This window comes from Asparagus officinalis, chromosome 6 (genome assembly GCF_001876935.1).
Source record: "Asparagus officinalis chromosome 6, Aspof.V1, whole genome shotgun sequence".
Classification (NCBI taxonomy): domain Eukaryota; kingdom Viridiplantae; phylum Streptophyta; class Magnoliopsida; order Asparagales; family Asparagaceae; genus Asparagus; species Asparagus officinalis.
The window spans coordinates 68,088,562-68,160,650 of record NC_033799.1 but is presented as its reverse complement, the minus strand read 5'-3'; the positions used below and the strand labels follow the sequence as shown (position 1 = coordinate 68,160,650).

General features: G+C 36.5%; 1 long non-coding RNA gene across 2 annotated transcripts; it reads right to left on the bottom strand.

Moving 5' to 3' along the window:
- On the bottom strand, positions 17,073-39,897 carry LOC109845126. Of its 2 annotated transcripts, XR_002248229.1 has the most exons (4): positions 39,594-39,897; positions 26,237-26,310; positions 21,429-21,505; positions 17,073-17,949 (listed from the first exon to the last, which is right to left on the bottom strand). It is a non-coding gene; the product is annotated as an uncharacterized LOC109845126 (long non-coding RNA). The 2 variants fall into 2 exon arrangements; XR_002248228.1 differs by lacking the exon at positions 21,429-21,505 and having other exon boundaries at positions 39,594-39,893.

Here is a 72,089-nt window from a genome sequence, read left to right as displayed (position 1 = left end):
ATCACAGTTAGTTTTAGAGTTGTAGTTTCAGCATTATTAGGATCATCCTGTATCGAGTCGTGAAGCTAGGATAGATTTTCCTAGGATTCATGTATAGAGTCTGCTATGAATTCCTAGATGGAGCGAGGACGTTTGTAAAACCCCAAAAATTTATGTTAATATAATTAATATGGGATTAATTATGATTTATGGATATTTATTTTGATAAATACAGTTAAATGGTATGTGGGTAGTATACCATGTGTTTTGAGTATAAACAAGTTCATTCGTGAGAAAGAAAAGAGTCAAAACATGCACAATGACCAAATATGTGTAACTGAAAAATTCCAGTCCGGTCGACCGTCACGGTCGACCGCAGTCCGGTCGACTTCCACGATCGACCGCGAAACCTGTAGAAGTCAAATTCTTGTTTTGAGTTGGTTTTAGTTTTCTAAAGTCCATATTCATTTTCCCTGGTTTATATATCAAACTTTCATGAATTTTCTTAGTTTTCTAAGAACCCTAACAGCCACCAAACCCCCCCACAAACCGTAATTTGATTCTTGGAGAATATTGGAAGCTTTCAAGTGGATTTTTCGGGTGATTTTGGCTTTTGGATTGGAGATCTGCTTTGGCTTAGCATCCTAAAATATTTTTCTACAAGTTTCAGGCAAGTCCATCTCTGCTAATCCCCCTCCTAGTTTTAAAAATATTTTTAAAGAATTTTTAACATGTTTCATAGAGCCAAATTGACTAGTTTATGAATAAAAGTCAATTCTTTTATATTATATGTATAAAGACTAGGTCTTTTCATGTTAAAATGTTTGAGAACGAATTTACAGAAGTATGTAAGATCTGAAAATGATTTAAAACGTGGTTAAATCTGAAGAAAGATGATTTGTTCTTCGTTTTGAGTTTTTATGCATGACTTAGGGTTTTGAATATAAATTTTATGCAAATAATCCTGCTATATATATTGAGTTTGTTTCCAGAAGTTTTTATCTACTGTAGACATGCTCTCATGCAAGTTTTATTTTGTTTTAATCATGTTTGAATCACCTAAACACGGTGTGAATACGACACACACAACCAGATTGAGAATCTGGAATATCAGCCCATATCGACCGTGCCATAGCAACGGTCGACCGTGTGCAGGACAGAGGCCTGAGTAGGCTCTGGAACCCGTCACGATCGACCGTCGTTCTTGTGCGGTCGACTGCCACACAGTTAGTGGCCATGTGCATGTTTTGTTCGACTGTTGAGTTTTTGAGTGAGTCTCTCGACCTTGCACTGTTATGATACAATGTTTATGAGCTGTTTAACATTTAAAATATCAGTAAACACCATATATGAACACGTACACCAAGATATGTACATGTATGTTTAAAATATAATGTATTAATATGATAAATAAGAAAAATACACAAATATTATGTTTTCGGAATCGGAAGATGAAACCTATTTCCGCAGGACTATTTAGTAAGAGTATTATAAAAGTATCGTCATATTATGTTTCCGGAATAGGGAGATGAAACCTATTTCCGTAGGGCGATTGAGTAAGAGTATTACAAAAGTATCGTCATATTATGTTTCCGGGATAGGGAGATAAAACCTATTGCCGCAGAGCGATTGAGTAAGAATATTACAAGAGTATCGCTAATGTATAAGAGATGCACATTTGTAAGTAATATAATTTATAAATTGGTTTCCATTTTTGAATACCCACGAGTAGGGTGCTTTCTATGAGACCGTAACTTACCCAACATGGTTTTTGGTTGGCTTTTGTTTGGATGAGTTCCTTTTATGTTAGATCCATCTACCCGAGTGTAGATCAGGATGAGATATTTGTTCTACATGTTTGAGGTTTGGAGTGTTTTCCTTTTGGTTTATTGCTTTTATTCATAATATTTGGAGTCAGTATTTAGGGAGTTATAATTTGAGACATGGTATATACATGTGGGTTTCCTTGTTTGGATTATTTCGCTCGACGTACTAACTCTCGTGCTGTGATTTCCTAAATATTAACTTCCAGTTAGAATTTTATGAATGATTTCATATGTATATATACTAACTTTATTTTCTTTACACTCCTACCCCTTCCCCTGGGGAGAGGTGGAGATGTTCTCGCTATAGCGCTTTGACGCTCGTTGTTTTCCCCCCTTTCAGACAGTGAGTCCAGCGCATGGAGAGTCGCAGATTGATGAGATTTCTGCATAGATCTCTCCTAGCTATTTATTATGTAGTAGTTAGTCAGAACTCCACAGTTAGTTGATTATGTTTAGACTCTAGACTTGTATTTCATTTTGTAGAGGCTGAGAGCCGTAGTGATACTTTATTTGACTCTTTATATTTGAGGTTTATTTCAGATTCAGAGATACTTCTATTCTATTTTTGTTGGGCTCATTGATGACTATTCTCTTAATTGCTTATGTTGTACTATTTCTTTTATTTGCCTATCGGTACATTCATCTATTTATTGTTTCCACTAGAGAGATAGTTACTGTGATGGTGAAACATGTCGTAGCATGGTGTTTGGTACTTGGCAGGTTTAATAATCTGGGTTTTACCTTGGACTGCAGCCTCGCGTGAAACCTGGGGCATCACAGTTGGTATCAGAGCTCTAGTTTCAATATCCTTATGATCATCTCTGTGTTATATTGTGGAGTTAGGATAGAGTTTCCTAGGAATCGTGTATACAGTCCAATTGGAATTCCTAGTGTGAGTGAGGACGTATTATATATATACCCAGAAAATTATAAATATTTTTTTATATGATGAACTATTTTCTTTGAATAATAAGGCATGTTATGAGTAATATGTGATACGATTTACTTATTGGCATACGTTATATATTTTTCTACTTGAGATTCTATTTACTACGTAATAAGCTCTACTTCTATACTATAGATGTCAGGAAGAGGACGTGGACGCCGAGGTACTCGTGCTTAAGGAGCTGAGCAAGTTAGCAGCTCGTCTGACAGCTATCGAGGAGCAGTTAGCAGATCAGGGTCGGTAGGGAACACCCATTCAGGAGGAGATACCAGAGCGGACACCGGTAGTCACGTTGCCACCTTCAATTGATGATGGAGTGGCTGAGCAGGAGGCTTAGCTTTGTTTGGTAGAGAGGTACCAGAAGTTGAAGGCTCCAGAGTTTCATGGTTCGACGAACTCCATTGCGGCACACAAATGGAAGGAAGATGTAAGTAACATTCTGGACATGCTTAATGTGAATACTATGTAGAAACAAAGGCTAATAGCTTTCAGCCTCAAGGGCGATGCAAGAGGATGGTATCGGCTTCGTTTTACTCCAGAGCACAGGTTGACAGCCTCATAGGAGACTTTTGTGTATTTCTTCGAGGAGCAGTATGTTTCGACTGCAACGAAAGCCGGAAAGGAGTTAGAGTTGGCTTGATTGGAGCAGGGGGGCATGTCGGTAACGGATTTTAAGAGTAAGTTCATGTCACTACTTAGATTCACTGGCATGTGGCACACCGAGGAGAGACAGACTCAGATGTTCATGATGGGACTTCGTCTAGGTTTGCACCGATATCTAGTATCTCAGAGATTTCGTTCAGTACGAGAGGTGACAGATGCTGCCATAGCCTAGGAGACAGACACAGCTATGTTTATCAAGGGTAAAGATGGAAATGCTAAGTCAGGACAGTCAGGAGATAAGAGTAAGGGTAAGAGACCTTTTACAGGCTCAGGAGGACCCCAGTATCAGAATAAGTTTCCACAGCAGCAAGGTCCCCATAAGAAGGGCAATCATCAGGATCAGAGGGCGCAGCAACAGTGTCGGTTTTATGGAGTTTGTTTCAATTACAACAAGCTAGGTCACAGAGCAGTAGAGTACCGCAGCGCACCCGCAGCAGGCTAGCATGGCAGAAATCCGTAGCAACAGCAGAACCGTACTCAGGGTCACAGTCAGGGTCAGTAGTTGAGGATTGAGGCACCTCCAGCAGTCCCGAGGATTGAGGGACAGGTGCGAGCGATTCAGGAGATTCAGCAGGGACAGATAGTCCCATATGTTCCAGGTGATGCAGCACAGCCGACTAGTAGGGTGTATGCAGATGTTCCTCGCGATCATGGTGTGAACAGGACGGTGGTGGAAGGTATTTTCCTTGTGAATTCATTTCTAGCACGTATTCTTTTTGACTCTGGCGCTTCGCATTCTTTTGTCTCCTATGATTTATCGGTTAGTCTCCAGCTTGTGGCGCAGCCATTAGATTTTTCTTTATCTGTATCTACTCCTTTAGGGGAGATGTCTCTTTTAGAGAGTATTTGTAGGAGATGTATCGTCATCTTGGACGATTCTGAGTTTATAATAAACCTGATCATATTGCATATGTCTGAGTTTGATGTTATCCTTAGTATGGATTGGTTATCTTCCTACCATGTGAGTATCAACGGTTTTGCGAAGACAGTCAGTTTGCGAGCTTTTGATTGATCTGAGTTAGTGGTAGTGACCTCCAGAGGCAACCAGTTTGCGGATTCATATCTGGCATACGTCGAGGAGGTGATGTTACGGAATCGGGGCACAAATTTGAGTGATATACGAGTAGTCTCAGAGTTCCAGGATGTCTTTCAGGGCATAACAGGATTACCTCCAGAGAGAGAGGGCGAGTTCTGCATAGAGTTGCAGCCAGGCACCGCGCTGATTTCCCTGCGCTCCTTACTGTATGGTGCCTACTGAGATGAGGGAGCTACAGATCCAGCTAGATGAGTTGTTGTCTTAGGGATTCATTCGACGGAGTTATTCTCTGTGGGGAGCACCGGTCCTCTTTGTGAAGAAGAAGGACGGGAGTATGCGATTATGCATTGATTGTCACGAGTTGAACAAGGTCACTATCCGAAACAGGTACCCATTACCGAGGATCAATGACTTGTTCGACCAGTTACAGGGAGCTCAGTGTTTTTCGAAGATAGATCTTCGTTCCGGTTATCATCAGTTGCGGGTTCGAGAGATAAATATTCCCAAGACCGCCTTCTTGACTCGATATGGGTCATTCGAGTTTCTTGTCATGCGATTTGGGCTGACCAATGCACCTGTAGTATTCATGGATTTGATGAATCGGGTTTTTCGTCCATACTTGGACCAATTCGTGATAGTCTTTATCGATAATATTCTTATCTATTCGAGATCGGAGGCAGAGCACGAGCAGCATTTGAGGTTAGCATTGCAGACTTTATGTGAACACCGGCTGTATGTAAAATTTAGCAAATGTGAATTTTGGTTATCGGAGGTCAGATTTTTGGGCCATGTCATCAGTCGAGAGTGCATTGCAGTAGATCCGGCTAAAGTAGAGGTCGTACTTGATTATGAACCACTGAAGACAGTTACAGAGATTCATAGCTTCTTGGGTTTGGCGGGCTACTATAGGAAATTTATTCAGGACTTCTCGAAGATCGTGACGCCACTTACACGCCTTACTAAAAAGGGTGTACAGTTCATTTGGAGCACAGAGTACCATAAGGCATTTGAGACATTGAAGACTAAGTTGACTTCAGCACCAGTATTGATTATTCCCAGTAGTGATAAGACTTTTGTTGTCTACACTGATGCATCTTTATCGGGTCTTGGAAGAGTATTGATACAGACCCAGAGAGTTGTAGCCTATATCTCGATACAGTTGAAGACTCATGAGTAGAATTATCCCACGCATGATTTGGAGCTAGCAGCAGTGGTCTTTGCATTGAAGGCATGGAGGCATTATTTGTACAGAGTGCAGTTTGAGTTATTCACATATTACCAGAGTTTGAAGTACCTCTTCTCACAGAAAGAACTCAACTAGAGACAACGACGATAGATAAAGTTTATTAAAGATTATGAGTTCACTATACAACATCATCCGGGAAAGGCGAACGTGGTAGCAGACGCATTGAGCAGGAAGCATCGTCTCGAGCTAGCAGCTTTGAGGTGTTCACTATATTGGGATCTTTATACCCTCAGTCAATATGATTTCAGGCCAGAGATTGGTGGGAGTAGTGTTTTCTTAGGAGCTTTATCAGTACAACCGTCTTGGAGAGATAGAGTAGTCGGAGCTCAGTTAGAGGATTCGTGGATTCAAACCCGTAAGGGGAGATCTCCAAAGAACCCGAGGATGATTGGACTATTGGAGTAGATGGAGGCCTTCGGATGAAGGGTAGGATCATCATGCCAAACAATCTACAGCTGAAGAGGAAACTTTTTGATGGGGCACATCGCAGCAGATATACAGTGCACCCAGGCACAACGAAGATGTACAAAGATCTAAAGAGGCATTTTTAGTGGAGTAGTATGCGTAGAGAGATTGCAAATTATGTGGCTAAGTGTTATACCCGCCAGCAAGTTAAGGCAGAACATCAGAGACTTGCAAGAACTCTATAACCTTTACCCATTCTCGAGTGAAAGTGGGTAGATATTTCAATGGATTTCATAGTAGGGTTACCTAAATCAAAGAAAGGAAATGATTCTATTTGGGTGATAGTAGACAGATTGACAAAGTCGGCGTATTTCTTACCTGTGAGGACGACTTATACGGCGAACACCTATGTGAGGATTATTATTCGAGAGATTATCAGATTGCATGGAGTTCCGAAGACGATTGTATCAGATTGCAGCAAGTTATCATTTAGCAGTGTATTTCACCCCCAGACAGATGGTCAGATCGAGAGTGTGAATCAGATATTGGAGGATATGCTGAGAGCATGTGTTATAGATTTTTAGGATAGCTAGGAGGATCACATCCTATTGATTGAATTTGTATATAATAATAGTTATCAAGCTACCATCGGGATGGCGCCGTATGAAGCCTTGTACGGGAGGCCTTGCAGATTACCTATATATTAGGCACAGCCAGAGGGTAGTCTATTACTTGGCCCGAAGCTAGTTAGGCAGACCACGGAAAAGGTGGCATTGATTGGAGAGCGCATTCTTGCTGCACATAGTAGGCAAAAGAGTTATGCAGATCAGCAGAGACGACCCTTAGAATTTCAGGTCAGAGACTTAGTTATGTTGAAAGTATCACCGATGAAGGGCATTTAGCGATTTGGTAGACGGGGGAAGCTCGCCCCGAGATATGTTGAGCGCATTGGAACTGTTTCATATAGATTAGATCTTCCAGCATCGATGTCGAGTGTACACGATGTATTTCATATTTTGATGCTGAAGAAGCATTTACGTGACGAAGAGCAGCAGAGGGTGATTGATTCACCGGAGGTTGAGATACAAGATGATTTGACTACCGTAGAGATTCCGGTATGCATTCTTGCTAGAGAGAATAATAAGCTTAGAAAAAAGTCATTCCATTCGTGAAAGTTCAGTGGAATCGGTAAGGAGCTGAAGAGATTTCTTGGGAGCGCGAGGAGGATGTTCGTCGCGACTACCCGCACCTGTTTGAACAGGTAAGGTCGATATTTAAATGTGCTTATATGCGTTGAAAGATTTGATTATATGTGTTGTTTAGTCACATATATTTAAATGTGCTTATATGCGTTGAAAGATTTGATTATATGTGTTGTTTAGTCACATTTATATTTAATGTTAGAATGGGTCATTCAACCCTTAGATCTTAATTACTCGGAACATATGGTATATATATGGGGGGGTTCCTAGTTTTGATTTTTCGCCCGACATACTAGTTCCATCTAATTAGAGGTTAAGTGAGAATGTACGCATTTTAGATTGTTAAGTTTAAATGATGCTTATATTTCAAATCGGGAGATTAATGATACGAGATGTGTACGTGAGGGTTTCCTTGTTTGGATTATACCTTTTTTGTGTTTTTCTCGTATTATTAATCTCTGTGATGCGACTGCAAAATTTCGAGGATGAAATTCTTTTAGGGGGGGAAGGACGCTGTCGTACTTTTAAAACAGGTTACCTCTCATATTTCTTCGGTATCTAATGTTTTTGTTCAAGATGGGGTTGTTGCTTCTGCTGAAAAATGTGATGCAAAGGTTCTTGTCATTAGTGATAGTCCCTCTGCAGTACTGTCACTTTCCCATATCCTCTGGGAAACACCTTCCAGAGTAGTTTCCCATGACTCTTGCCCCTTAACAATATGGGTTTGTAGAGAAGATCGTCATCCTTCAGAAGTCAGCTGGCTTTCAAGCTCTTATACAATTTCAATCACAGTAAAAGGCTGTGGAAGTAATGAATTATCTACAAGGGCGCAACATTTATGATGGTTGTTGTCAATTAGCCATAGAAATTTCCAATCTCAGTCTTGACGACGAAGTGCCTTTAGTAGATGAAGATGTTGAGGTGAAGCGTCTGATGAGGCTTGAAGCGTCTGTTGAGGTGCTTCTCTACAAACCCATATGGAGATGTTGCTTTTGCTAGCAATATCAGTCCAAGCATCAGTCAGGCTCTTGGTCTTGCAACACGAGCCTCTACTATATTTGCAGCAGCTGACATAGAGCGTTCATCCCTCATTTTGTGTGGTAGAGCTTTCGTTGATGCTAATGTTATCAGAGATGCCTTAGCTGCTTTGGTTGATTCTTTAATATCTGCAAGGGGAGGCCTTCCACTTGCTGCCAGGCTGATGCGGCATAAACATGTACCAAAAAATATTGTAAGTGCACAACTGTGTCAAGTTATAGTATAAAGATATCGATCCCACGAGAAAGGTGTTTTCTAGGAGAAAATATAAAATCAGTTCTTAAGTTGTGTGCGTGACAAATAGGAGTGATGAGTGAATGTGATTGTGAAGAGATAATGAGAGTGAAAGTGATAGTGTGTAAATCAATGTTTTTGAGAGTGGATGCGAGTAAAAAAATAAATGTGATCAACAAGGCAAGAAGGAAGAATGAATAAAATCGATAAACAAATAAAAAATCAAAAATATAAAGATAACGGATTCAATTAAAGATATGGGTAATCTAGAATTGAATCCACTTCTTAGAAAAATGTGATTCCCTATAGGGTTCTAGCCTAAAGGCGAATCAAAGAAAGTGAAAATAAATAAAAAGAAAAACTAAACCCAAGAGGGTTCTAGCCTCAAGGTGAATAGTGCAAGAAATTAAAATCTAACTACAAAATAAATTATAAGATCTAAACTATAAAATAAATTGCAAGAATTAAATGCAAGAAAATAAATCTACTCTATAAGCATGAAATAAATCTAATCTATGAGCCTGAAATAAATCTAAGGCAAGAGGGTTCTAGCATCTTGGCTATTTAAACAAGAAAATAAAATTTAATTACAAGCATGAAAATAAATCTAAACTAATAAGCAATAAAAGAGGAATAAGAAAAACAAACCTTCAAATTAATCTCCATCTTCATCATCCAACAAAGAGAAGAAGAGAAAAATTTAAAGTGGTGAAAAAATTATTTTATTAATTGTAATAAAAAGTTACAAATTTGGAATGCCTTCTTAATTAAGAGTAGCCCTCCTTTCCAAAAGGAGTTATAAAAATTTTCACACCCTCAACCCCTCACTCTCTACCCCTATTTATAGTAAACAACAATGAATGAGAGCCCTTGGATGAAGACTTAAGCCCTAAGGAATCATTTTTAGCCTTTGAGCTTTTGGGCTTGAATTCTTGGGCCTTTTGCTTGTTTTCTTCATTAATTCAATGGGCTTTTGCTGAAAGAAGAGATCTTGAGCTTTATTCTTTATTAACCTTCAAATTCTTCCCATAATTACTTCTCCAGCAAAGAGGCCAACAAGAATTACATTTCTAGTGGGGTAACACATATCCTGAAGAACGGGTTGATTTGTCATTTCTTGGATTGGTTCAACACGGATTAAACGATGAGAATTATCCCTAACCCAAGTTTGCATACACCAAAACAACTTCTTTTTATAATTTTTTTTTTAAGAAAGAAAGAAAATTAGTTTTTTTTATGAGAAGAAAAATTCTAACTAAAACAAATCAAAGTAATCACTTTTCAATCACTCTAATTCTAGGGTTAGCCTAACTCAACTAGACCAGCTCCTAACCAAAAACTCCTACAGTGAAAAGATTAAAGTTTTACCCAGGTAGTTAGCCAGGTAAGGATAGTACTAGAGGGTGATCAAAGAGCAATTAAGTACCTCTTTCCTTGCGGAGCGCTTTACGCAACCCCTAAACATTGCCTTAGACACCAACTAATCTAAGAAAACTTAAATCGGTTCACTTCAGGATTTCTTGTTCCTTATTGAGCTCGAGTCCTTAGGGCCAACGTCTAATGAGTTTTATTAGGCTTGGGTAGTGTAGTGAGGAATTAGTGATTTTTGGGCTAAGGAAAGGGTGATGAAATCCCTCACCTTATCTTGATATGGGGTTTCGCCCAAGATGCTCAAATCACTTGGGGAATTCCTACTAACGATATGAAATGCAACCCTATGAATTAAAAGCAACTAAAAAGGATGGAAAAGAAAAAATCTTTTTTTTTTAATTAGGGTTAACAATCAAACAAATGAGAAGGGGAAAATTATTTGAATTTATTATCTTGTTAGTAAATGTCAAAGCGAAAGATGGATTTTATTATGGTCAAAAAAAATAAAATCTTTTTTTTTTAAAATCCTAATTGTCTCTAATTGTGAAGCTAACTAAAAGGGTGGAATTGAAAACGCTAGAAAGAAGACTTATCCGAAAGCAAATTTTCAAATCCTAGTTCTCCAATCCGCGATCTTCAAGATCCAAGCGTTTCCTTCACAATAAACACACCAGTTAAAGAACCAAAATAATTAAAACCTACTTAAGCACCCTCCCCGGCAACGGCGCCAAAAACTTGATGCGGCATAAACATGTACCAAAAAATGTTACAAGTGCACAACCGTGTCAAGTTATAGTATAAAGATATCGATCCCACGAGGAAGGTATTTTCTAGGAGAAAATATAAAATCAGTTCTTATGTTGTGTGCGTGACAAATAGGAGTGATGAGTGAATGTGATTGTGGAGAGATAATGAGAGTGAAAGTGATAGTGTGTAAATCAATGTTTTTGAGAGTGGATGTGAGTAAAAAAATAAATGTGATCAACAAGGCAAGAAGGAAGAATGAATAAAATCGAGAAACAAATAAAAAATCAAAAATATAAAGATAGCGGATTCAATTAAAGATATGGATAATCTAGAATTGAATCCACTTCTTAGAAAAAAAAGTGGTTTCCTAGAGGGTTCTAGCCTAAAGGCGAATCAAAGAAAGTGAAAATAAACAAAAAAAACTAAACCCAAGCGGGTTCTAGCCTCAAGGTGAATAGTGCAAGAAATTAAAATCTAACTACAAAATAAATTACAAGATCTAAACTGCAAAATAAATTGTAAGAATTAAATACAAGAAAATAAATCTACTCTATAAGCATGAAATAAATCTAATCTGTGAGCATGAAATAAATCTAAGGCAAGAGGGTTCTAGCCTCTTGGCTATTTAAACAAGAAAATAAAATCTAATTACAAGCATGAAAATAAATCTAAACTAATAAGCAATAAAAGAGGAATAAGAAAAACAAACCTTCAAATTAATCTCCATCTTCATCTTCATCATCCAACAAAGAGAAGAAGAGAAAAATTAGTGGTGAAAAAATTATTTTATTAATTGTAACAAAAAGTTACAAATTTGAAAGGCCTTCTTAATTAAGAGTAGCCCTCCTCTACAAAATGAGTTATAAAAATTTTCACACCCTCAACCCCTCACTCTCTACCCCTATTTATAGTAAACAACAATGAATAGGAGCCCTTGGATGAAAACTTAAGCCCTAAGGAATCATTTTTAGCCTTTGAGCTTTTGGGCTTGAATTCTTGTACCTTTTGCTTGTTTTCTTCATTAATTCAATGGACTTTTACTGAAAGAAGAGATCTTGAGCTTTATTCTTTATTAACCTTCAAATCCTTCCCATAATTACTTCTCCAGCACAGAAATTCAGATCGTGCTTCTTTGTATGAATATTTGTCCATGATATGTTCTGATTTTAGAGATGTCATAAATACAAAAGTTATAGATCTCGTTCTTAGCTTTTCAGAGAATGTTTATTCAGCCAATTCCAAGTTGATACGAGAGAGATATGGCCAAAATACCAAATATTATTGAGATATCCAGATTGCATGATTTGTTTCTTTTTTCACAAAACTTCTTCATTTGTTCCTTGATGGTATATTCATTTTTCTTGGGCTTTTGAGCTTGGACTTTTGGATATTTTCTCGACATTTTGGGCTTCAATGCTTCATTAAATATTAAAAGAAATTATTTGGCTTCATGGGCTTCATTCTTTTGCTTTTGCCTTTGGGCTTTGGTGTTAAATCAAGGGGCCTTTGTTGAGAGATGAGAGTTTGAGATTTATTCTTCATTAACCTGCAATTAAAGATAAAAATAATTATTCGTGGTATATTTATTCATATCAAATAGATAATGAGGGTATAAAACTGTAATAAAATATGATTATCACAGGCTCCTTGAGGCTGGTAATTCTTTGATTCTTTTGTTTGCTTCGGAAGACACTATTCGGACATGTTCTGATCTTTGTCAGGCATTGGTGACTCGAGATGCTGGAGTTGTTTTGAGTTCTGATTGTGTTGTTTTCTTTTTAGAACTAGAGGTCATGCAAAAAGTTTCTAAAGAAACCTGCTTCTGTGATCATTGCTTCCGCTGACAGCACCGGTGCAATTCCATTGATACCGAAGCAGTCTCCAGGACACGCCGCTTATCACTTTCTAGCAGGCGATCAGGATGGAAAATTCTTGTCTGTTTTCAGCAGAGGTCCTTCGCCTATTGATCCGCTAGCACTTGCCATGGCCCTATTGTCACATTTAAAGAATAATGAGATCTCGTCCTTCTGGATCAATGTTAACAGTGGTGAGCTTATAGTTGATGAATCAGAGCAAATTCTGGACATGAGGTTGGTTGTCAAAGGGAATCGTTTGACAGATCAAGTTTTCATCAAATGGAAGGAGCGCACTTCATTAGATTCAACTTGGGAACCTTACTGGGAACTTGTTAAACAATTTCCTACATTTGCTTGTGCCGAGCAACAAATGACTGGTTTTGGTGGTGTAATCAGTTTTGAGCTAGCTGGAGGTTAGTTGTAGATTGTAAGGTTTCCTACATTGGACCTTGGGACAAGGTCCAATTTAAGGGGAGGGAATTGTCAGGACCTAATGAACAGCCAGGGGCTCTGTCAATTGAGCCAAGGACATTGGAAGCTTGAAGACTGGTAGCTTGGAGAGCTGGGAACTGATATACAAGATTTGGGGGACTGATACGCAAAGTTGGGGTGACTTGCAAAGACTTTAAAAGTTCAAGGGCTTGTAATAAATGTTCTGTTACAATTGTTTCCTGTTTCTGCTTACTGTTAACAGTGTTTGTGCACGTTTCTGTTGTGCCCGTGTCTGTAACTTTGGGATTTACAGTCGATTGGTATAAGTAGAGGAAATGTAAATCAAAAGGATTATGAAAGAAATGAAACAGAATCTGTTATTCTTCTCAAACTCAACTCATGTTCCCTTTCTCTCTTTCTCTATCAATCTTCAATTCTTGTCTAAATTTCTCTCAATTTCCTTCTCTATTTTCTCTCAAATTTCACCACAGGCACAGCCATGGCCGTGAATGGGCTCAGGAAGATGAGCAGGGGTTTCGGAACCTCACAGAAGATATGTTGGATTTTACTAGATATAGAGATTTTTAAATTAACAGTTCAAATTAATTGCAGGATATTATTTATTAGATCGATGGTTTAGACAAAAGGACACACGTTAAAATATTTTGTGAAGGAGGAATTTAATATGACATCCTCTGATGAGTTCAAAGGCTTTTTAGTTTTGATTTAATGTATACCTTAGTAAAAGATAGGATTTTATGCATAACATTACTTGGCTCTATTCGACAAACTCCACAAAACTAGACAAGGACTGATGTTGGCTTAGCTTTGAATTGAACCAGTTCTATTTTAGTCCAAGAGGAAGATGGATCAATATATAGAATCAAATTTAGCACAATATTTCTCAATAAGAGTCCTTTCCAAAATGAGTCCAAGATGAAACTTTATCCTATTTTGTGAGGCTGCCAAAGAGGCTCATAAGATAGTACTCTTGCGAAAATCGTCTTTAATATAATGGAATAACATCTTTGAATGTTCGCATTAAAAACACTTGTTAGGAAGCGTAGCCGGTTACTAAGTAGGGGTAACAAATGATGACCTGACACATTGATTCGAACCGACCCGCTATTAACAGGCATTGGCCAGTTAGGGCTGAGTCGACTCGGTTATAAATTAAACTGGGTACCACTCAACCCAACTGACCCGCTTAGCACCTTCATTGACAACCAAAGCGGTCGTATGTTCCCAACCTAAATGAGCCATTCTTTTCGATCTGGCCAAAAATCTCTTCGCGGAGCTATGAGCAAAAGCAGTAAGGCACTGTTTGGTAACCAAAAAAAGTGTCTTATCTAAAAGCTTGTGTCTTATTGACTTGGTCAATAAGCTAGTAGAACTGTTTGGTGACCAAAAATATGAGGAGATTATTTTGGAGATTGTGTTTTTTGCAAGTAGCTTTTGGAAAGCTATCTCAAGTAGCGTTTGTCTTTGGGAATGAGCTGCCAATTTTTTTTCCCTAATAATTCTAATTTTATATCAATAATATTGTATGTCTTTTTTAGTCATTTAACAAATTTAAGCTAGTTGTACAGCTACTTTTGCCAAACAGCTCTAGTCAATCAGTTAGCTACACAGCTAACAGCTTTCAGCTACAATTTCACAGCTTTCAGCTAGCTTAACAGCTTTCAGCTATAATCTCGTAGCTTTCAGCTAGTTTTGTCAAACAGAGCCTAAGTGGTGGGGACCAGTGACCAGCAGCAGAGGGAGGTGGCAAAGACCGCCTCATGCCAAATGTACTCTCCTCTTCAAATGGTTACTCCGGATTTTTGGCGTTATTTAGATTGGGTCCTACTTTGAACTACAGGCAGACTTCACGTCTGCAGAGGATTGCAGGAAGCCGCCACGGCTAGAGCTTTTGTAATCTATTCCATTGCCTTTCCTATTTTCCCATTACTTCATTTCGCTTTTTGGGTGTATTTCCTAATTTTGCAATTCAAAATTTATGCACGAATTTATCCTCTTTACCAAATTAATGCTTTAAGAAGTTTTCATTTATAGTAACAACAATTTAAATCCTTTTTAGTAAAAAACACAGCTTATTTAGATGATGTTTTGGAAAGAAATACTTTTAATTACAAATTACATGCCCTTTTTAATTTTAGCAAGCTACTCTCAAAATTAAAAGTAGATTGATTTTAAAGATAATTTGGTCACTTGTGTCAGGTGCAAGTAACACATCTAATAATAAACCGGTCAACCTAATTATTAAACACGCCGGGTCGAGCTTATATGGATCGGATCAAAACTGACCCCAACAGCATTGATGTAATCCAACTCATTTACCACCCCCTCATCATTTGAGTAGCGAAAAATGAGCTGCTAAAACACTAGGGAAAGTTAAGTACACGATTTAAGTTTTGGAATAAACGGCTATTGTTCTTATTACTCACTGCAGCAGATATACTGTAAATGTATCTAAATAGAAAATCAATGCTTACAGCGGCAAGTAGCAGCAAATATCACTTTATGGTAAGCTGTACGCAGCATAAATCAAACATGGAATCACAAACAAATTCAAGCCATTCTCAGCTATATGAGGTGACTGCTTTAGTTTTGAACAAAACGGTATTATCACTAGGAATTATTTCTGTCAAAATCGTTAATGTGCATGCTTTAAATAATGGCTTCCGTTTTGAACAGTCTTATCATCCTTGTTACTCCCTGAAGCAAGTATACAGTAAATATATCAAAATATGACATACATCCCTCAGCAGCATCGCGTTGCAGCAAACATCAGTTTCTGAAAAGTACTAACCAGTCAAAATCAAACATGGATTCACAAATGATTCAAGTCATTATCAGCTTTAAGGCGTATCCCCATTCACAGGGTATACCTATAAAGGCGTATCCCCATTCACAGGGTATAGCCATAAAAGCCACATCAAGAAATATCTAACAAAAGGAACCATCAAAGAATAGATTTTAACTTGCGCTAAAATTCTACATCAAACTGGTTAATGTGCACGTTACTAATATATACATTTAGCATAAGAAAAAAACTCAAATCCAAGAGCATCTTAAGTAGTGCATATCAGTCAGTCGAGCGCTAGCCTGAAATCTTGAGTATAATAAGGCGTGCATTACCACTAGTTCATATCTTCATGATATGCATGCCGAAGAGAAAAACAGTATTTGAACCCCAAAATTACTTGGCAACAGCGTTCTAAATATCAGACACCAAGGATATATGAAATAGCAGATTTCAAGGATATATGTCAAAGATATTAAATAAATATTGGGATGTCATATCAAATAATATGTATACACAAATCACAGATGTTCACAATTGATGCACCAAAGAATGAAGCTGTGGAGAAATGTGGTATTTGTCGCCAAACTTTTGCAAGATAATCTAGTCCCACTTGAGCCCTTTTTTCTGATTATTTACGTAAGCAGATATTTGTTAGGTTCACAGGTAAACTGAGCCATAAGCCCAAACCAGTCTTTTTTAAAACAAATAAAAATCCAAATCAACATATTTTTACGCTGATATGTTACTAGAGAGATCATGAAAATTATGATATCACCCAAAAATTGCAAAAGCAGTAAAGGATATTGCCTTATAAAAGGATACATTCACCAATATTTCAGCCATCTTGGAGATAGTTTTAGACAAACCTTAGCAAAAATTCAGAAACTTAGGTGTCAACATAAAATCAAGAATGAAACCAAGATCGACAAACCATAAACCAAAAACATGTCATATTTAAGACAAATTTGCAGCAAATAAAAATTTAGATTCAATTTTGCTATGAAAGTAACAGCACAAAGTAGTATCTCAGCTGATATCGTGTTGACCAGAATCTTTTCCTCCTCCTGCATAAGCTCACAATGGAACTTACCAAAGCTGCATATATCTACCTCAACATACTTCAATAATTATTAACCTTTTCTTGTAGCTCTGCATATTGCTCAGAATTAAGCTTATTAGAAGGCTGCACAGCTATTCTATGGTCAACAATCTACAGTCAATTTTGGCAATTTATCTCTACCACTGATGATTTAGTGAAAAGGAATGGAGCACACTTAGCAGCTGAAACAAGAGAACTGCTAGAATTCTTACAAGTTCCACTTACAGGTACGAAAGAAGATCAAAAGTTGTTTCACAAAACAATATTTCTTAACTTCTTATAGTTATAGCAACCCATAAGGAACTCGTTTGGTCGGAACCATTGAAATATAGAATCGTCAGCCTGTCTAAGCACTTGACCCTTATCCAAAAGAAGATAAATTGTTTTCTTACCATAGATAATAAAGCAGCAATAATTCTCAAAAATCATTTTAACCTAAGAACACATATCGCTTATATATGTTAATATAGAAATTCAGATGAGGCCATTTTGTGGGTGAAACAATAATTTATCTTCTGTAGCAAACATAAATTCAGAAGGCACTGCTTTGGGTCTAAAATTTCAGTTCCTTTGTAGTTCGTATGCATGAATATGAGCAAACCAATAGCCATGAGAGAAAGCATAAATTTATATCGGCTTTCATGCCATCTCATATGCAAGATAGGAAGGCACCCCGAGTAAGCACTGAAGAAAATAGGCAACAAACGATGTAAGAATATGATAAAAGTCTAAAACTTACATGATAATAATCTATTTTGCATAATCTTAACTGACTTAAATTATAAAAGGTTTAGGTAAAATGTGAGCTCATATTTAAATCATAGCAACGAGAACAATAAGAAGAGGTCAATAATCTCGATAATAGTTAAGGATAAAAAATATTCCATGGTCTGATCAGCTTGTTTGCTTCATAATTTATATTAGTTAGCTGATATACTAGAAACATATATTTACGGATAAATCTCACATCTTTACTTACTAGTTCTGGCAGAGGGAGGCAGCAAGCTTGAGACAACTAATATAAAACTTCCAAGAAAACCATCTATATCATTCTTCTACTCTGCATAATGTAAAACCAAAAATTAGAAATATCATCAAACAATGAACATTTATTGAAATCTTTAATGGAAAATAGTATACTAATGGAAGAAGTTTGTTATACTAATGGAAGAAGTTTATTTGATTCTGTTGCATAATGTATAAATGAATGCATATTATGCAATATGAAAGAAGGCAAAGTATTTTGGGTTTACATTGTCTGCATATATCTGGCTATTCCTTTCATATCTTCAAATGTTCTTTTAAGGATTGCGTGGAGGTTAATGATGTTTGCTTTCTATTATGATTTTACACCTGTTTTCCCCTTAAGTTAAATCTCTCGGAGCCCGATCTTTGAGTCAAAATTTCAAGGATATGATAATAGTTAGCAAAACGTAGGAGATACTCCTTAATAGAACTGAATGAAAGAATACGATTCATGTAGCCCACAACTTTGTCATAACTGCTTTATTACTGTTCTTGTTGGTTCCTATTGAGGGCAGGTATGAAATGCATAACTGATAAGTTTTCAGTGAAGACTTCATACTTCGGCAGTAAATTGATTACATATGAAGCATCAAAAAAAAACATGAATTGTCAAAGTAGAAGTCAATGCAGACTGTTGCTGAGCAACTAATCCACAATGAAAGATGAAAGATGGCTAATACATGTGAACTCAGGAATTGTCAAAAGGATAGAAACGCAAAAATTTGTAGGTAAGTAAAACAGAAAAGATTCAGGGCCTGTTTGTTTTACTAAAAAAAGAGGGAAATCAAAGAAATGGAAAACTATTAAAATGAAGAATTGGTTTGGGAGTGTTTGGTTGGCTAAAAAAAGAAGGAAATCAAAAAAATGGAGATGAAATGATGTTAGTTGTCATATTATTATTGGATGATGTGAGTGATTTTTTAAGAAAACTAGTTTTGATGTTGTTTGGTTGGCGAAAAAAATAAGGAAATGAATTATAAGAAACCTATTTCCTTTAGTTTGTTGTTTTCTTTTGGTTTGGTTCATTCTTAAAAATAAGAAATGAAATGAGATGAGATGAGTTGTCATTGTATTATTGGGTGATGTGATCCAAGATTAAGAAAAGTGTTTTCACAACTTTTTGGGATGAAAACAAATAAATGAAATGTTAATGAGATGAGGTGAATTGTTATAATATTTTATTGGATGATGTGAGTGATTTGAAATGATGAAAAGAGATGAGTTGAGTGATGTTTGGATGAAAATAATATTTTATTAGATGTGACGGATGAGTTGTTAGATGAAAATAATATTTTATTAGATGTGATGGATGAGTGATTAGATGAAAATAATATTTTATTAGATGATGTGGATGAGTTGTTGGATGAAAATAATATTTTATTAGATGTTATGGGTGAGTTTTAGGGATGGAAATGGAGGAAATAGTACTTTTTGAGATTTTCACCTTTTCCATTTCCATTTCTTGGTTTTTCTTGGTTTTTAGGAAATAACCAAACAGGCCCTCAAAGAAAAATATAGAGGTCAAACTTCAGGAACTTTGACACATCTGAAAATAGATTAGAATAGAGGAAATGCCCAGAGGAAGACAATTATATGAATTTGACAAAGAGAATAAAGTCAACTATTGGATTTGACAAAGAGAAACATGAAATCAAGTATTGGGCCAAGATACAAGTGAAGAACATGAAGACTACTGAATGAAAATTAACCGAGGAACATCAACACAAATTAGATGCAAGTATATATTTTCTATAACACCGAAAACAAGGTTTATGAGCAGAAATACAGAATCATTGCATTACTTCATGTGCGAATTCATTACACCCAACGAAAGGACAAAGCTGATTGGCTACATGCTTCAATGCAATCTAAACTACACAAGCTTTTAAGTAAAAGCAATGGTTTTTTAAATCTCCTAAAGTGTCAGAATAGTACATAGATGTATAGTTCTCTGGTGACTCATATGACACTGGGTGCTTAGATGATCACAGAATAATATCAAACCAGCTCTTGAACCTTAAAACGCTTATTGTTCAATCTCTCCTAAGACCCATCCCCACCCCCCCACCCCAAAAAAAAGAGGGAGGGGGGAGGGGGGGTGGAGGAAATAGAGAATCCCATCCCCACCCCCCCACCCCAAAAAAAAGAGGGAGGGGGGAGGGGGGGTGGAGGAAATAGAGAATAATAGAATTGATGATATAATCAAAAGATATGGTTCTCCATTAAAAAATTAGGATATTGGGTGGTAAAAGCATTACATCATTTGCTAGAGGAATAAAGTATTAATATCAATTGGGACAGATGAATTTAAAAAAAAGTGATTTTAGGTTAGGTGCATAATTATTGTTATCCATCTTTTTAGCTAGGAAGCTAAGTTGCATGGAAACGGGTGCGGGTACGGAACACGGTAAAACTGTAAAATATAGGGTACAGGGACACGACTACATATATATATTGAATTAATACGGTACATAAGATAAAAAATTTCCCCTTCATGTGCTATTAGAATTAAAATTCCGATCACATTTTTGAGTTTCTTTTATCATATTGATTATCGTGAATTGTAAACTACTCATTTTTTTACTAGACATCTAAACGACCCATTAACTATATAGTTTTAAACTTGGGTATGGACCGAAACGAATCCGACCCGTATTTCATTAGTTTCAAATGACGGATGTGAAGTGTAAGCTCTACGTCCAGGAAGTCTTTGACAAGTGTTTTAAATTAACGCATATATCATATAATTGAGTACTTATTGTAATAAATGCATACATATATTCAAGAAGTGTCCATGAAGTTTGGGTACGGGAAAGTGTCGGGTACGTGTCTAGTCCAGGTACGACTTCATTATAGAAGTACCCGGGTAACATAGCTAGGAAGTAACCTTTTCAGTTCGAATGCAAAAAAGAAAATAAAGTAGAGAGATGCAGAAAACCGATTTTCTATTGTTTCCAGATACAAGTTTGCTTATGATCTTTTTACTATACAACTTATCACTGCTGATTAAAGTGCATCCATATACAAAAACTTAGCAACCTTTGGATGACATGCCGCTAAACCCTCTTTGACTGATATGTCACAAGAAGAGAGAATGCATATGTAGTATGATCATCCTTCTATGTGAGCCTGCCCAACTCGGTTTAAAATTTTCATCAGGATCTTATATCTAATACTATTATAAAAGTGTGCTGGTATGTTAAAATATTTCTTTCAAAAATGTCATTTAAAACATATACATGCATACATAAAACAAATGCATCCATACATAAACCATACCTCATACATACATACCCCCAATTAAATGCATTATTATTCATAACCCCTAAAATAATTTCGCCATGACTAAGTTGTTTATATTTTTTATAACTTCTCATTGACATATTAGTCTCTTATAATTCTCACTAATTATCACTATCATAATTAAAAAAATATTACAACCATTCATCTTCTTACTAAACCACTATAAATCATAACAAATCTCTTACAAAAATGAATACATCATATGCAAACCTCATCCATCTCCATTGCACCTCCTCAAATCCTTAAACGTCTCTTTGTCCCGATTTTGCCTATTTTGATTTCATTCTCTGCACAACCAATCACTACTTACTATCTCTTATTATAACATGATGAGATTAGCATGACTTATAGCAAAAAAATTCTTTTCTACCTTTTATAACCTCCCAATAACAAATTAATCTCTCACTCTCTCTTTCTTAATTCTCACTAGTGATCACTACCATAATCATAGAGAATGTTTCAACTGATTTTTTACCATAAGAATTTTTCTTTGCTTGATTTGGCATATTATAATTTATGTCTTTATTGGTCAATCAAGATTTTTGAAGTTTGTATTTAATTTGTGTTTTGAGAACCATAAAATCCAATCAAGTATGAAATTCATGATTTAACAATATATGTTTTACTTAAAATATTTAACACTAATAACAAATTAATCTCCTACTCTCTTTCTTAATTCTCACTAATGATCACTACCATAATCATAGAGAATGTTTCAACTGTTTATCTTTATACTAGCCACTATAAATCACAACTAATTTGTTTAAAAATTTCTATGAATTCTCTTTTAAGTATAATTTCCTACTTCATTATTAACACTAATAAAGTAAGATTTCGAAATAAGCTAAATATAGAGTGAGACTTCGTGACATGTGTGTATTATTTAGAGCTCAAGGTCTTAAAACTAAATTTTGGAAATAACACATCAAGTTACTTCACTTCCAACTGAACAAGTAAGATGAATAATTGAAGAAGAAACAAAGAGTAGTTTCCCGTATTTATATAAATGAGTTTGAGATTTTTAGGTTTTGCTCTTACTATGTATATGCAAAGATCTTTAGTACTAGCATAATATGCACATAGCAGTCCATATTTTCCAGCGTAACGAAGAAAAAAGATTAAAAATTTTAACGTCAAATAATATTCAATCTGCTATTATGGAAATTAATTTTGAACTGAGGATATAGTTTGGTCATTCCCATCATGATGATGGTTCCTTAAAAAATCATGTACTGAGTTGGAAAATCCATCCTTCACAATAAGTTTTGTCTGATTGAAATTTGTAGGTTCAACTTAAAAATATTGTTAGAGCAAAATAATGACACACATTACTATAAGACCCCATAACTTTTTTTGATGATGTTTGTTCTTAACAATTGAAGAAGCTCTGATTAAGTCTTTTCAGAGGACTATATAGATTTTGGTTAATTTTTTAGCTCTGATAGAGTATGTTCTTAGTTGTCATAGAACATAAAAATTTTCAGATTAATACAAAATATTTAAATTTTTATTTTACAGTCTGTATGTTATTTATCCTTCCTAATGGTATAACTATATTACAAATTTGTGAATAAAAAACCCCGGCATGTGCTAAATTATAAACGTCAAACATTATGTTAAATTATAAAACAAATAGAATTATGCTTTTTAGGTAAATAATGTCTTTCAGGTATTCCATAAGTTTTATTAGAAAGCTCTGGTTTTATAAAACTAAAATTTTAGAAAAATTATAGAGTAAACCTTTAAATTTGTAAAACAACCCTGAAACTTCATAATTTTATAGATAAGGACCTTGCAAAACAACCCTAAAACTTCACAAATAAACCTCATAAAAGATTATATTTACTCTAGGATTTTAATGATAAAAAGATAGCAAAAATCCTCAAATTACATCTAACACCAAACTTATTATAAAAAAAAGATAAACATAAAATTAATCCAATAACGTGGAACACACGTGCACTATACTAGTAGTTCAAAAAGTCCATTATAGGATATAACTTCAAACAGATGATTGTTGCAGTGCTGCTCTGAAAAGATATCTGCAGTTATTTGTTCAAGTTACTTAATGGTAAAATAAGATTGTCACAATAAGATTTTATTGCCTCTTCAATCTAGTTCATAGAGTCAAGGGCAAAACTTGGCTGGCTTGAGGTAGTGCACAAGCGCAACCTTAACTTTGGATAACATTCCATTGCAGAATTGTCCATTTCAAGCCTTACGCTCCTCTTATCTGCCAAATCTATATGTATATTTACACGTGTTTTTTTTGGGAGGGGGATCTGGGGGAGGAGGGGAGGAGGGGTTGGGGTGGGTTTTATGTGTTTACTTCCAATAAAACATGGCCCAGTGACAAAAGAATTAACCCCTCTTCAATTTCAATTGGATTCAAACCATTTTCATAGTAACAAAGTGGCTGAAAGTCACTACCTTGAATAACTGTGATTAGTTAAAACTAGTACTTCAACATATTCTTGTTACACATATCTCACATTAACTCAAACAAATCATAGCCGTTCCAACAAATCATAGACGGTTGTAAAAGTAATCATCCCTCCACTATTTGATTGCATAAAAATCCAAACCATATGGAAATCTTAATTACTTGATAACTTGGAAAATATTGTTATTTCATCTATTTACTATAACATTTATTATTGCCCTTAACTATCAGAATAGGAATGATCCTAATTTTCCAATTCAATACTATTAAGAGAAATTATTTGGTTTTATCAAAAATCTCTCTTTTTCCACCCAATCTAGCGACAACATAAAATTAGCATTTTCATGGTCGTTACAAGGGAAATAATTTTTACAAAATAAAATTATACAACATGTTTCATAAGAACGTGACATTGGCTATTGATCTTCGAACTATTTTCCTTTCCTACAGTATCTGAGATAACAACGATAAGCTCAAGGTGCCTTCAAGTTGGTTTTTTACCATTATCATGAAATAACTATTTTTCAATTTGTAGGAGATTTTTACTTGTTTTACCTTTTTTCGTACACTTATTACTTACAATTAAGATTTATTTATATAATATATTGTATCCATTATTTCTCGAAAAAATATTTACCTCACTTCATTTTAGTTTTGTTTTACATATTAACGAAGATATAGAAAGAAAAAAGAACAACCCGATATCTTTGTATGGCAAAGAATAGACATAAAGACAAAAAAATGATAATCTAAAACATTTACTTCTTTTAAATTTTTCCTACACTTATTACCTACAATTAAGATTTATTTATATAATATATTGTATCCATTATTTCTCGAAAAAATATTTACCTCACTTCGTTTTAGTTTTGTTTTACATATTAACGAAGATATAGAAAGAAAAAAGAACTACACAATATCTTTGTATGGCAATTAATAGACATAAAGACAAAAATGATAATCTAAAACATTTACTTCTTTTAAATTTTATGCCTTATAAAATTTCACAATATAAAAGAAATTCTATCAGAAATATCTCTTTTTCAACTCGATTTTGTGACAACATAAAATTAGCATTTTCAGTCATCACAAAAGAAATACTTTTTAAAGAAAATTAAAATTAATATAGCATGCTTCACAAGAACCTAACATTGGATGTTGGTCATTGACATATCTTTTTCTAGTGTTTCTTAGATAATGACAAATGTAAATATGCTTGAGGTGCCTACTACTTCACTTTTATCACTAGTGTTTTAAATGTCGGTCGACATGTCAAACATGTCAGCCGACATTGCGGATTTAAAGGTCAACTGACACGATATGAAGATTTTCAATGCGTATTGCATTTTCATTATTCATGTCGGATATATCGAGTGACATATCAACAGGATGTATTATGGGGCATGTTAGTTATCTCGACCGATTTTTCAGTCAAAAAATTTGGCTAATTATTTTTTATTATGTTTATCTAATCAGGTTTAGGATTAAATTTCTGATGGAGTTAATATTACTTCTAAAGACAAAACCTAATCAGTTAGGAAAAAAAGACCAAAGTCATTTCGATCACTCCTCTTCTCTCTCTCCTTCAACATCTCATCGGTCTATTCTCCGAGCTGTTTCTTCGACATCAATATCAAGCAATCTTCTCCCTCCTTTTTTCACCTATTTCCTTCAACATTAATCCTAAGCATCAAAAGTTATTTAGTTTTTTTTATAGTTAGACAATATCATTTATTAAGTATGTTTAGATTTTATTTATGATTATATATTACACATTTGCACACCATCCGATATGACAATCCGATATTTTTCATATCCCCAATTTGCGTTATCCGATATGAATTTTAGTCGTCTGACTTAAACCCGATATCGACATTTAAAACCTTGTTTACTACTATCACGAAATAACTTAATTTTCAGTCTATAGGGGTCAGTTAAAAGTTTTAACTTTTTCCTATGCATATTACCTACAATTAAGATTATTTATATAATATCTTGTACATATTATTTTTCAAAAAAAATATATTTATATTTACCTTACTTCGTCTTCATTATGTTTTACATATTGACAAAGATATAGCAAGAAAAGAAATTAAATGATAGTTTCGTATGGCAAATAATAGACATTATGACAATGATAATATGAAATTTCTAATATCTGTTAAATTTATTTTTTTCTCTACAAAAAATTCTAAATCTATTTCTATACAAATTTATATCATCTATGAATTACTTGTGGACTATATTGTGAACCCCAACCTGTATGAAATTCCTAGCTCCGTCCCTGGATAAAGTACTTTATAACTCCACATACTAATATGCACCAAATCTAAAGAAAAAGGTTTATGGAATGCACCCATGAAGTTAGAAAATATACTGGGCTAAAACTGAGGTCAATATTCGTATTTCAGGATGATTGTTGGTTACATATTAAAGTAGTAAAGTTATGAATAGTTCTAGTTAAAGTTTCTGAAAATGAGATACATATAATCAGTTAATGTATAACATTTCATGTTCCATAATTAATGCACAAAAATAAGTAGTCATTCCGATAGATAGATTAGGATATCCTCACCATAAAATGTGTACAGGAGTTTCTTGCAAGTTTATCAATTGTTGCCTCAATCTCGCTGCCTCCTCCTTCAAGAACTAATGGATAAATTTTTTATAAGTCAGTTAATAAAGAACATCGTACTACTCAAGTAATAGAAAATTAGAGGATTTGTCAACTGATTCATGAAAATATGGATAATGCCATAAAGGTGGTGCCGACAACTGAATTAAAAAAAGTAAAGTATTAGAACAAAATATTAACCATTTGCATCTAGTTGAGTATCACCGAAATGAAACATTGATCATTTGTCATGTCAGTAAGATCACAATTGTTCTATATTTGTTGACTGGTGAATCCTCATATTCCAAGGACAGATATGGACATTGCTAAAAGAGCAGTGAACTTTCAAGAACTACAGACAACAGCAATGATGCACAAGTGTCATGTTTGATATGGTGTCCAAAACACACTTTACAATAGATGTGGTTGTGCTTCATAGCTCCTGGCTACTCAGACTATCAACCCCATTATACAAAGGATAACTCCATTCATTGAACATAAGGATACAACTTGGGCTGGTCAGGCTGCGTTCCAAAGTTTCTATTCCTAACCAAAACCGGGTTGGGCTAGTTCAGTTCCGGTCCTCTGGATTGCATTTTATATCGCAGATGGGCCATTTAACCCCGTAAAAGTCATTCTACATGGAGATGGAGTATCTTTTCTTAAAGCCAACCTTACAAGGATAATTTTTTCTTTATCTTAAGTGGAAATTCAATGTTCATCCCTAGGAGATATTTTCTAATATAATGAAAAACTTACATATGCACAAATTAGGGGTTCGGTCCATATTTGAGTTTCCAATATACTCTTCCAAACACTCCAGACTTTTAACTTGGCTTCTTTGTGCCAACACCCTGGTCGACTACAAAGAGAACATTAAACAACTGAGGTTTGAATGATTGGACTGGATATAAGTCCATATAAATAGCATAAGTTGAATGCTTATCTGAAGACACACATAGTGGTTAGATTTCTCAATGCGAGAAGTTACTGACTAAGAGCACATTTAACTATGCTATTCAGAATGTGCTGCTATTTCTACTATTTCTGACAGTCAGAAGAAAGATAATAAATGTTTCAGTGAAGAACTCGATAGGAAATACAACAAACTCAAAAAAATGACAGAAACATAGAAATTAGATGGTGGTGCTCTTAGATAATCATACAACTTTTAAGTAAGTGTTGCAAGGTGAAAAGAATATAACATAGAATTTTAGTACATCAAGCTTATAAGGTTTTATGACTAATATTGATCATATTTTGACACACAAAGAAGGCTTAAATAAAATTAGAAAAGAACTTCGCATAGATTAAAAAAAAGGGACAAATTCAACTTTCCCAATGGAAGGAAGTACCCATGTAAGATTTAAATAGCCAGGTAGGGAAGACCATGGAGGCTATGCGGAGTTCACAGGGTCATGCTTTCGTGCATATGAACTGTCAGAAAGTTCAGTACTTCCATAATTATCCCATACAATCTAAATTAAGTGAAACTACCTCATAATTATACATTGATTATAATACAAGATATATTCAAGGTTAAATTACAGAAAAGTGCATAAACTTTCTTTCTTTTTTTCCCAACAACTACCGTAAGCTTTCTACATTATGATAAACTAATAAAGGAATAAACTATGATGCACTTTCCTAGAAACTGCCAGTAAAATACCCTCCGTTTGTAACACCCTCCATTGTTTGGATTACAGAGGCCCATAAATATTCTGAATTACAATAAACTATCCTGTACTTTCCTAGAAACTTCCTGTAAAACACCCTCCATTTGTTGGGTAGTAAAGGCACAGAATAGAGATGGACTATGCTAATTTACTTGACCCAAATTGACTGAAAAAGATCAACCTTACTTTAGTTATGAGTTGAGTCCAATACATTTAAACAAATATCCGTGTAAATTTAGAGAGGGTAATTGAGCAAAAGACTTAGTAAGGGCACAAGTGTATCGGAGAACTACTTTGCTTTCATGCATAGGATTTCAACTATGAGCATATTCATATATTAAGATGATTGATGGATATATACATAAAAAAGGAAAGTATCAACATATGATTCCATTTATCTAACAAAAAACTTATTCTATAGTGTTTGGAAATAATGTCGTGCATTTTAGAAAATAAATTTGTGAATCCAAAAGATTTAGGATTATTAGAACAAGAACAAAATACATTAAACAATTTTAGTAAAATTGTGAAGTGGAATAAGCCTGTAGCACATATTGATTATCTAAATACCTAAGAATAATTACTTTTGATCAACCAATCATCTTGATAGTGACATTGTTGATGATGTGGCTCATCAAATCAAATAGAGATGGTGAAAAAAGAGTGCTTATATAATCTTATGCCACTGTAGAATACCTATGAGATTGAAGAAAAATTTTAATAGGAAAGCTATAAGACCAAAAACACTTTATGGATTAGAATGTTGCGCAATTAAAAAATAGGGTAATTGTGAATAGACCCCAACTAGTATTGTCCGGTTGCAAATAGACCTCAAGTAGTTCCATTTGTGTTGATAGACCCTTGTAGTATTTGTCCAGGTGCAGATAGACCCCCTCTTTGAACTTTTTTGAATTATTTAAGAGTCAAAAGATAGTAATTGAGGGTTTATCCTCATCAATAGAACTACAGGGGTTCTATCTATCTTCTCAAAACTTTTGACTCTTTTAATTATCAAAAAAATTCATTCGAGGGGTATATTCGCACAAACAAAACTATAGGGAATCTATTCGCGATATAGTGATACTGCAATGTGTCTATCCACAATTAACTCCAAAAAATAATTTGTGCAAAAAATGAGTATAAGAATGTTACGATGGTATGTAGATATACACTAATAAGATAGGATAAGAAATGAGTGTATCTGTAGAAGGCTTCAAACAAGAGACTGCTCTTTGAGGATATAATAAGAGAACTAATTAATACGGTTTTGTCATATACAATGGAGGTCACAAAATACACCAATTAGGAAGCGTAGTTAATGGAGCAAGTTTATAGTTAATGGAGTACTGCAAAAGAAAGTAAATAATAGAACCTAATGGAAGAATAGGATTCTTGTAACCTAAACATGAGATAAAGGCTCATTTGTTGTTGCTCTCATGTTTGTTGCTCTCAATGTTGGACTAAATGTCATCTGCTTGTAGTATAGCAAATCCCCTCCTAAACTGAATGGATGGGAGTTGCATATTGGCTTGGATCTAGTCGGTTCTAACCAAGCTAAGTGCATATGGCTAATAGAGATAGTGTCTCAACTTACCACTTCATACCGAAGAATCACATCAGCGACAAATATGACATCATGTGCACCACCGAAACCTAACGTGCAGTGGACTAAGTTCGACCTGACCATATGTGAATTGTAATTTTATCCTTTTTCCAACTTGAGCTTGTGAGCTCTCCAAGTTATGAGTGTTCCAACTTGAGCTCTAACCCCTTGCTAACAGAAAAATCTAAAAGCCAACTAAACCTTGAGCTTTGATATTAGCTTGTTGGTTTCAGAAAGGCTTGTGAAGAGAGATCGATGAGATTAGTCTACTTGGATCTAATTGACTGAAAAGGTTAAACATAATTTAAATCTTAAGTTCAACCATATATAACCATATATCCATATAAAGTCTAGACAAAATCTCATCTAATGCCTTTTCCCATAAACCTACACCTAAATTGAAAAGATGCAAGTCAATCCTAACAAATTATCTTGTTAGTAATGAGCATGTTATGTGCCTCGCATGTGATAACTCCTAGAGAAGATTGCTCTTAATAAGTTATGAGTAATACCCATTTTCTTGTTTTATATATCACATTATTAATATTAATTAATCTATTATTAATTAGCATAATGAACTTAACTTATATTGAAATAAATCTTTGCAAACCCAAACAATGATGATATTATATTCTAATTAAATAAAGGATATGCCGAGGTCTCATAAGAAGAGAGGAGGGACACTTAACAAGTGATTAGAAGAAGATTAAGAAGGGTCATAGCTCCCCTCATTATTCCCTTTCCCCCAAACCAGCAAGAAAGAAGAAACACAAAGAAAAGAAACAAAAGAAGAGATAAGAGGAGAAAAGGAAAAGATTAGCAAGGAGAAAAGGAAAAGATAACCAAGAAGAAAAAGAAGTATATAGATGTAATCCTACAACTAAATATCCTTTGATATTTGTTTTCAATTAATCCTCTAGATTTATTTGGATTGGCACTACCTTTGATATTAGGAATTGATAATTGTTTTGTTTCCGCTAATTTTCTGGATTTATTTGTATTTACGCTTCTTGAGAATGGTGATATATTTATGCATGTGATTTCAAAAAAAAGAGATTTTCGACGAGAGGATCACAATGACGACCCTATCAGCTAGCACGATGGGAATATGTTCAGAGACAGTCAGCAACAACACACAATAGGAGGGAATTGCAAAAATTAATTAGTCATTATGTGTGTTCTCTAATTTACGATCTACTCATTTTCACGTGAAAATGAAATTATTTCTAGACTTGTTTAAAAAAATAAAATTTTTGATATATGATTTGAGATATTTCATGGTTGTTTTAGGAATTGTACAGTTGAAATTGATTTTTCCATATATCGACAATTGATGTTGTTGTTGTACACTCTATGACATGTAAGTTCTACTAAATGATATGTAAATATCCTGCCACATGCATAGCGATGTTTGTTGGTTAATGGTGTTCATCGAGAAATTAAGCAAGTCAGTGACATATCAAGTTATGAAAGGCACATAATTATTGTTAGCATCCCAAGTTAGACAAATCATAGATATAGGTAGCCTATGATAAACATATCATCATTGTAGATACTTTGGTTTAGATATAATGTAAAAGATAGAATGTTCATGTCGATACTTTCTAGGCAAAATCTTTGACGTAGACAATCAAGGTGTCAATGTAGATTGTGAAATTGCTTAATTTCTATGCATAAAGATTATTCAAGAAATATTACATGTTATTATTGTTAATAATGAATATATTATGTAGATCTATGATGTTGTACTTATATGAGGAATACTATCTTAGAAATATGTGGCCGACAGATATTAGAGATGTGATTGTGAGAGTAAAGGAATATGCTAAGAATATGTTTAGCATATTCCTACTAATATGTAACATGTATTTATTTGCTCTTAGTATAAATATAAGAGATCAACAGAGCTCTAGAAAGTCTTCGATTTTTCCTCAGAATTAATTTTAACATGGTATCAAAGTCATGCAAACCCTAACTTCCACAAAACCCTAGATCCTTACAAACCTGCGCCCCCCACCCCCAGTCTCTCACCATTTAACTCCTCTCTCAACCTTATCACCTCTCTTCTTTTCTGTAACTGGTTACCCTAAAGAAGGCACTGTGACTATTCACCATGTGCAGTGCCACGGATTCTTATTCATCCTTCTTTCGATAGCCTTGTTGACGATCAGGATTACCATTATTTGTTTCAGTAGTCATCCTCATGTATATGTTCTCATTACCCCCTATGCCGCCTCGATTTCCTTTCGTTCACCACCTACTCAACTTATGGACACCACCTCCGCTACCGCTTGTATCCTAAAAACCTTGACCACCAATAAAGAGAGTTTGTTTGGTTGATCCATGAAGAGGATTGTTTGTTTGGTTGATCCCTAAAGAAAACCATTTGTCTAGTTGATCTATGAAGAGAACCATTTAGTTGGTAGATCCATGAGAAATCATTTCTCTATTAGATCCTTGATATGATCATTTGTTTAGCAAGTCCCTAAAGAAAGATCATTTGTTAGATCTCGAGGAGAATCATTTGTTTGGTAGATCCCTAGAGAGGATAGTTTGCTTGGTGGGTCCTTGGTGAGGATCGTTTGCTTGGTGAGTCCTTGGCGAGGATCGTTTATTTAGTAGTTCCCTGAAGAGGATCGTTTCGTTTGGTCGATCTATGAAGAAGATCGAGGTATCACACTTGGTGATTTTGATTGAGGTTGTTCGTAGTGAAAGACATTCAAGTAGAAGACTAGAAGATGAAGACAACTATGATGAGAAAGGTCACACACAAGATCTCAACATTTTAAGTCATGTCACAAATTGAAGTGAGTACAGCTTGTTTGCAACAAGCTGGACATATATATCATACATACTCCAACTTGAGGGAGGGTGTTAATGAATATATTATGAAGATCTATGATGTTATAGACTTATAGTAATATTAGGAATAATATATTATAAATATGTGGTCAAGAGATATTAGGGATGTGATTGTGAGAATAAATGAATATGCTAAGAATATGTTTAGCATATTCCTAATAATATGTAACTTGTATTTATTTGCTCTTAGTATAAATATAAGCAATCAACAGAGCTCTAGAGAGTCCCTGGTTTCCCTCGTAATTCATTTCAACAAGAACAATTTTTCACTTCAGCCCCATTTAATTTTTTTTATTATTGAAATCGACCCTTTTTATTTTATTTATCAAAACCGACCCAATTTCTTGATTAGCAGCTTAATCACCTTCCTAATTAGTTGGGATTCGCAACCCCGACTATTTAGGAGGGTGTTAAACCCTAATTAGAAGCCTTAAACCCTAAAAATTAATGTCCTAAATAGTCGAGGTTGGTAACCCCGACTAATTAGGAAGGTGATTAAGCTGCTAATCACGAAATCGGGTCGGTTTTGGTAAATAAAAAAAAGAGGTCGATTTCAATAATAAAAAATTAGAATGGGGCTGAAGTGAAAAATTGTGCTTTCAACAATTATGAACTCTTTATTTAGATATATTTAATGCATGTTCAAAATCAAATTATGTATTATATTTTTATTTATGGTTTTATGTACAAATATTGTTGAATGTGTATCACTTACCAAACACATGAAAAGTTCATTCTGAAAATAAAAGAACATTTTTAGATTAGTGTGGTTGTAAGGATTGCGCCTAAGTTGACAATGCAAACCAAGTAGTTATTTACCTTATCTAGCTATTTATCTTATCTACCTTGTGTATTGGATGACCCAGCTCAAGGAAATTTTTGTAATACTATGTTTGAGCAAAACTTCTAATACATGCTATGGAGTTTTAAAATTAATATACAATGTAGCTTTGGTGATGTGCATCGTGCAACAAATATGTTATCACCAGAAAACTAGATGTATAAGGAAACTATGTAAGTTTGAACTGCAATATAAACTTGCTATGAATCATATTTCTAGACATATATGTTCCTTGAACATATCAGAGTCAAGCTTCGCAAGTTCTCTTGTTCATAGAACTTGCAGCCGGTTGTCATGCTTCTTAGACTTACAAATTAATATTTATGTCAGTTTGGCACATGACATTATGCATTTTACATGTCATACACAATGTAGAAAAAAACCCCATTTCAACACCTAACAAAGTTAAATTGTTATAAAACTCAAGCAGAAAACCCGTGTTGCATTTAACATGCAATATAACACTACAAAGCGTGTTTTATCTGCATTAAGTTAAGCGTTATTTAAAACTTATTAAATTAAATTAATGATTATATTTGGACTCGTGGCGATATCTTCACCGTCCAACTTAATTACACTAACTGAAATAACTTTCCAATTAAATCCCCAACCCCAATTTCATTTGCGTGAAAAACCCTAGCGAACCCCTGATCCCATCTCCAACACCTCCCTCATCTCTACCCCTCCACCCCCTCTCAATCCTATGGAGAAACCTCTCAATCTATTTTCCTCTCGCTTTAGACAAAGACGTAGCTTCTTGCCAACAACAAGGCTATTCTCATCCTCTTATCTCTACCGAGGATAAGACTCATTCAGGTTCCTTCTTATCTCCAATATCTCTGCTTGCTAACGAAGAAAATCCTAATCCCATCTCCACTTCCAACACCTCTCTAGCTTCTAAATCCTAACTATCATATATATATATATATATATATATATATATACACACATATATACGTATATATATATATATGTGTGTGTGTGTGTGTTTGAAAAGTTTGATGATTCTAATTATTAAAATCATTATGAATAGTTTGTATTTATGAAATATATAAATAATTAATTAACAAAATAACCTACATTATGTATTGCATTCTTTTACCTTTTTTAACTCTTAATAGAAGGTAGAACATTATGTTATGCGTTATAGTTATTTTTAACATTGGTCATACATTAACTTTTAAGACTATTACATGTATATATACTTGTATATATATATATATGTGTGTGTGTGTGTGTTTGAAAAGTTTGATGATTCTAATTATTAAAATCATTATGAATAGTTTGTATTTATGAAATATATAAATAATTAATTAACAAAATAACCTACATTATGTATTGCATTCTTTTACCTTTTTTAACTCTTAATAGAAGGTAGAACATTATGTTATGCGTTATAGTTATTTTTAACATTGGTCATACATTAACTTTTAAGACTATACTCATTAGAAAGTTTTCTAAAAATAAAAAACTTGTAGTTGTTAATCCAAAGTTTATGGTCTTTAGTAGAGAAACGAAAATTCATGGTAGCTTTGTGTAATTAGGCCTAAATTCAATAAGAAAGATTGCTTCTATATTAGATCAGAAAACATCAACACTTTCCTTCATGGATGTGGATCTTAGAGGGTCAGGGAATGTTGATTGGTTACGATCGAGAATGTGCAAGGGCATTGATGTTGCTATCAAGATTTCACATATATGAAAGTAGAGTTTAAGCAACTTTTATGAGTGAAGAGAAACTATAAGTGTTATCACCTAGTTTAACTTGTGGCTTGTGTCGTAAGACTATTGGTTATAACAAGAATTGTTCATGTGTAATGATTCTATATGGCAACTCCAGCCTTTACAAGAATGATTTACATCACCTCCTCTTATTATATCATTGGTTTTTACATTACCTTGTCCCGTGTTTTCAAAGCAAACTATATTATACCGTTTTTTTTTCCCTTTCTTCTTTTCATCTTCTTCTTCTTTGTCATCATCATTTTCTGCTTCCTCTTAAATTTGAAATTAGAAGATTACAACCAAGAACATAATCTTCAAGTAATCGTGTCCATGCAAAAGAAAGATCATAAGATTGTTTATAAATCACTATGGAGCAATAAGACAACAGATGGATCTTTAAATTTTCTAAGAAATGTTCTCAAATTAATTACAACAGTGATGAAAGAGAAGAAGAAGATCACTCAGAGGCATTTCCGTCCAAAGCTTATCAACTAAAGAAGCTGATGCAAAACACAAAATAATGGAAGTCGGAAGATAGTCATATGAAATCACAAAAGATCCATGTTGATTCACTCAAGTCTCAAGGTTTGTGGTAGTTTAGTAAAGCTTAGCATAAATGGTCAAATGTACATTTATGGATGGGGTTTATGCAAAATGAAATACTAATTGGACAAATCACGGAGTTACAAATCGTAAGTGTTTTTGGGCTTGGGCTTTTCTATAGTAGTTACAGTCAACAAGAGTTTCACCCCTTTTTCCACTTCACTCTCATGATTGGGGTCATTTAGCTGACAAAGAACCTTCACACATTGTTTTAGTAGAAACCAACTATTATGATGTGGATTGACAGCCTAGTTATCATAAGAAAATAACAGCATAGATTCTTACAGAACCTAAAAGTTGAATATCTTTAAGAAAGGTTGGTGGAAATCAAGAAGACAAAATGTGAATAAAGCAATATTAAGGGTTTATAAACTTCATCATTACAAAGTTAACATTTTATAAAACAAAAAACGAAAACAGAAGGGCAACACCAAAAGAAGTATACAAGCACTTGCTGACCTACATATTAATTAATACCAATGAGAACTAATTACTGTCAAATGTTTAACAGTCAATGAACAAAAATCTTAACGACAAAAATGTAGAATACACCGACATTCTAAAAGTAATTGGAGAATAAAGTTTCCCATCCAGGCTCAAAATCATGATATTGTTATCTAGGTAAGGTAGAACAGACTTCTAGGCATTGACGACTAAAATTTCAGCCATTGACAGAGGAGTATCAAAGTTTTAGTGATAACCTCTTAAGAGATAAGAAAAATAAAATAGCTAATGGGAAACATTCCTGATAATAGGTACATTCTTAAAAGATGAAGATTTTCAAAAAAATAACCTTTCATAATATTCATATTTCTCAATTAGTTTATGACTGTTCTTTATTCTAATGTTAAGTAAATTTCGACCAAATAAAAGCTTCCATGCTAGCTTACTATTTGAACTTTACCTAATCTTAGGTCATGTTCTTCTACAGCTAGTAATTTTTAAAATTCTAGAAATGTGTGCTTTGAGATTAGGATTAGTAGCTTTTTTCAAATTTTGTGTTTTTAGACAGTAAGCGCTAGTTTCTTCTTATTTCTATCAAAATTATGAATTACATTTACATTTTGACAGTAACTATTAGAAAAATATTTTGTTATCCAAAATTTCAAAATAGAAGGTTTTTGTCAAGTACAAATATTATAATAATGAGACTTAATTTTCATTAAAAACATTGGAAATGAATAACAATATGTCACAATTTAAAAAGTGACAAAAAGCTGCTTTCATATGTTCGAAACTTCAAGGAAGGAATCTCTCAAATTTTGTCACTGTGTTTCGGATCTAATGTTAACTGTAAACTTGTTTACATGAAAAGCCAAAACCATTTCTGTTAAATCCATTTGACTTGGATATATCCTGCCACTCCCAAAGTGACAAATAACAATATGTTGCAAACTAAAAAGTGACAAAAAGGTGCTTTCATATGTTCGGAACTTCTAGGAAGGATTTCTATCAAATTTTGTCACTTTGGGTCTTGGATCTAATATTCAACTTTAAACTTGTTTACACGAATAAGCAAAAACCAATTCTGTTGGATCCGTTTAACGCGGATATATCCTGCCACTCCCAAACTACACATCATATCATAAAGTTTCTCATTGGAGAATTGTTCTAGAGCCCTCCATCTTAAAGGGCTCAAGTTCCCCCTGCCTAATTCCTGCAGCAAGGATCAGTGCCCCTTCAAGATGGAAGGCATCAGAAGACCTCTAAGGTTTTTCCAAAAGAAAGCAGGTACACTTCCAAGACTCAATCTCATCACATATCAGTCTCACTAGACCCAGCCTGAGGCCAACGTTAGGGAAGTAGCTAAGAACAGTGGTTGGTGAAATATAAGAAGCCTTTTTTGTGAAAAATCACATGAGATCCTATTGCTAAAGGCCTCTAAGTTATTCTGAAAGAAAGCAAATACATATCCAAGACTCATTCTCTTCATGTATTAGCCCCACTAGACCCATACCAAGGTTATCGATAGCGGATAGCGTCGCGTAGCGGTGAGGCATCGCTAAGCCTATTTTGGGCTATTGTGGCAAAATAACGATAAAAAGCGCAAAGTCAAATAGCGGTCTAATTTAGATATGTATAAATACTAATTAAAGAAAAATCTAAGAAATCTAAAAATACATATTGGATGATTTAAAGAGATCCTAAATATGAAATAGACATGTAACCATTACGTAATACCGAAGATAACTCGAGGAGTCAAAAATTCGTCGTCTTCGAGAAGAAGAGCTTAGCGGTGACAAGACTGCCCTAAGAGGAGCTCACGGTGAAGGAGGTGAGAGAAGTATCAAGGTAGGTGCCAGAGGTTATGAGAGGTGGCGGGAGTATACTGAAAATTACAGGAGACGGTGGAATACAATGGTCAAGGGTTGAGTTTAGTTTTTAAAAAATAAGCCTCAAACCGCTTTTAAATAGTAGTTAAAAAACAAATTTCGAATGCAATCGCTCTCTATTTACCGTTATGACACACTATTGGTCGTTTTTTAGAACAGACATATTCCGCAATATGTCACCGCTATTGCGCGATAGCGTAGCGGGTGATAGCGTCGCGGGAAAGGACCGCTAACGCTATTAGCGCTGCTATTTATAACAGTGACTCATACTAAGCTAACGTTAAGGAAATAGCTAAGAACAGTGGTTGGTGAAATATAAGAAGCTTTTTTTGTGAAAAATCACATGAGATCCTATTGTTAAAAATCCGCTTCTTGAGGATGGAATAAGATTAATAACTTATTAAGGTCTTCAATATACTCTTCATCTATTTCTCTCTTTATTGCTTAAGTTTGTTTGAGGGTTCCACCAGTTTTACAGCAAACATACTCATTTCATTTTTCTCGTTTCCATGTGTTTCAGCGAACATGAAAAAGAAGTGCATGAAACCTTTACAAGTCTTAGGAGTCATTAGTCATTAACTGAAAACTATGTAATACAAGCAATTAGTTGAGAAGATATACCTACAACAGTTGCTTCATAGTAGATAATGTGTACGGGAGTATGCTGATGTATAAAAGACAAAAAACACAATTTAGTTTTACTTTTACATGCATCTATATGATCTTCCCATTTTATAAATAAAGTAACAAAGAACATTTGATAGTATAAAGCCATATATAAGTGTTAGAAGTTTAATGTTAACAAACATATGTACTTGTAAAGATTGTATCTATTCCAATATCCACAAGCATCACTATTTATTAATATTTATGCCCTGTGATATCCCCAAACCATATTGTGTAACATCCACATCATGTATTTATATTGTGCAATACAGGTACTAAATAACCATTAATTCAAATTCATCAACCATTCAAGGATATCCGAGATTGTATATAGTGGAGACTAGAGTCAGAAAACACTTAGTAGGATTAGAAACAATCTAGTTCCATTTCTGGTCTCTAGGTGGTCAAACATGGAATCGACAAACTCACTAGAACTATTTCAAGAGATTTTATAAAGAAGAAGTTGACCAACTTTAGAACTAAGAACATACACATGAAATGATACAAAAGGAAATGTTTGATAAATTTTTTAGAGAAGAAAAAAGTGTGAAATGATTGTAGCAATGTGATAAAGGTGCGTCGATGGAGTAACAACTAGCTAGAAGAAAAAAGACAAAAGAGAATCCATCCTATTATTCAACAACATCTTTGTAGCAGTTAGTACCACAATTCAGAAGACACATTTTTCTAGCCAAAACAAATTGCTAGGAATATAAGGATAAGAAAACACAACACAAGAGCTTTAAAAGACATAAATTCTGAACAACTTTTAGGAGTTCAGCGTCTACAAAAGTTTAAACATGCAATTGAACTGGCAATTAGGTAAGTTCCCAATAACCGTATGTCTGATGAAAACTAACAATAAAACAAACTCGTACCTCTATGACAAACATGAAATTGCTATTCATACGCTACCAACAAAACATACAACAGATGAAAATCGAAGAAAAGGCAAAAAAATAAAATAAAATAAACAAACAGAATCTAGATAATCGTCCGTGATCTTCACCTGTACAGTTTCTTCGAACAGGAGCCTTTCAATTTTTCCCAACCTCACTCATCAAAGAAGCCAGAGGACGAAAGCTAGGGTTTTGAGCAAATAAAGAAGATAACAACGCAAAACTTTAGACAATGAAAATGAAAATTCTCAACAGATCAGATCACAGAAATGGGAATCAAAACGAAACGAGGAAGAAGAAATAGATCAGGTCTAGCAGCAGCCATAACAGATCTAAACAGGGAAGGACGAACGAATACTGAAGGAAGAAATGGGAGCGGCTCATCTCAGTCCACGTTGTACCTTTCCATTTAATAGGAAAATAAAATTTATTAATACTATAGAGTTAGGTGAGACCGGAGCATTATTGGTTAATTATTGTTTACTAAGGAGCGAGAGTGTAAATCTAGACGCGTGTTTTGTGTCTAGATGCGTCGGTCCTGACTCGAGGAGGCAGCAGTAGGGGATTCCGTTTCGGGCCGCGGGTGTCTCTGTAGAGGGGGAATAGGGGATGCATCTCATTTTTTCAAAATGATCCTAACCTCGAGATTAGGGATGTTAAACGGGTGGGTTTGGTCATTAAACGGGCGGGTCATAAATGGGCGGGCATATTTTACTCATTTACCCATTTATGGCTCATTTAAGATTTTCTAAATGGGCGGGCTTTTGCCCGCCCATTTAATAATCGGGCCGCCCATTTGCCCGTTTAACTATGAAAGCTATATATATAATACTTTTGTGGTGTTTCTGTAAACTTTTAGCATTTTTTTATAAACTATGATAGTTATATCGTGATACGGTGAATTAGTCGACACAGTGAGAACAATGTTGAAACGGAGCAGCGTTATGCAAATGACACCATGTCGACTAATTCAGCCACAAACATCATTGACATAACTACCTCACACACTTATAACCCTGCAGCATCGAGATATCAATAAAGCCAGTGGAAATTATAGACAGGAAACGTTCTCAAAATGTTCAAACATGTCAAAGCAGCCTGTACTGGAACAAGAATATACACAACAACTTACATACCAAGTTTTTCGATTATACTAATAACAATATATGTTCTTCTAAGCATTACATAACAAGGGAAATAAACGAAAAGAAAAGGATAGAATTGCAGACCCAAGCATATAAGTTTACGAGTGCTACATTCAATTCCAAATTCAAATAATCGAGGCTGGCATGCATTGCCATACAAACAAAAGGTAGGCTTTGAAGAGTAGGCATTGTGGCGCGTTATCCATGATGTCAAGGCACAAATTCCTCTCATACACAATATACCAAACACCTGCAAGTCATAAGAATCTTTATGTTAACACTACAATACAAAATAAACTAGTAAGACATGAAAGCTGTACATGCATATAATATCTACATCTCTAATAAGAGAGCAGATGTTTAACATAAATGAAAATGCTTGCTGAAACTTTATTAAAAGAGGATATGACGTCTAAGTTAATCATAAAGAAGTTACAAACAACAAGCTTATTAATATATGACAAATATTTGACCCTCACACACTGATGAAATACAGACTTTGAATCCATAAATAATTTAGTTAGATATATTGAATCATATTGAAAGTGGATGGGTTTGGAATTGTGAATATTTACTGTTCTCAAAGTGCTGCTAACAATATGTTGAAACATGTAAGACATGAAAACTAGCAGTTAAATGCCATATGATGAAGACCAAACAGATGGAACGCTTAAATGATGTATGATGAGTAAGAATATAGATAGTACACAACCATAAATTCAGCATTATGGAAAAGGTTTAATAGTCAGCAAAATTTAAAGTTCTGGAGGCAGAGCATGACATGTCTGAATGTACCTGGCTACCATCTGATTTCCAAGGATTTGAATTCTCTTGCCATTTTTTTGAAACATCATAAATTTGGGTATAATTGAAGTACTGAAGATTCATAAATTTGGGTATAATTGAAGTACTGAAGATTCATAGATTATAAGATGGGAATTGGGAGATAATAAATATGCATGAATAAAACATAGTATCATCACCTAATCACTTTCGCCTTCCGATTCAGAAACCTCTAGATTACTAAAATCTTGTACTAATAAATTTCCTTCTTCAATGTCTGCCAGAGCTGCATTTAATAAGAAAACATAATATTAATATTTTGTGATAAAATATGTAGCCCACAACAATACAAAAAAGCAATAAAGGAAAAAAAAGGCAACTCACAAGGAATACCGTCTAACCAAGAACCAGTACAAATTTGAGCTTCAGCATTCTCCGGAAGAAGACGATTTCAATACTTTTCAAGCACACGTCCCGCAATGCTGAAAGCCGATTCAGAGGCCACCGAAGTAATAGGAATACTCAATATATCTCGAGCCATCATCGACAATTGAGGATGCTTCTCGCATTCGCCTTTCCAATACTCGAGAACATTCAAATGATCATTTTTCTTCCAACTGACTAATTTTTTATCTAGATACTCTTCTAACTGAGACTTGGACCTACTTGCTAAATATAGTTGACTCTCAAACTGTTCAAACTCAATCATCTCATCATTAGGGACATCTCCAAAGTTCTCTTCACCACTGCTCTCAGCTACAGCTGTATCTAGAGATGCTCGCTCATATTCTTTGTAAAGCTTTCTCAGTTTCTCTAAGATAGTCAACACATAATCAGAACTAACTCCCAATTTCTCAAAGCAAAACTCTACATACTTCACCTTGTATCGGGGGTCCAAAATGACTGCAAATGACAAAATAACACTGTAGCATTCCCAATATTTATCAAATTTTATTTTCATATCATTTGCCATGGATCTTATATCTTGATCATCACTTTTCATCTCCTCCATTATGCATTTTTGAATCTTAAACACTCCACCAAAATATAAGTTGGCAGTTGGATATTTACTTCCAGAAAAAAGAGTGGACACTTCATAAAATGGTTTTAAAAACTTTGCAATTTTTTCAGCCTTTACCCATTCTTCACTTGATGGCAAAAAAGTGAAGTTTGGATCAATCGACTCCAAGTGCTCAAATGCCCGACGAAAGTTCAGAACACTCTCCAACATTAGAAACGTAGAATTCCACCTGTTGGACACATCCTGTTGAATTTTTTTCGCTTTACCTGAACAAGTTTGTGCAATGCACTCTGCAAACTTCTTTTTTCTTCCAGGAGGACTCTTCACATACTTGATGCATTCTCTTATCTTAGACAATGATTTATCAATAACCTTTAGCCCATCTTGCACAACAATATTTAGAATATGAGCACAACACTGCACATGCAAAAAATCACCATTGCTAACAAAATGATCTTCTAAAACTGGATGATATTTTAAAATTCTCATGAAAACATCATTATATGATGCATTGTCCAAGGTAATAGTAAAAATTCTTTTTTCAATACCCCAATCCTTCAACAAATGAAATAACTTCTCTACTAAAATTGCTCCACTATATGGGGGTGAAACATGAGATAGAGCTAATATCTTATTCTGCAATATCCAACAGTCATCAACATAATGTGCAGTGAGAGACATATAGTAGTCAGAGGTGGAAGAAGTCCATAAATCTGTGGTTAGACAAATTCTACTAGGAACTAGCTTTAAAGCTTGTTTAAGATTTCCTTTCCGCCAGGCTTGGTCCAGTCGACCGGCCAGAGAGTTTTCTCAAACCCTGCACCGTGCAGGTTTTCCGGTCGACCGGCATGTGTGCTGCGGTCGACCGGACAGAGATCTGCCAGTTTACCCTGTTCTTTTGCGATACGCTCATGTTGACTTCTTTCATCGTCTTCTTTGGCTCCATCCATGCTCCTATTCCCAAGATATGAGAATCTCCTATCCTCAAGCTCCCATGAGGATCGCTAAGCTCCTGAAGAGAAGATACACCCGTATCATGGGTCCCCCCTTTAGGAACTTGAAGTCCCGTTCAAGTTAGAACTGAAACTGAGGGAACTCGCGAGCCCCTCCTCCTTTTCTGAACCACCTGGCCTTGCTAGGAATCTGATCTCGACGTCCGATCGGAAATAACTCATTCATCCCGCGTCTCGTCGTAGTCACTTCTCGCTCCAAGTTGCAATCCTTAATCGATGGCTTTTCTGGAAGTCTAATGCACAGCGAGACAAACTTCTTGCTTGCATTCACTAACCTCTTCGCTCGCATCACCGTTCCCAAGCTTGTCTCCCTCGGAAGAGATGCCGAACGAAATATGAACTTTTCACCACCCTTGGTGAATGTATACTTCTGAGCCCGCCTCTCGTAGATCGCATATCTATCCCATAAGTACGGATTGCCCAGTATAATCTGACAAACATCCAATGGAACTACGTCGCATGTGACCTCGTCAATATACGACTCATGGAGCGCAAATCTTACAGTGCATTGATCAACTACACATAGCTTCTCCTCCTTCTGAATCCATCCCAATGGATAGGGCTTCAGATGCTTGACCGTCTTCAGACCCAGCTTCTGAACCAAGGCTTCGGATATCAAATTCTTCTCGTTGCCCGGATCAACTATGGTATCAACTAAACTGGTCTTCACTTGCAACTTAAGAACAAAGAGCTGCTCTCTCGGGTCGTCGTCCTCTTTCGTGGTCTGTTTCCCCGCCATAAGATTGAGACTGCTATTAGGTTCTGTCATCCCCAAGACTTCTTTCGGACCTTGAGCTATCATGTATGCCTTTTTCTCCTCCTTCTTCTTCAACCCTCTTGGTTTGAGATGAGGATACTTCTCCCAGCACCGATCAGCTTCGTGTCCTGTCTTCTCGCAGTGACTACAAATCAGCCCTGCTTTCCCTGGATCACCCTTCTTCTTCTCCTCCTTAAACTGAGAACCACTAGACTCGCCTCCAACTTGCTTTGCATCCCCCTTTGCTTCGTTGCTCTTCTTTTGCTTGCCCTCAATGGCAATGGCCTTCACGCTTGCATTTGCAATAGTCTCGACCGTGAATAACCTCATCTCCTTTCGGATGTAATCGCTCAATCCCGCCATATACTTCATAAATACGGAATATTCCTCTGTCGCAATGTTAAGAACCATTGCCTGCTGTTGGAACTCCGTAGTGTATTCTTGAACGGTTTGATTGACCCTTTGACGCAAGCCGTACCACTTGTACCAACGTTCTTCAAAGAATCCCACCGGATAGAACTGTTTCCTAAGTAGCTCCTTGAACTTGTTCCACGACACCGCCTTCTTCTCTTGCTTGCAATAGGATTTCCACCACGTCAACGCATGTCCTGAAAGCTTCAAAGTCGCGAACACAATCTTCTCTTTTGACGAATAGCCATAAAGAGTAAAATACGTCTCCATCCGCTCGATCCAGTCATCAAGCCTCTCGACGTCAACACTCCCATCATAAATAGGAATCTCCACTCTGAAATCAATCTTCAGATTCTGGTAAGAATTCTTACCCCCTTGATGCGGTGCAGCCTTGACGGTCTCGTCCTCCTCGTCGGAGCCTGAAAGCTCGCTCTCTCCACCGGACTCTATAGGTTTCTTCTTAGACCTAGAAGAAGATTCCCCCTTTTCGTTCCCTCCTTGGATGAGACCGACGAGTTTTGTGAGCGTCGACCCTATCGTCTCGATCTGCTTCTCTAATGCATCAATCCTCGCTGAATTATCTCCTTCAGCCATAATAAGAATCTCGCCAAGCTTCTTGTATGAGGAACGAGTAAGGACCATACACAGGATGCCCCTTCACCGGATCTAGTGCTCTGATACCAACTTGATACGAGTCGCTGTGCGAGCACCCTTTGGTCGCGGAATTACCAAAAGGTGGGTTGAGAAGAGGATGACTAAACACAAGAACAATTCAGTATAAGGCGAAGGAAAATACCTTCTCTAGATTATGAAGAACAAAGATTACAATCTCTCCCTCACAATCTCGCTAGAATTAAGAACAACCTCTCAACTCTCTCTCTAAAACCCTAATACAATTATTAGAATTTCTCTTGATCACTTCTCTCTGAGATCTGATTGTTTAGAACCCTAAAACAATCATATTTATAGATGTGCAAACGTGGATGGCAAACTTGTAAATAAACAAGCCAAAAAGAATCAGGAATCCCTGTCAAAACAGAATCCAAAACGAAACAGGAAACCCAGAAATCACGATCCGGTCGACCGCCAGGCTTGGTCCGGTCGAGGTCGACCGGACAGAGATCTGCCAGTTTACCCTGTTCTTTTGCGATACGCTCCTGTTGACTTCTTTCACCGTCTTCTTTGGCTCCATCCATGCTCTTATTCCCAAGATATGAGAATCTCCTATCCTCAAGCTCCCATGAGAATCGCTAAGCTCCTGAAGAGAAGATACACCCGTATCAGTGAAACATGAGATAGAGCTAATATCTTATTCTGCAATATCCAACAGTCATCAACATAATGTGCAGTGAGAGACATATAGTAGTCAGAGGTGGAAGAAGTCCATAAATCTGTGGTTAGACAAATTCTACTAGGAACTAGCTTTAAAGCTTGTTTAAGATTTCCTTTCTCTTTCTTGTACAACTTGATCAAATCTGTTTTAGCAGTGTTCCTTGAAATATGCTTGACTTCAGAATTTAGAAAACTATGCAACTCACGGTTTCCTCGATGTTCGACAAAAGTGAATGGATAACCATGCAATGCAATTACTCTAGCAAGCATTTCTCTATATTTTTCTTGATTTAGTGGCATACTTTTCCTGGAAGAATCAGCCTCATCTAAGTTCCTTTTCGGGCAAGAATCCATGTGCCTCAACATTGTCTTAGTGCCATGACCACCAACATAAATATGATTACACATATTACATTGAACTTTAGTTTTCTCATCATTATCGGTAGATAACTTCGTAAAGTGATCCCAAACTTTTGATGTTTGTCTTCTTTTATGTTTAGAAGTACTCTCATCATCACTACCATCATCATGGATGCTAAATTGATCATTTAAAGACATGATCGCTGAAAAAAATAATTTAATAGCACATTAATTTTGGGTAGCAAACACATAATAAAGGCACAAAATAATATAAAAGCAGTAATTGGTTGGTGTAATAATTCACATGTCGCTAATAATATAACAAGAATTATGAAGACTGATCTTATTCACTTGCTATTATACTTGATTCAATGGCACATGATTTACAAAGAGATCTGATGTTGAGAGTTAGATGTAAGGCAACTTTTTTTAATTGACGTATCAGTTTTAATTTGATACAAGACTCTCACAAATAACCTGCAAAATGTGTTAATACCAATCACACTGCAAGTCAGGACTACAACACTATGCCTGAATATTCAGGGTTTGCTTCTGAAGATGCGCATTTTCTCTCAGTGAAGGTTCTGATTCTATAATTTTCTGGAGACAAAAAGCATGATTTTTAGAGCACCATCTGAAATATGAAAATGATAGCCATGAAAAAAAGAAAAAAGGGAATCTGTAAAACACTTTCTAGTTTCCTCAGTGATTTTACTGTCTTTTTTTGCACCAACTAAAAATCACGTACATTGATTGACAAACTATAAAATGAAAAAGGGTGTGCTCACAAATTGATGTCATAAGGGGCCATTAAATTAAAAATAAAAAATAAAAGAAATAATATAAGTAGTTGAATGAAGATTTCTACTGAATGCTGGGATGGTCATCTATGAGGCATTACTGATTACTGCCCACAGTTACTCTCTACTGACAAGATCCAAGGAACCATGAGAGCATGGGAATCAGTAATGGTGAAATGCAATGAACTAATTGCTGCATTAGTTCACATGATTTGTGGAGGTCAAAAGGAATCTGATGAGAACTTGTAGAAGGAGATAATTATGGTCGACAGGGGACAAGGGGAGCAACAAACTTTTTAAATAAATGCTATTGCTGATCAATAATCTCATCTTTGTCCACCTAATCCCATTTATTCTCTCTTTTTGCATTTTCAAAAGATATGAGAAGTATGTTATACATAAGATATGGAGCAGGATTGATGGGTCAGTGAGATTCTAGCTGGTTATATCTAAACAACTCCACGGTGTTCCAACTTTAAGGATGTATGGCCCAAATACCTGTTCAACTCCAGGGAAAAACTATTTGCTGTGAGATGCATTTGTTTGGTAAACACAGATGCTAAATTATTTGCTGATTGTCTAAGTATCACTTAATTAGTTTCAGGTTTCCAGTGTAGGGACCATATTACTGTTTTGTAGCAAATGCTATTTATTTTATCTTAATCAGTTTCAGGCTCCCAGTAGCAAACACATAATAAATTTACAAAGTTCCGAAATAAATTTATATATAGAAAACATAGTATTGAATTCATATCAGAGCAATAGCCGATCTATTTATGCAATCTCCTTGTTTAATGGAAGGCAATTCAAATACCCACTATTGCAAACTTTATTTTTACTACATTTCTATATAGATAATAGACAAAGGCACAATTTTAATTCAAGAATAGCATTATATCTTCAAGAATCTATCATAATTTTGTGCAAATTATGCTAAACTTGATTAGAATAGACTCTAGTTTAGAAAAAATAAGAACAATTTAAACAAATCAACTGAACTTCATGAAAAGAAAACTATATAACACTAACATAAAAATAAAATAAAAATAGTATGCATTAGAAAGATTAATACCAACAAATGCACTGCTCTTCTTATATTGTCCAAGTAAGATGTAAAGGAAAAAACCAAAGCACATACTGTAATAAAATATATAAAGTATGCGCTAATCTTGGTGTTTGGCAACCAACCACTAGAGATTTCAATTGTTCCACAATGTAGTGATTTCAATTGTTCGATCAAGTTTTGGGGTCTTTGAACCGTAGCACGATTGGTCTCCTTGACTATTGATAAGTCTTATTTCATGAAAATTAAACTAGAAATCAAAAGGAGGGGAAAAGAAGATTCTAGCTTACCCTTTGATGACCAAGATTGCAGTTGAAGATGACGAAGAGAGCTCGCGGACGAGGGCGGCTAGGGCTTCGGGATTGACTCCGCGATCGCAGAGGGAGATGATGAGGGAGAGGGTGATGCCGGGTCGGAGGCGGCGTCGTAGGCGGCGTCGGAGGCAGAGGAGGAGGCGGAGGAGGAGGGATCAATGAGAACTCAGCCGCCAGAGAGAAAGAGGAAGAGATTGACTCCGCGATCGCAGAGGGAGATGATGAGGGAGAGGGTGATGCCGGGTCGGAGGCGGCGTCGGAGGCGGCGTCGGAGGCAGAGGAGGAGGCGGAGGTCCGGAGGAGGAGGGATCAATGAGAACTCAGCCGCCAGAGAGAAAGAGGAAGAGATTGACGGGGGTTCTACTGTTCTAGGTTTTTCTTTTGGGATCTTTTGGGAACGCGGGCGGGCAAATGGGCAAATATACACCGCCCATTTAGTACCCGTTTAGTGTGGATTAAAATGAACCCGCCCAATTAGACCCATTTAACTAAATGGGTGGGTTTTGGGCGGGCTAAGTGGTAGGCGGGCGGGGTGGGTAAATGGGTATGGGCAGAAATTGACTTCCCTACTCGAGATAAGCGCCTTAAGCCCCAGACTTTGAGGAGTTGTTTTGCTGGTTCATCTTTTTTTTTATGGGCCTCCTTTTTCCAGTTCGGGGGAAATCTTGGTAAGGCTTATATCCACGCTGAAGCCCGAGTTCAATCTACAGCTCTTATTAAAATATATATTTATTTATTTATTTTTTATTTTAAAAGCGGGAGTTTGAAGAAAACTTTTCTTGAATAATTTTTTTTAAGAAGAAGGATATGATCAAAGATCTTAGCCACTATTACTTTCCAAAACAAGTTGGTTATTAAAATACATTCATCATCTCGAGCCTTACAATGATGGATATAACACAAAGTATATCGAACACAGCAAGATACAATTAAACAAGGTCTTCAAAAAACAGAATTGAAAATCATCAGCAGTAGAATCCTTATCATCTTTATCAGTGCTTCTATCTTCAAAAACTTCAACTTAATCATATGCAAACATCAAGCTCTAGCATCGCCCCCTCTAGTGCTTTCAAGATCTTTCAAAAACTTCACATGTAGCTTTTGTACCATATATCCCTCTCTTTCTGCACTTTTTATAGTGAACTCCAGAGCATTTTGTTGGTAAATGACCTATCTAGAAAGTCACAAAGTATTTAATTTTCTTTAAAAGTTCTAAAGAATGTAATTTTTTTTTTGTTATGAAAAATTCTTAAGATCCTTTCATGCCTCATGGTCCATATCCCTACACTCACACAAAGGTCCCAATGTAATCTAATAACAGTTTTAACATATTTCATTCTCCATCAACTCCACAACCCTTTTAAAGAAACAAATTGCTCATGAACTTCGAATTTATACTTGAGGGAAATCCATATAGCTTTCACAAACATGCAATTAATAAAAATATGATTGTTACTTTATTTCTCGGTTTCATATAAACCAGATATTTGAAATATGGATTCCTTCTTGATCAAAATATCTTTTGTATTTAGTCTATCATTTATAGCTAACCAAAGAATAATTTTAATTTTTAGAGGAATGGTAACACTCCATATGCTTTCATAACATCTCATACCTGCATCACATAAGAAATTCAAGAAAGATTTAACAGTAAAATTATGAACCCACTTCCATAATCTCTTATCATTTTCTACACTAAAAGACACCATCTAAATCGATTATAACAAGTCTAAGTGAGGAAAAACTAATTCTCCCTACAGTTGCCTCACAAATTTAATATTCCACACCCACATATTGTCAATATTTTTCCTCATAGAAGCAACTGATGCCTTTGGTTTCTCACTAAGAGCAAAAAGTGATGGATATAAAGAAGCAAGAGAGTTGTCTCCACACAACTTGTCTAACCAAAAGAAATTATCAATTCCATGTCCCACGATAACATTGGTGCTAGCCAAAAAACATCACGTTGAATTAAGAATCTTTATATTTTTTATGTAACTATCCTATGATTAGCCAATAAGTCATGATTCATATAGTATTTATGATAAATGATTTCTTTCCAAAGAGAATTAGATGATTCAAACCATCTCTAGAGCTATCTTCCTACTAAGGATTTATTCATAACTTGGATATCCAGGTGCCTAAACCACCATCCCATTTAGGTTTACACATTAACCCCCACGTGTAAACACTAAAAAATACCAAGGAATAAAGCAAGGTTGAACCTCACTACAATCATGACGAGGCTCGTCATCATAATGAACCTCATCTAAGACAATGAAGCCCATCATGATGATGAACATCATTGAAGGCGAAGTCGATACGCAGACGAACCTCGTCAAATGACACCTCACCCCTCAAAAGACGAACTTTGTCATTTGAGAAGAAGTTCGCCCAGAAACGAAGTTCGTCATTGAAGATGAAGTTCGTCCAGAAATAAAGTTCATCCAGAAACCAAGTTCGTCATTGAAGATGAAGTTTGTCATTTAAGACGAAGTTCGCCGTTGCAAATAGGCTTGATCAACATGAAAAGGGGGGAGATTGAGAGGCTAGTCAAAAAGCCTATCTCTCCTCCACTGTCATGGATCTTCATAGATCTTTGGCTAATCATTTGGTCTTGGAATGTCGAAGCTCATAACAAGCATGACGAGGGTCATTACAATGACGGACCTCATTTCAAACAACAAAGCTTGTCATTGGAAATAAGATTTAAACCACATCAATAAAGAGGAAGCTCGTCAGCGAAGATGAAGCTTGTCTAATAAACCTTGCCACGCAACGAGGCTCATCATCCACACGAAGTTCGGCTATAACGACCACGAGGACCAAGTTAGCCCACATGGGCTAAATCTAAGGAGTATGTTACGCTTCATTAATCAACATGGGCTAAATCTCAGGAGTCAGTTACGCCCATGTCCCCACGATTGTAGCACGTCAATTACGTGCTAATGCTCTATAAATAGCCGCAAGCAACTATAGAGAGGGGTTCTGGCAGGTTGGACTTTTAAACTCTTAGCAATTTAGACCTCGAGAATCATCAGAGACTAGAGCTTATGTGTGTAAATCCGAAGTTCGAATTTCGATTCCAGCTGGCTAACTAATGTAAGAAACTTCAGCAATCTTGTTCTGATCGTCAGTAGGAGGCAATTTCGACTCAAGCATCGGGGGAAGTATCCTTTCGCCGCCAAGAACCCACGTTAAACAAGGAGGAGCTGAATTAATCTTCTCTTCATCTGTAATCGAGAAACAAGCATCGAGGGAAGCATCCTTTCACCACTGAGAGCCCCACGTTAAACTAGGAGGAGCTAAATTAATCTTCTCTTCATCTGTAATCGAGAGAGAGTGTGAGTGATTATAAGTGTTTTGTACCAAGTGATCGAACCCAGTTTTCTTAAAACAAGAGAATCAATCCTAGTTAATTTTTAACTCTACAGACGATGGCGATTATAGTGGGAGTGGCCATTCATTCCGACAAAATGGTGGTAGCGTAGTGAAACAAGATTCCAGTAGGAACCGAGGTTGAAACTCTAGTCATAGAGTTCGACCAGACGAAGTATGAGAAGTTCATCTCCTCTGGTAAGTCCAGTCTCACTAAGGAATGAAAGTGTCGTCGAGTCTCATATGAGACTTCAGCCCAAAGGGCTTCTGATGATTTAACTCGAGTTAACCTTAAGGAAAAGTCCATGCCCCTCAAAGAGGAGGCTCCAGCAACTAGCCATCAGGCTAAGAAATTGGTTGTCAAGTAACCTAGCCGAACTTTGGCTTCTACTAGCCGAACTTTGGCTTCTACTAGCCAAACTATGGCTTTTGATAATGAACCTCACCCAGCTTTGGCTGAGGCATAAGTTCCTATTGGTCCACTGTCGAGACGCACTCGACAACGTCAGTGCCAGAACCAAGTTCACCGTATGGCTTGAGATTTGGTCTCGCTAGACGGTTATCACTATCAACGGAGAGCTGATCAGCTCAAGGTCAACAAGTTTGTCGAGGGTCGAGTGACCGAGGAACGACAAAATGACGAACTTCACCATTGTACCCAATTAGGTTCGAATGACGAGCTTCAATACGAGGTTTGTCCAACTCAACGAGTTTGCTCTATTAGGAAAGATAGCCAAATCTAGGCTCGTCGGGAGGATAAACCTCGCTCGAATGACGAATCTCGCCTTTAACCTCAAACTAGCACTATTACAGAGAAACATTCAAGGGTCCAAGATGAGGTTCAACTCAGACGATAAATCCGTCCTTGGAACCAAGTTCGTCCGATTGATGAACCTTACATGAAATATGAGGTTCGTTCCCCGAACCAGGCTCGTTCGAATATCAAAGCTCACATGAATGATGAGGCTTGCCCAACCAACGAACCTCGTATCACACATGAGCCTCACCCAAGCGTTCGAGTGCGCCCAGACGACAAACCCCATCTTCAGCATGAGGTTCATTGTAAAACCCCATATTTTATTAGAGTATATGTGAATTATTAGTGATAAATAATTCTACTTGTGGTAAATGACTTGAGTTTATGGATATACTTAATGGCAAGTTGTTAGTCATGTATGAGTGTGGTTTCATAGAGTTTCGTGCATTGGTTTTGGTTGAATAACAAAACATGCACGAATCTGAAAATTTGCATCTACTCAGCCGACTTATGAGTAGACTCATGAGTCGACTAATGAGTCGACTGATGAGTCGACCAATAAGTCGACTGACAGGCAGATTTCAAGTTTTTCTTTTCTTTTGCGGGTTTGGTTTGGTTGTTTCGGGTTTGACCGATTTCATAAGAAACTCTCCTACCCGAAACTAACCCCAAGACTCATCAGACCCCAGAGAAAACCCTAGCCTCCCTCTCCCCTCAAACTCTAGATTCGTTCTTGGTGATTTTGGAGGAGTTTCAGAGGAGTTTTCAGCGGGATTTTGTGGTTCTGTCGAAGGGGGATCGTCCTCTCATCGGATTCAGGAGTTTGCAGCACATCAGAGGTGAGTAATATCTCGCCCAATCCTACACCCACTGTTTTTATAGCTTTCTTGAGTTTTTATTTCGGATTTTTGAGCCTAAAACGTATTTTGTGCATAAAAATAGATACTTTTCTTGAGTTTTTATTTCGGATTTTTGAGCCTAAAACGTATTTTGTGCATAAAAATAGATACTTTACATTATGAGATGCAAGATCCATATTCTTCAGTTATAAAAAGCTCACAAACGAATATGTAAATTAAGATCCAGATCTGGAAATTTGTTTTAATATGAGTTTCAATGTGATTTACTGTTTTCAATACGTTTTTAAACATGTTTATATGATTAAGGTTTTTATGTAAGTGATCACATGCAAATCCCTTTAGTTTCTGTTGATACACATGAGTTAGAATCGGAAATATATTGTTGGACATGATTAAAGAGAACTTTAGTTAACGTTTTTGCAGATAATCATCGAAAGCAGAAAACTGGAGATTTTCTGCTCAGTCGACCAATGAGTCGACTCATGAGTCGACTGATGAGTCGACTGATGAGTCAGTCGACCAATGAGTCGACTGATGGGGAAAACTTTAGTTTTGTGTTTTGCCTGGTCGACTTATGAGTCGACTGATGAGTCGACCAATGAGTCAACTAATGAGGAGTTTTCTCCTTTTGTGTTTCTTCAGTTTTGAATCAGTTTGAGTTATTCCAGTTTAACTGAAATTGTTTATGTTTGTTTATTGTTGCTGCATGCTTAAATATGAACGAGGAGTCGCCTCGAATGATGAGTATTAGAAATTTATGTATAATCTGTATCTTTACATGTGAGATGTCATGCGAACACAAGTTTAGGTTTGCACACCGAGACGCGTGAGAAATTAGGGTATATGCACCTGTTCATATAACTCATCTAGTCCATGAGTTGGGCAATTATGATGAGTAGTCCATGTGTTGGACACTTATCACTTTCAGTCCATGTGTTGGACCGTTTACATATGCAGTCCATATGTTGGACATCCACTACATCAGTTTAGACCTTGAGGGTTAACACCTATACTTGCATAGGCTGGACACGACATTTATACGAGTTGTAACACGACACCGTAATTAAGTCTAAGATGAGTTTGCCTTCTTTTATTAATGTTTTTTTGTATTAGATTTTGGGTTTGGTATTTAGGGATGTACAATTTGAGATATAAGGTATATACATGAGGGTTTCCTTGTTTGGATTATTTCGCTCGACGTAGATATGCTCTTGTTGTAACTTCCTAAATACTAAAATCCTCTTATACATAAACACTTACAATCTGAGCTACATGGTATATACATGAGGGTTTTCTTGTTTGGATTATTTCGCTTGACGTACATATGCTCACATTGTAATTACCTAAATAGGATTTGTGATTTTATATATATGTTATAATTGTATTTTCTGTATACAACGAGCCCTTTTTCCTTAGGGTTGGTTGTGATATTGCTCGCTAGCACTTTGACGCTCGTTGTCCCTCCCCCTTTCAGGTAACAAGCCAGGAGCCCGGAGAGTCGCAGGTTGATAGCGAGGCACTTTAGCTTCAGCTATTCTATTATAGTTATATTTTACTTTTGAGCTCCACTGTAGGCTTTTGTTTAGACATTTTGAGAGTTTATTTTTAGAAGTTGTAAAGGTTGTGTGCCTTATTTCCTTTTATTCAGGCATTTGTATTTGAGACTTGTTGAGAAGTTCCAGTTTACTCATTTCAGACATTGACTTATACTTCAGTATATTAGATGATGAAATATTGACTCTTGTATTATCTTTTACTTGCTTTTGTACCTACACTTGTTATTTGACTCTACTAGAGAGATAGTAATTGTGATGGTGAAATATGTTATTGCACGGTGTGGTACATGGCAGGTTTGACATTCTTGGTTTCACCTTGGACTGCAGTCTTGTGTGAACCTAGGGGTGTTACAATTAGTATCAGAGATCTAGTTCCAGTATCCTTAGGATCATCCTGTGTCGAGTCGTGGAGCTAGGATAGAGTTTCTTAGGATTCATGTATAGAGTCTGTAAGGATTCCCTAGTATGAGTGAGGACGATATATCCGTATATCTCAAAAAAATTAAGGATATTTTTTTATGACAACTATTTTGTGTAAACTTAAAGTATTTGGGTGAATGCTAAATTGTTGTGAAAATCATATTGTGATATGCTATGTATGTGTATATGTTTATTTAGGCTCATAAACTCTTGTTTTCTTATGATCAGAGAGATGACAAGACGTGGTAGACCTCGTACTCGGAGAGCTGGACAGGTAGATTCGCAGCAGGCTCCACCTGAGCCACAACAAGCTCAACCCGAGCCACAGCAGTCACCACCTGAGCCGCAGTAGGCTCCCCAGTATCTTATCGATCTCATGGCCCCCATCATAGCTAGGATGACAGCAATTGAGGAGCTTGTGGCGAGTCATATCGTGCCACCGACATCACCACCCCCAGTAGCAGATCAGCCACAGGGGATACCAGCAGTTCCTATCAGTGAGAGACCCCAAGAGGCCGCACCTACAGCCATTCCACCAGCAGTTCTGGATAGAGCCACGGAGTAGGAGGCTTGGCTCCGTATGGTTAAGAGGTACCTGAAGATGAGAGCACCAGAGTTCCAGGGGTCAGCAGATCCTCTTGTAGCCCATAAGTGGAAGGAGAATATGAGTAATATCCTTGATATACTTAATGTGGATTCGGTCCAGAAACAGAGATTGGCGTCCTACAGTCTGAAGGGAGATGTCGGGAGATGGTATCTACTCCAGTTCACTCCAGAGCATCGGATGACCCTCACATGGGGACTTCGTCTACTTCTTTGATAGACAGTATATTTTTTCTGCCGTACGGACTAGGAAGGAGCTTGAGTTGTCTCGGTTGACTCAGGGGGATATGTTAGTGGAAGATTTTGAGAGCAGATTTATAGAGTTGCTGCACTTCACGGGCATGTAGCAGATAGGAGAGCTACAGGCTCAGATGTTCCTAGCAGGGCTCCGCCCTAATCTCCGTCGATACCTCGTCTCGAGGAAGTTCTATTCAGTTCGGGAGGTAGCTGAGGCCGCCACTTCTCAGGAGATTGAGACTGCCATGTTTCAGAAGGATAGGGAAGGGAAGACCAAGGCAGGATAGACCGGGGATAAGGGGAAGAACAAGAGACCTTTTCCTGGATCCCAGCAGCAGTAGCAAGGTCCTCATAAGAAGGAACCTCAGCATGATCAGAGAGCGCATCAACAGCACAAGTTCCAGGGAGTTTGCTATAACTGTCGCAAGGTCGGGCATAAGGCATCGGAGTGTCGCAGCGCACCAACAGGAGCTCAGCAGGGCAAGGGCCCGAACCAGCAGTAGCAGCGATAGCATGGTAGAGTTTAGGGCCAGCAGGCGAGACTTGAGGCACCGCCAATAGCACAGAGGACTGAGGGGCAGATTCGGGCAGTTCAGGAGGTTCCTCAGGGGAAGATAGTACCGTATTCTCTAGCACTAGTAGCAAAGCAATCTCCAGCCACGGGCAGAGCATATGCGGTAGTACCGCGTGATCATGGAGCTAGCGGAGTAGTGGTGGAGGGTACATTTCTTGTGAATTTTTTCCCGCCCGTGTTCTCTTCGATTCAGGAGCTTCGTATTCCTTTATTTCGCATGATTTTATGTCTAGACTCCAGCTCGTAGCTCAGCCATTAGACACCACTTTATCAGTTTCCACCCCCTTTAAGTGAGATATCGCTTCTGGAGAGCATTTGTAGGAGGTGTACTATCAGTCTAGATGAGTCGGAATTCGTGATTGATTTGATAGTGTTGCATATGTCCGAGTTCGATGTCATCCTTGGTATGGATTGGTTGTCTTCCTTCCATATTAGTATTGACTGCTTTGCGAAGACAGTCAATTTGTGGGCGTCCGATAGGTCCGAGATGATTGTGGCAACCTCTCAGGGCAACCATTTTGCGGAGTCATTTCTGGCGTACATCGAGGAGGTGATGCGGCAGGATCAGGGTGTTGATTTATTGGAGACTAGAGTTATCTCAGAGTATCAGGATGTCTTTCAGGACATATCTGGATTACCTCCTGTGATAGAGGTTGAGTTCTGTATTGAGTTGCAGCCAGGCACAGCCCCGATATCCCGTGCACCCTATCGCATGACACCAGCTGAGATGAGGGAGCTTCAGACCCAGTTAACTTAGATGAGTTGTTAGCTTAGGGTTTTATTCATCGGAGTCATTCTCTGTGGGGCGTACCGGTCCTCTTCGTGAAGAAGAAGGACGGTAGTATGAGATTGTGCATTGATTATAGGGAGTTGAACAAGGTTACTATTTGGAATAGGTACCCATTGCCTAGGATTGATGACTTGTTCGACCAGCTACAGGGAGCACAGTTCTTCTCGAAGATTGATCTTCATTCTGGTTATCATCAGTTGCGGGTTCGGGAGATGGATATTCCCAAGACCGCGTTTCTTACTCGATATGGATCTTTCAAGTTCATGGTCATGCCATTCGGACTGACCAATGCACCCGCGGTATTCATGGTGATGAACCTGGTTTTCTGTCCCCTCTTAGATCAGTTCGTGATTGTTTTTATCAACGACATCCTCATTTATTCGAGATTAGAGGCAGACCACGAGGAGCACCTACGATTAGCTTTGAGGACTCTGCAGGAGCATCAGTTATATGCCAAGTTCAGCAAGTGTGAATTTTGGCTTTCAAAAGTCAGATTTCAATGCCACGTCGTCAGTAGAGAGGGTATAGCAGTGGACCCGGCTAAGGTTACAATAGTTCTTAACTGGGAACCGCTGAAGATGGTGACAAAGATTCGTAGCTTCTTGGGCTTAGTCAGCTATTACAGGAAGTTCATCTAGGACTTCTCGAAGATTTCGACGCCACTTACACGCCTTACGAAGAAGGGTGTACAGTTCATTTGGAGTATGGAGTGCCAGAAGGCCTTTGATATCTTGAAGACTAAGTTGACTTTAGCACCGGTTTTGACTATTCCGAGTAGCGACAGGACGTTCGTCGTCTACATAGATGCATCGTTGGCAAGCTTAGGAGGTGTATTGATGCAAGCTCAGAGAGTAGTAGCGTATATATCACGGTAGTTGAGGGTGCATGAGCAGAACTATCCCACTCATGATTTGGAGTTGGTAGCAGTGGTATTTGCATTGAAGTCGTAGAGGCACTACTTGTATGGAGTGCAGTTTGAGTTGTTCACAGACCACTAGAGTCTGAAGTATCTTTTCTCTCAGAAGGAACTCAACCAGAGACAGAGGAGATGGATTAAGTTTATCAAGGATTACGAGTTCGCGATTCAGTATCATCCGGGAAAGGTGAATGTCGTGGCAGATGCTTTAAGCAGGAAGCGTCGACATCGGGTTGCGGCTTTGAGGTGTTCATTGTATAGAGATCTTCTTACTCTTAGCCAGTTTGATTTTAGACCCGAGATTGATGGAACCAGTGTATTTTTGGGAGCTGAGTCAGTTCAGCCATCATGGAGTACCATAGTAGTCAGAGCTCAGCTGGAAGACTCCTAGATTCAAATCCGAAAGGAGAAGATTTCCAAAGAGCCTAAGGCTGATTGGATCATTAGAGCAGATGGAGGTCTACAGATGAAGGATAGGTTGGTTATGCCATCCAGTGCCGAGCTGAAGAGAGAGTTATTTGATGAGGCACATAGTACTAGGTACACAGTACACCCAGGGACCACTAAGATGTATAAGGACTTGAAGAGACACTTCTGGTGGAGAGGTATGCGTCTAGAGATTGCAGAGTATATGGCGAAGTGTTTTACCTGTCAGCAGGTGAAGGTAGAGCATCAGAGACCAGCAGAAACACTTTAGCCTTTACCCATCCCAGAGTGGAAATGGGCGGATATTTCTATGGACTTCATTGTAGAGTTGCCGAAGTCTAAGAAGGGGAATGATTCTGTTTGGGTGATCGTGGACCGGTTGACGAAGTCAGCATATTTTATTCCAGTGAGGACTACATATACAGCTGAGGAGTATGCGAGGATATTTATTCGAGAGATAGTTCGACTTAATGGAGTTCCTGATACGATTATGTCAGAGGTTCAGTGTTCACTTCATATTTTTGGAGAAGTTTCCAGTATTCTTTCGGCAGCCGGTTATCTTTCAGCAGTGTATTCCACCCACAGACAGATGGTCAGACGGAGAGGGTGAACCAGGTGTTAGAGGATATGTTGTGGGCTTGTATCATTGACTTTCAGGGTAGCTGGGAGGAGCATATTCCACTGATAGAGTTCGCTTATAACAATAGTTATCAAGCGATGATCGGTATGGCTCCTTATGAGGTATTGTACGAGAGACCTTATAGATCACCGATATGTTGGGCAGAGCCGGAGGATAGCTTAATGCTTGGACCAGAGCTAGTGAGACAGACTACTGAGAAGGTAGCCTTGATCAGAGAGAGGATTCTAGCCGCCCAGAGTCGACAGAAGAGCTATGCAGATAAGAGACGAAGACCCATGGAGTTTTAAGTTGGAGATGTAGTTATGCTAAAGGTATCACCTATGAAAGGCGTTCAGTGATTCGGGAGGCGGGGAAAGCTTGCACCGAGGTATATTAGACCCTTCCAGATTTTGGAGTGTATTGGAGCTGTGTCATACAGACTAGAACTAGATCTTCCCGCATCGATGTCTAGTATACACAATGTATTTCATGTTTCTATGCTCAAAAAGCACTTGCATGATGAGGAGCAGTAGAGAGTATTGGATGCACCTGAGATTGAGCTTCAGGATGATTTATCTACTATTGAGATTCCAGTTTGTATTCTTGCCAGGGAGGACAAGAGGCTTAGAAACAAAGTGATTCCTTTAGTGAAAGTTCAGTGGAACCGAAGAGGCGTTGAGGAGATTTCTTGGGAGCGCGAAGAGGACATGCGTCGCGACTATCCACACATGTTTGAGTAGGTAAATTAAGGTTTTTTGTATGATTTATATATGGCTTATAGATTCAATTATGTCGATGTTTATACTTAACGTTAAAATGAGGGTATTACCACTTATCTCCTAAGTACTCGGAACATATGGTATATATATGAGGGGTTTCTTGTTTGGATTTTTCGTTCGATGTACTTGTTCTATTTAGTTAGAGGTTAAGTGGGGGTATTTACATTTTAGATGGTTAAGTGTTGATATCGAAGATGATTTTTCAAGGGCGTGAAGATGATATGTAGCGCTACTTCCTGCATTTATTGAGGAAGTGAATTGATTCATGTGCATGAGTATTTGTGTGATTATATTTAGATTTAACACTAGGATGAGGATATTTCCGCTCAATTTTTACACTTTTGGAATACATGATATATATATGGGGGGTTCCATGTTTGGATTTTTCGCCCGACGTATTAGTTCCATTTGATTAAGGGTTGAGTGGGAATATAGTCATCCTGGATTATTAAATATAAATATTATTTTATGCTTGTCTAGAGTAATACTTTTGGTTTGAATATGCTTTCTGAATTTTGAGGACGAAATGTTAGACCTTAGAGGGGGTGATTAGGGTCTTATGCTAATCTATTCCGATTTTATGCTAATTAAAATTAATTAAAAAATTATTCATGCAAGATGATATCCAATTACTTATGAGCAAGAATATGCAATATACACAAGGTGAAAATAACCAATCTACAAAAGATATAGGGGAATATGAAGAGCAATACACAAAGGCTATAAGATATGAATACAAGAATAAGAACACCAATGAGACAGAAATTGAATTAAAAACCCTAGATTAGACAAAAGAAACCCTAAGAGAGAATGGACACAAAAGAGAGATGAGAGATTACCCAAATTGAGATGAAAATATCCGTGGTCAAACGAAGAATTCCAGCGGGCGACCGTGAAGAGGAAAAAGATGAAATTTGGGGAAAATAACGAATGGGGAAGAAGAAGGGTCGGATCAAGAGAAGAGAGGAAATCAACGGCCTGGATCTGATATGAAATGAAATCAACGGTGGTGATGAAATCGGGTGTAGAAAAAATTGACAATTGAAACCAAAACCCGATAAGAAATAAAATCGAATCTGAAAATTTCTTTTGCGGTCGACCGTGGAGGTCGACCGTGACAATGTCCAGAAACATCGACGGTCGACCGTGGCGGTCGACCGAGAGAAAGAAAAGTGCATAGTCAGTTTTTAAAGCCTGGATTTTGAGAGAAATTTTTATAAAGCATATAAATACATATAAAGTCTTTTAGCTATTAAAAACATGAAAAATATTTTATTTTAACTTAATAAAAACTAAAATTCATCATTTAAACTCAAAACCCAATTATTTAAAAAAAATGACAAAAAAAAAACAAAAAATTGATATAAAAATTATTTTGGCACCCAAATCATTTTGGTACCACTAAAATTTGGGACATGACCCCTATCATTTAAATCCGAGGCCCTAGGGTTATGAACCCGCTTGGGCGTATTTTGTGCACCGATACGATCAAAGTAAAAATTTTAAACATGACCTGTACGATTGCAATTTGTGCAATGTAGAGGTTTGAATGGTTTACGTTGACCGAAATGGAATGCACGTAGTTCATTTGCAAAAATAGATTTTTTTTTGTAATTATTTTGCAAACGAGAATTTCTTTCCAAATCGAAACAAAACATGACCAAATGACCAAAACGACCACAATAATCACATTTGTACACATGAGCATGTTTATGATTTATACTATGTGTGTGTACATGTGTATGAGATGAAGAAGCTTGATGGGATGCACAATCATTAATAGGCTTGTTAATTTTTGGTGCATTATGACAAAATTAAGCTAAATGGCCTTTAAGACCGCAAATAGAGCATTTGTGAATTTTGTCATACATATGTGCATAGTGAATAGGTTTCTTAGAAGAATTAACATTGAACTATGCACATAAGTCCATAAGCTTTTTATTATTAGCAATACAAGTGTTTAGTGTTGAATCTAAGGTAGATATTCATTTTTTCATTTGATTCAACTCATCATTATGCATACAAGCATTGCTACTAGATGTAGGATAAACAAGATTATTCATCATAGATTTCAACTTATCTACTTTTAACATAGCATCACGTTTTTCATGAAGCAAACTAGCATTTTCAATTTTTAAATTTTTATTGCATTCTTTAAGAATGATATTTTCATTTGCAATAAAATTAAACTTAATGGATAGTGTTTCATGAGTGGATTTCATATTAACATACTTACTCTTTACATCAATATAGCAATTGTGTAACTTTTCAAACTCAAGAGCAATTCATCAAAAGTAATAATATCATCGTTATCGCATACCTCACTAGGGTTATCATCTAGTGGTATTATACATGGAGATGAAGCTTCTTTAGAGCTCAAAGCGGGATTTTCTAAAGCTTGTTGGATTGCCTCTAATTCCCCTTCACGTGCTTTAATAAATTTTCATAAGGCGTAAGCACTATCAAAATTAGCAAATTTGTTAGAATATGAAGAGTGAAAAGCATTAATCAAATATTCTAACAAAAGCTTGTTCATATTAAACAATCTTTTATCATTCTCACACCATTTGGATTTTTCCGAAATAGTAACAACATAGGCATCCTCAATAATCTCCCATAAATCGAATTTGTTTAGATTAAACAAATAGTTTGAATCTAACACGCCATTGAGCATTGGGAAAAATATCCAAACGAGGAGCAATATTAATAGCATATCCTAAACTAGATGAATCATACATATCCATAAAGATAATATGCAAGAAGCAAAATGTAATCAAAATTAGATTAGCACAAATACGATAACTTGGATCTTTAACTCAAGGTGATTAGACCTTAAATCAAAGAGCACCAAGCTCTGATACCAATTGTTAGACCCTAGAGGGGGGGTGATTAGGGTCTTATGCTAATCTAATCCAGATTGAATACCAATTAAAATTAAGTTAATCAATTTGATCTTGCAAGAATGATATAAGATGGATATGAACAAGAAAGATAAGAAAAAGCACAAATGAAATATACGCTAAGCAAACACAAACACAAGATATGTTTACGAGGTTCGGTCCCCACGACCTACGTCCCCGCTCCTTACCTCGAGGAGATCTCCACTATCACAATCCGGTTTGGACGCCGGAACTTCTACACACTCAGTTTACAAGTTTACCGAAAACTCTCACACACCAAACACTATGCAATCACACTTTACACACTAAGTGTAGGAACCTAACCCGTGTCCTCCTCCTTAAGTGCTCGGATGTAACCTCTCCCTAGGTTCGTCAACCGACGCCACTCCTATTGGATTCGACCCCATCTCTCCCCTCACACTTCTCTCGGTGTACAAGTGTATTACAAGTGATACTCGCAAAACAAGATTAAATACAATGATTTGTTCTCAAATAACAAGTGAGAACACAATGAAGTTCACACTCACTAAATCACACCCCACAACCCACGCTATATAGTATAAAAATATTAAGCTTAATATTGTGTGTGTGATAACAGTGAATGAAAATAATATAACTCAATAAATATAACTAATGAAATAAAAATGGAATAGTAAGCTATATAAGAGTTTAGAAAACTTCTCAAACAAGAAGAATAGTAGATGATGATCCATATAAGAGTTTAGAAAACTTCTCAAACAAGAAGAATAGTAGATGATGATCCCAATAGGATTTGAAAGCCACTTCTTGTTGTAGGAAAACTTCTTTTGAAACAGACTGATGAAATCAGCTTAAACAACTCTTTTAAACACTCTTAATATTTTGTTAAACACAAAACTTGGATAAGTAAAAGAGAGCAGTAATGGGGTATTTATACCCTCTCAAATATCAGCCAAAAACCAACTTGAAAAGACTAAAAAGCCCCTAGAGAACCGTTGTAAAAATAGCCATTAAAAACCAATGATTAAATCGGCGATCGACCGTGGAAATCTCGCGGTCGACCGCGAGGCACAAAAATCCTGAGTATAAGGTTTTAAGGCTAGCGGTGCGAGACCGCGTCAGGACGGTCGACCGCAAAACTCTCCGGTTGGATCACGATCGACCGTCCCACGGTCGACACACGGACATATAAAATCCATGCTAAGAAAAATTGAACCAGTGGTGCGGTCGACCGCAAACTGACACAGTCTGAAAAACATGTTTTTGGATAGTTTTGAAAATACTTTAAAAATAGCAAATCAATTCTAAAAATAATAAAACTTTGGAAAAAGTTTCTAAATGATAAAATGAACATGTTAGAAAATGAATTTTTGAAAAAATAATTTTCATTTGCAAAAACACACTATTTTTGAAAAGTATTCGTAAAACCTGTATTTTACGAATATGAAAATTTTGATATGACTCATAAACAAGTAAATATATCTCATGCATATATTATGTGTATATAATAAAGTATGAATGAGCTGTAAACATAAGCTAAAAGATATTGTAACAACGTTTGATGAAAAAACATTTATGTGATAGAAAACGTCAAAAATCGTGTTAAGTGTACATATATTGAGCTTACATATAAACATACAATATATGTAAGAAAACTACTCTTATACCTAGGTAACTCTACACATAAGAACTTAAATCTTTAACGCTTGATTGTTGTGTGTTGAAATCTGTAAAGAGAAACATAAGCACAAAACTAGAGAATATATTAGCGATAAATTGTTTGACAAATCATCATCAAAACTATAGGGTCAACACTTAAGTTGAGGAATTTTTTTAAGGGGGGGGGGGGGAGAATGTAAAACCCCGTATTGTATTAGAGTATATTTGAATTATTAATGATAAATAATTCTATTTATGGTAAATGACTTGAGTTTATGGATATACTTGATGGTAAGTTGTTACATGTATGAGTGTGGTTTCATAGAGTTTCATAAAGGCAAGCATCCAAAAATCGCGACGTCGAAGTGACGATCAATATGGTTGGTAAAGGCAAGGGTAAAACCCAAGCCGATTCTTCTGAGTCCTCCAATCTTGAGTTTTCCCCAGGATTACAAGAAGCACTCATGGAAAGATAGGTTGTTTACCAACACACCCGTAACCATACCGGAGCAAGGATCCCGTTGGATTATCGAAAATTAGCGGGTATATCCTATGATGTCGATGAAGAGCCTAAAAACTCTATCATTGCAACATCCCAACCTTCCAGCACCGATCAAAGTGAGCAAGTGAGCGCTCACATGGCCAAGAATGAAGAATAAATGGCAAGAAGACTAGAAGAATAACAAGCTACTCTCCTCCAACAACAAGAGACCATCAAAGGCTTAGAGGATATGGTGGACAAACTCCTCAAGGATAAGAAGAAGAAGAAGAAAGCTACCGCCGAATCCTCAGGATCAAGGCACCGGCAGCCTTCACCCACTGCTCGGGAATCTAGCCATCAAAATCAAGATGACAATAATGAAGAAGATGAGAAAGAAAATATTTTTGATATTTACTCTAAATTATCCAAAGCTGAGTCCAACCCGCGTAAGAATGACCGAGATCATAAGTTGGACGATTTCTAGAAGCACCTTGAGGCTTTTAAGCTTCAGAGAATTGGGGGTCATCAGGCCATACCCTACCGGATGGGACTCCGTCCATTATCTTCCAAAGTTTAAGCCACTCAGCCTCCTACAGTTTGATGGCAAGGGTTCTCCTACCCAGCACATTTACTACTTCCAAGCATAAACTGGACACATAGTGGGGAATGATCCCATTATGACTCGACTGTTCATAAGTACCCTCAAAGGAGTCGCTTTTGAATAGTTTCGCAAGCTAGAACCATGCTCCATCAAATTTTGGGCTGACATGGAAAGGCTCTTTATAGCTAGATTCTTCGACAATGACACAAAAGTATCTATGGTTACCCTGCTAACTGAAAAGCAGAAGAAGACAGAGTCTGTCAGTAACTTTGTCAAGAGATTTAGAAATTGGTCGCTGCATTGCTGTGATCAAGTCTCTAAAAGTACGTTGATCGAGATGTATCGCAATAACCTCTCGATCTATATTTTATCTAAGATTGGAGTGGTGAAGACCTGAACTTGGAAAGAGCTTATTCACCAAGGAGAACAAGTCGAAAGCATGCTCAAAAGGCTAGATGCTGAAGAGCCATGTGATTTTCAAGAAGGTGATGACCAAGAAAACCTCACCCCTCTGACTTATGTAAAAGGGAAAGATGATTTGGCAGTGAAAACCACTTCTTCCCCTGAATCTTCATCAAAGCAGAGGGGCAAATCTTCGGATAGCCACTTTCAGCAGAAGTACTACTTCCAAGATGAGCAAGTCGTCCTGATATTCAAATCCTTTATCAAGGTGAAAAAGATCAAGCTCCCAGAATCGATGCAACCTGAGGAGACGTTGAAAATGGATGAACCCAACTATTGTGCATACCACAGGATGGTTTATCATCCCACCTCTAAAATGCTACACCTTGAAGGATAAGATCCAAGCCTTATTGGATGCATGAGTCTTTACCCTTCAATCCTGATTTACATCTATCACTGGAGTAGGGGTAGTTATGGTTTCTTTGAAAAACCATGTACTACCTTAAGCTTTCTCTCTGGTGAAACCATAACGACACGAAGCTCGTCATAAATAAACTCCAAGGTGAGTCCAAAGTTAGACATGAGCATCTAGGCCCTTATCACAAAACTATCATGTTAATGATTACCTCTGATAGTCACTACCTCCAAATTCCCTCGTCAATCCTCTTCAATAGGATGGCGGGACCACAAAACTATCATGTTAATGATTACCTCTGATAGTCACTTTCTCCAAATTCCTTCACCAATCATCTCCAATAGGATGGTGGGTCCACAAAACTATCACGTTAATAATTTTCTCTGATAGTAAACTCTTAACCCCCATTGAAAATACTTCATCAAGTAGTGTTCTACCATACGATGAGCACCTACTTGTCTCTTGATCAAGATAGTGATCTACGATATAATGATTCACTATCTGATCTTTTTTGAATATTCTATCTCCTTAGAATGATCGAAAATAGTGACCTACCACGTGATGTGTCACCATTCCAATCATAATCGTTATACCCCCATGTCACTGAATGACTTGATTTCCCACGCCAAGTAGTGTTCTACCATGCAATGAGCACCTACTTATCTCTCGATCAAGATAGTGATCTACCATGTGGTGATTCACTATCTTGTCTTTTCTGAACGTTCTACAAATAGTGGCCTACCATGCGATGTGTCGCTATTTTAATCACAGTCGTTATACATTCATGTCACTGAACGATTTAATTACCTCCACAACGTCATGACGTTGTTCGTTGATAGTAGCCTACCAAACGATGAGCCTCTATCTTCTCCCTTGTTTCCAAATAGTAATCTACTGATGCGACATAATTATGTACCAAAATTACAAGTGCACAATTGATCAAGTTATAGTATAAAAAGTTATCGATCCCACGAGGAAGGTAACTTTAAGAGATTATTAGAATAGGTTCTTATGTTGTGTGTATGACAAAATAGGATTAAATAATAAGTGTGATTGTGATGAGTGATTGTTGTGAATATATGCAAGAGACAATAAATTGAATTTTAGAGAAAAGAAATAAGAATCAAAGAATAAATGAAATCATAAGGCAAGAAAGAAGAATGATAAAATCAAGAAATAAAATCAAAAATGAAAAGAAAATTCAAGAAAGTCAAGATGGAGGATTCAATTAAAGATATGAGAAATCTAGAATTTAATCCACTAGCTAATCTCAATTACAAAATACAAATTATTCTATTTTTATCATATTTCAACTTAGATTTATTAAGCATAGACTATCAAACAATTTAAGGAAAGTATAACCTATCAAATTATCATCTAAGTTAAAATTACTATTCATGATAAGAACAACAACAAGATAGTAATCCTAGAATTCATAAGCATAACCTATCAAACCATTTAAGATAAGTATAGATTATCAAATTCTTCTTCTATCAATTAGTTTTCTAGTTGATTATCCTAAACATGAATATTTTAAGTGAAAGAGAATAATTCATACAATATAAAAGAAATTAGACTAGTTTCATACCATTCTAAGATTCCTACAAGAATTAATTTCACATCTTAAGAAATAAAAACAAGAAGAAAAAGAACTAATTACAAAAATAAAAAGAAAAGAAAAATCTAAACTATGAACAAGAATTAAATCTAACTACAAAGAATTAAAATCTAAACTACAAAATAAATTGAAAAAATTAAATACAAGAAAACAAATCTACTCTACAAATTAAAGTGCAAAAAGAAATAAAAAAGATAAGAAAATAAATCTACACTGCAAGCATGAATGTAAATCTAACTAATAAGCAATAATAAAAAAATTACTAAAAAGAAATAAAAGAGAAAAATAAAAGAAAAGCAAACCTTCAAACTTTTCTTCATCTCCATCATCATCATCCAACAAAGAGAAGATGATTTGAAGTGGAGAATTTTTTTTTATTAATTGTAACAAAAGTTACAAATTTGGATGGCCTTCTCAATTAAGAGTTACCTTCCTCTCCAAATGGAGTTATAAATTTTTTCACACCCTCAACCCCTCACTCTCTACCCCTATTTATAGTAAACATCAGTGAATGAGAGCCATTGGATTGAAATCTTATCCAAAACAAGTAAATTTCAGCCATAGATCTGTAATAGAATGACGGAGGTATCGATACCAACATCGATAGGGGTATCGATGCTGGCATTGATACAGGCATCGATGCTGGCATCGATGTCAACTTGTCTCTGGTTGTTGTCCGCAGATTCCTCTTGGGTTTGCTCTTGGGCTTGGGGCTTGGATAATTTCTTGATTTCTTCATGCATTTGTTTGGGCTTTGGCATTTCTTGGGCTTTTGGATAATTTAGAAATTGATTTTCCAATGGGCTTCTTTGCTTCATTTCTTCATTTAATCAATGGTTTTTATTGAGAGATGAGAGTTTGAGATTTATTCTTCATTAACCTGTATTTAAAGATAAAAAAAATTATTAGTTGCATATTTATTCATATAAAATAGATAATAATGGTATAAAATTGCAATAAAATATGATTATCATCTACCATACAATGAGTCACTATTTATCAATGATACCACATCATCCCAGTAGGCCTACCATGCGATGAGCCTCGCTTTCAAAATACCAGGTTGAGTTGTTATATTGAACGACACAACCAAACTCTAACACTTAATCCAATACCTTGAGCGGCTAAGGATAGAGAAGAAATCTTAGCATTAAGCCTAAGAGAAACTCCTCGCCAACTTATCATGCTAAGGGTAAAAGTATGGATAATCCAACTCAAACGGTAGTTGGTAAAGACACATCAAGTCCGTTGATAGCTGAGGGTTTGCTAAAAATCCTAAGTCCTAGTTGTCAATCACACATGAGTCTGACAAAGCTCACACAGAATGACGAGACTCAATGAATAGTCGGACTTCATCTTGAAGTATTGAGGTTCGTCCAAAAATGTCAAACTTCGTCTGGAACCACGAGGTTCACCCCGAAGCATCGAAGCTCGCTAAGAGTCTGAGCTCGCCCAGAGGCCAAGCTCGTTGTGCAAACCAAGCTCGCCATAACCAAGAGAGTTCAAAGTATTCCAGACCCATACAACCCAATTTGGGTCTGAAAACTTTGAAGGGGGTCTTATAGACACTAAAAAATGCCAAGGAATAAAGCAAGGTTGAACCTCGCTACAATCATGATGAGGCTTGTTATCATAATGAACCTCATCTCAGCCAACAAAGCCCATCATGATGATGAACATCATTGAAGACAAAGTCCATTCATAGATGAACCTCGTCAAACGACACCTCGCCCCTTAAAAGACGAACTTTGCCATTTGAGAAGAAGTTTGCCCATAAACAAAGTTCGACATTGAAGATGAAGTTCGTCCAGAAACGAAGTTCGTTCAGAAACGAAGTTCGTCATTGAAGATGAAGTTCGTCGTTTAAGACAAAGTTCGTCATTGCTATTATTGATGAACCTCGTACATAGCCAAACCTCATCTGTCATAATTTTCAAAGGCTACATTAAGGAGGGTTAATGGCGAATAACTCTTAACTCACTCTATAATAAGGGGAGTTAATGACCATTAATTCACCCATTTAAGGAGAGTTAATGATCTTATTTAAATGGGAGTTAAGGACCACTAACTCCCTCATTATAAGGGGAGTTAAAGCCTATTAACTCACTCTATAATGGTCCTAAGCCTATAAATAGGCATGATCAACATGAAGGGGGGGGGCTCATGGATCTTCATAGATCATCGGCTAATCATTTGGCCTTGGAGCGTCGAAGCTCATAACAAGCATGACGAGGGTCATTATAATGATGGACCTCGTCTCAAATAACAAAGCTTGTTGTTAAAATAAGATTTGAAGCGCGTCAATGAAGATGAAGCTCATCAGTGAAGACAAAGCTTGTCTAATAAACCTCGCCACGCAACGAGGCTCATCATCCACATGAAGTTTGGTTTTAACACCCACGAGGACCAAGTCAGCCCACGTGGGCTAAATCTAAGGAGTATGTTACGCTCCGTTAATCAACATAGGCTAAACCTTAGGAGTCGGTTATGCCCATGACCCCACGATTGTAGCACATCAATTACATGCTAAAGCTCTATAAATAGCCACAAGCAGCTATGGAGAGGGGTTCTGGCAGGTCAGACTTTTAAACTCTTAGCAATTTAGACCTTGAGAATCATCAAAGATCAGATCTTCTATGTGTAAATCTGGAGTTCGAATTTTGATTCCAGCCGGCTAACTAATGTGAGAAGCTTCAGCAATCTTGTTCTGATCGTCAACGGGAGGCAATATCGACTCAAGCATCGGGGGAAGCATCCTTTCACCACCAAGAACCCACGTTAAATAAGGAGGAGATGAATTAATCTTATCTTCATCTGTAATCAAGAGAGAGTGTGAGTGATTGTAAGGGTTTCGTACCAAGTGATTGAACCCATTTTTCTTAAAACAAGAGAATCAATCCTAGTCAAATTTTCGACCCTACATTATGCTACCTAGTTTGTTGCATTTGGTTGCCTATAAGTTCTTGCCCACAAAAATCTTCTTCTAGTTATATCTATTCTCTCACAAACCCACTTAGGGAAAACAAAAATTAACATCCAAAATAAAGGAATAGCAATCAAAATAGAGTTTAAAAGTATTACCTTTAAATAATATCTTACTGTTGATGATAGTTATCAAACATGGAGTTTACGAGTGGATTAGAAGAGTATTAGGGTCCTCAAGCTTCTTCAAATAGCTAGTTTGTGTGCCTACAACCATCTCCTACACATAAAACTTGTGAGAGGCTGGAGTTGGGTTCTCTAGGTGTTCCTCCGTGTAGGTGTAAATTTTGATCTCCCAAAATGGGGGTTTCATTTGTATTAATAAGAATAGCTTATTACAAACTAATGGATCAAAAAAATTACAACAGAAGCGGAGGGAAAGCCCTCCTTATTTAACGTGGGGACTTTGGTAGCGATAGGATACCTCGCTCAGTTCTCACACCGAGTCTGCTTCCCTTAGACGATTCGATCTAGGTTGCTAGTGAGCTTCAGTGCACAGTAGAAGCTCATGTCGATCGAGTTAAAGTCTCCAAGCTCGATGGCGATTAGGGCCCGAAGCTAGGAGAAGGTGCTACAGTGCAAAGATCATGCAAAGAGCCTGTCGTTAACTCAGTTGAGAATTGAGAGCTAATGGTCTAGCTAACTGATTGAACTA